The sequence below is a fragment of the Galleria mellonella genome, unplaced genomic scaffold (genome assembly GCF_026898425.1).
Source record: "Galleria mellonella isolate WM207_F2 unplaced genomic scaffold, CSIRO_AGI_GalMel_v1 utg59, whole genome shotgun sequence".
Lineage (NCBI taxonomy): Eukaryota > Metazoa > Arthropoda > Insecta > Lepidoptera > Pyralidae > Galleria > Galleria mellonella.
In genome coordinates this window covers 529,407-601,495 of record NW_026442125.1, presented here as the reverse complement: position 1 = coordinate 601,495, position 72,089 = coordinate 529,407, and positions in this window count along the sequence as shown.

The window sequence follows — 72,089 nt, the reverse complement described above, 5'->3', positions numbered from 1 at the left end:
AATGGCAAACAAGCTGACGGCCCACCTCATGGAAAGTGGTAACCGTTGCCTATAGACATGAGCAGTACCATGGACATAACAGAGTATACTATTTCGCCCATGATACCCCCATGCGTTGCCATTCCTGAGGACTCAGGTGTTATTCCTCTGTACCCTGTAAATTCACGTCACACACAGTCATGCAAACACAACTGCTTCACAGTAGAAACACGAATGGGACAGAGGTACTCAAGCAATCGACTTCTGTACAAAATCTCCCTCTGGTATACAGACGAATTGAGAACTTTTTCCTTTTGTAAATCCCTAAAAAGGTTGCACTGAAGCTGTAAATCGGTATGTTTATGACTGTAGTTGTAGATTCGACGCCGGTCCATACAAAAAATGTGGGTCAATTTTAGCATTCGAACAACGTACGATTCCCATAAAAACAAGCCGATCAAATATCGTTGTATTTGTCGAGTTATTTGAAAGGAGATCGAATGTTTCCATTCGCATATTACCTGTCAATTGAGTTGTCAACTAAGAAACAAAAAAATGTTCCCGACTGTATTTCTCTGTGTAGATTTTTTTATGCAACTTAAAATGGCAAACTAGCTGACGGCCCACCTGATGAAGTGTCATCTATAAACATGAACAGTATCATGGACATTATAGAGTATGTATACTCGCCCATGATTGTCGCCCATGATTGTCGCCCATGATACCCTTCAAGCTTTTCTTTCGCGTTGCTATTCCTTAGGGTTAAGGTTTTTTTAATGGATGACAATGGAATGGTGGAATCGATGAGGCACCAGTGAGGGATGATAGATGAGATTGAATGCAAGTCAGTTAGCTTATTGTGTTGAGTATACCTGGAATTCAGTACGATAGTTTCCAGGAGGGACCACGTGGAAGTCGACCTGGTTGGTTTATTGTTAGCAATAGGGTCCTTAGACTTCAATAATAACAATCCCTTTTCCTAGGACTTTTACCTATGTACCTTGTAATTTCATTGTCATATATATATTTCCAAAAAGCAACAGCTTTTTATTTTTACAACACTGGGGGCAAACTAGCATGCGGCTCACCTGATGGTAAGTGACTACCGCCACCCATGATCACCCACAACACCAGCGGCATTGCAGGTGTGCTGCCGGCCTTTTAGAAAGGAATATGCTCTTTTCTTGAAGGTTATGTTATCGTATCGGTTCGGAAATACTGCTGCTGGAAGTTAGTTATGCTGCTGAGTTTCTTATCCGTTCTTTTTGGCTTAAATTGCGTTCCGAACGGGCGGTAATGAAAAAATTACTAATTCAAAAATGTTTACATGTAAGTTTACTTAAATAAAAATATTTTTTCTTTCTTTCATATTCCACCCTTCAAACCGAAACACGCATGCAAACAACAGCTTCACGGCAGAAACACGAATCGGACAGAGGTACACAAGCACACGACTTGCACAAAATCTTCCTCTGGTATATGTGTTTGTGTGTGTGTGTAATAAATTTATATATCCGCATCCCTACTGACATTACTTATTGATATGGGAAGTGAGTTTGTCTATTTATTTGTTACGCCTTGGCGCCTTAGCAGTACTCACTCTCCAATAGTGACGTCATGAAATACTGTATATACATAGTGTTTTTTTTTATCAGATGACAATGGAATGGTAACCCCGCCTGCGCTAACGGTGTACGCTGCTGGGGCATCAGTGGGGGATGAAAGAAACAGGTCAGTTAGCCCATTACTAACAGTCCCTTCTCCCCTACACATAGTGTTTAGTATGTGTTCAAAATGAACCTTCAATAAAAACTATAATTGTCAATATGTAATTGACAATTATATTTTTTATAGAAAGAAAAATGGCCGTGTGATCCCGGTAAAGAATAGGCCACCCCTTCCTTTCTCGTGGATGTCGTAAGAGGAGACTTAAAAGGAATTTAATTATCGAAGAATGAATTCCAAAAAAGTTAAAATATCACTAAAGCCCAACTACGGTTACCAGAGGGAGACTTTGTACAAAAGTCGATTGCTTGGGTACCTCTGTCCCATTGTATTTGCATGGCCGTGTTTCGGTTTGAAGAGTGGATTATGGCAGTGAAATTACAGGGTACAGAGGAATAACACCTGAGTCCTCAGGAATGGCAACGCATGGGGTGTATCATGGGCGAAACAGTATACTCTGTTATGCCCATGGTACTGCTCATGTCTATAGGCGACTATTACCACTTTCCATCAGGTGGGCCGTCAGCTTGTTTGCCATTCTAAGTTGTATAAAAAAAAATACAAACTCACCCTCCAAACGTATCAACTACTGGCAAAATCTCTCTTATGAAAGTGACTATATACAGCAGTGGAAAGTTGAGGGCTGATACAGATCGAATATTCAGACAGAGAGATAAACAGACGATAGATAGACAGAAAAACATACAAAAAATATTCTTTTGATGTCTATTGGTCTTGTTAAGACCCACATATAAATTTTTCTTAAATACCTTATTAATTAATAATATGTATAGGACACACACACACAATAGTAAATGGATAACTGCTTAAACGATGATGAAAATTATTTATTTATTTATTTATAGGATTACCAACATAAGATACAGCTAAACATTTCAATACAATACACTGGCAGATTAGATCTAACTGTTCATATTTTTATAGGCAACCACAGCATGCCTTGTGTTTGAAAAACATTAAAATAGAATTAAATTATTAAAAGTCATTAAATGGATAAATATATTAATAATATGAATAATAACATAATGTACATAATGGAACTTGTAATTATATTAAATTATAAATAAATATAATGTAATGGTAAGGTACATCAACATTTTAATTTAGCCATGAACACAGAGTGACTAGAGTTGTGAATATCAATTTAAATTAATCATCAATCAAGATTAAGTCATAGCAGCACACCTGCAATGCTGTTGGTGTTATGGGTGATCATGGGCGACGGTGGTCACTTACTATCAAATGAGCCGCTCTCGTTTGCCCCCTGTGTTGTAAAAAAATTAAATAAAAAAGAAATAATTTGAATTTATTATTTAAAAAATTTAATGACCAAGATTATGAATGTAAATTAGGCTCGTTTTCTTTAAGCTTAAAATACTTCACGTTACCAATGAGTGTGCCTACTCCATTAATTAATGTTTCATTAATTTGGGTATGTTTTGAAGATCCACCGAGAGGTTGTAAGTGCTTTAGATTTGTTTTCCCCATCATTAATATTATGTACTTTAGAATAATTTGATTGTACTCTATAAAATTTTATGAGATAAAAGAGGACAATTTCAGGTAAATTTTTGCTCCGCAAAAAAAAGCAAACTCAGTCTTGTTAAAATTATTTTTCATTAGTTACTTTAGTTACATACAGTTTTCATAAGTTACTATCCTTAATTCATCATTATATCATATCAGCCCTTAACTGTCCATTGCTGGACATAAGCCTCCCCTTTAAGGGATTTTGCCCGTAGTTACCACATTTGACAGGTGGATTGGCAAACGCAGTCAGGCTTTAGAGATGTTTTAAGGGGGACGCTGCTGCCTATTCCTCGCCGTCCCTTAATCGTCTTTTATGATACTTACGGGAAAGGAAGGCGTGACCTATTCTATGCCGGGATCACACGCATCCTTACTTATATCTTATTAATTAAAAATGGGTAATATCCGATATCTATATATTGGGTTTTTCTAAACATTGATAACCTCTCATTTCGATATCGCCCATACAAGTCGGATATCTATATTCATTAAGAATGGGTTTTCTGTTTGATTTATATATTGGAAAACTGATAGTTAATATATCTGTTATTCGGAGATATTGTAACTACAATATATAGATATCGCTATATTTTTATCCATCTTTTTTTTTATACAACTTAGAATGGCAAACAAACTGACGGCCCACCTGATGGAAAGTGGTAACCGTCATCTATAGACATGAGCAGTACCATGGACATAACAGAGTATGGAATGGGACAGAGGTACCCAAGCAATCGACTTTTGTACAAAGTGAATGTTCATAACGATGTTACTTTTTCACGCAAAAATTACTGAACGGATTTGAATGAAATTTAGTACACGGATAAGTCTAATGCTAAATTAGCACATAAGATACTTTATATAACGATAACTACAAAAGAACCAAAGTGACCGAAATAGCTTGAAGGATAAGCAAGCAATGGGCTCGTCACGTAGCTTGAAGAAATGACCACTAATATGGAAAAACAGTCTTGATGGCGACGACCGCCACTAGATGGAGTGACGACCTCAAATGCATTGTAGAGAGTCAGTGGATGCAGGTGGCTTAGGACCGGTTAACCACTTATTTTGACTTAAAAGCAGATCTACTAAACCGATCTTAATAAAATTTCTATGGTAATACTAAATAAGTATATCCTTTCAGATAAAAACCATAATTTTCCAAATCGGTTTAGAACTGACGCAGTTATCAGGTAACAAACTTAAAATTATACAACCGAATTGAGAACCGTCCTCTTTTTGAAGTCGGTTAAAAATAACAATATAAGTATCTCTTGTATAAGAATAAGAGGTGTCGCGTACAGTACGAAGCGAAAGATGGCAACCCCGGATGTGCCCCAGGATTGGTCCATTTATTTGACTTTAAAAAACAAAACTTTTGCTGTAAATGTCAACGGACGACTTTAAAAAATTCGAGTAGGTCAACGCAACGGATCTTTTGTAAAAATTTATTTTTTATAACTATTCGCAAATAAAATCGAAAATTCAAGCTTGTTTATATCAATTTGACCTTCTAACGATCTGTTGAAGACTGCACCATGTACCAAGGTAATAAATAAACTTACTTTCACAATTATATCATGATTTAGGATAAGAGGGTAGAACTAAAACATTCTATTATACAATTTCGAAATACTAAGATATCTCCGTGGCGTCCCAAAAGAGTTGCCCGTAAAAATTGCAATATTATTTTTATTAAAGCAAATAGGACGACATATGTATGAAAAAGCGATTTATCTTAGAGCAAGACGTTTTACTAGACTACATAAGCTGGTCCAGGGAGCCCGGAGTCATTTGTCTTCATCAAATCCTTGGAGATTCCGTAGCGCGGCGTGGATACCTTCGCAGACTTTTTGTTTAGTTTAATCTTATTAAATTGGCTCTAGTTCTTTTAGAAAAATACTCTTAAAAAATTAAATGTATGAACAAAAATTAATTATGGACGACGAGATGTTTTCGGATCAGTGATGTATTAAATTGAAAATATATCAATTTAACGTCACGTAATTTTTGTAAATATTCAATTTCTGTTTTGCACTACTACTGCCCACTCACTACTTCCTATGCCACTGTGTTAGGTTGACTGGAAGAAATCTCTTTTAGAGATAAGTTCACCTTCGCTAACATTGTTATTAACTTATTGTTGTTACTGTATATTTTAGTGCAATAAAGAATATATATATATATCATTGGCGACATCAGTATACTTATATTATATATATATATATATATATATATATATATATATATATATATATATATATATATATATAAATCTGAGGTAACACATATAAAAGAAAAAAACAACTGAAGTGTTGACCTCCTTCTTTTAGTTGTCAGAAAATCGATTTAGAATTCGCTCAACATATACACAAATAATACAATCTAAGAGCCTCTTTTAAAAATGCTCTTAAAAATAATAAAAAAAAATAGCCCACCCAATTTACAACCACTAACGTTATTGTTAAATACCGACCAACGAATTAAACCGACCAGGAATCTCTTAATAAATAATACAAACTCGAAAACGACCGAAGTATTCCCAAGAAAATTAGGTCAATAGAACAAGGCAGGGTCAGGCTGTCTTGTTCGGAGTAAAATTTTACACACAACCCGAAAATGGGCTAATACATTATCCGAATGTGAGCATATTTAACGGGTTACTCCCGCGGGATTTAGCGTACAACAGTTTCTGACAAATGCTAAAGGGTTTCAGGGAGCCGGCTTGTCTTTTGTTATTCACATAACACTCGTGTGGAAACGAAACTATCCTATTTGAATTATGACAAAGATACTAATTGAGATACTGTAATCTTTTTAACTTTAAAATCGATTTCAACAAATTAAAAATGTAATCAAATAATAGAATTATTTTATTTAATTCCGCTACCATTAATATGTGTGTGATGCCAGCACTCGAAGATTGACCATTACTATTACTATCAGAAGTTCAGCAAATTTTTTTTTTTTTATACATCTTCGAATGGCAAACAAGCTGACGGCTCACCTGATGGAAAGTGGTAATCGTCGCCTATAGAAATGAGCAGTACAATGGACAGAACAGAGTATACTGTTTCGTCCATGATACCTCTTATGCGTTGTCATTCCTGAGGACTAAGGTGTTATTCCTCTGTACCTAGTAAATTCACGCCATATCCCACCCTTCAAACCGAAACACAGCCATGCAAACATAACTGCTTCACGGTTGAAACACGAATGAGATAGAGCTACCCAAGCAAACGACTTTTTTACAAAGTCTCCCTCTGGTAAGCTTTGACTTCTCTTATTGAAACCTCTTATATTATTTTTTTCTTTATCATCTCCAATATACACACATCGTTTAGTTATAATTTTATTATATTAATAAGATATTATTTAAGGCGGTAAATGTTCTAAATTTATGTCACGATCATGCGAACGAAGTTGCGCGCTTAACTAGTGAATGGAATAAAGAATGAATAGGAACCAATTACGTAAAGTCCATAAGACCAATTATTACCATGAAGAGACTTAGTTTGAACAGAGCTTTTTAAAACTGAGCCCGCATATGACCCGTGAAAAGATTACATTTTGAAACAAATCCAAATTTCCCGGCGCCTTATTTTATTTTTAACCACCCAGTCATTGATGTACAAAAAACACAAGATACACAATAAGACACTAAAAGAGCGCATATTGCACTCATTTCAGCCACAAACAAATTTTTCGCAAAAGTATAATGTTTAGACATGTAGTTTTGTTTTTAATGATATGTATTCGACTCTTACCTAGTTTTGATGTTCACAGAAAACATTTGACTCATATCTTGTCCTACAATAACGACTTTTTTATTAAAGTTGCAGAGAGTTTTAAAAGCATTCATAACTAATTCAATACTGACATATCAAAATAATATTAAAAGAATTTTTGATATACTATATATAAACTCGTACATAAGTATTTTGAAAAAAAAAATCCTCTCTATAGACAATTTTGCTTTTCTAAATTTTCTGATAAACTGCTTTGTATGTGTGATTATAGTTTAGATTCAAAAAAATGGGTCAACATTCTAGTCCTCAGGAATAAACACACAAGTTTTTAGGTTTATGTATTCAGATTGATTGGTATTCTAACTTACGAACAGAGTATCCTAATACAAGTACTTTCTAATAAACATTGCTGTTTATCATTAACAAACAGTTAAACAGTCATGATCATCATCATATCAGCCATTATCTCTCCACTGCTAAAAATAGGCCTTCCCCTATTGAGGAGTGTTGCCAATAGTTGTCATGCCAGATGCTGCTGCTTATCCCTCGACTTTAGAAATCCCTTAGTCGCCTCTTGCTACACCCACGGGAAAGATAGTTGTGATCCATTCATTGCTGAGACCACACGGCGATTTAAACATTGTTGGCTAATGTAATGTAATGTAAATTTGACTCTCTTTTCCGCGTTTAGCCTCTCATTTGGGCCGTTGTGCGTATGACTCGTGGCTAGTACAGCCAACCCAGCTCCGCCCAGAAGCACAGAAGCTTCCTGGGATCTTCACAGGCCTCACGGAGCGAGCTTACCGTTCGGAGGATTTCTAAACGTTGATGCGCCACAGCTTCACAATTCAGAATTACGTGAGCAGCCGTTTCTTCGGCGTCGAAACTGCTTCGACATAGAGGGCTGTCGTGGCTCCTGTTTAATAGACAATGGCTCGTTATTGTTCCTATCATTATTTTGAGATATTTCCTATCTAGACACACGAGACACATTGTTGGCTATTTATTGAATTAATATATTTTATATGGAAATGTGAATCTTGGGATTTTTTATATCAATGACCAAATCCGATCCTTTATTTTATTTTGAACCGCCCAGCGTGTATAATTCCAATCTTTTGACAGGTCCTTTATTATTTTCATTGTTTAAATACTTATTGCTTGTTGCACTTATATAGTTTTATTTTATATGTACTATGTATAGTTTGGGGTATACCGATATATAAATTGGCAGGGTACCAGTGAGGAGCGAGGTGGATGAAGTCAGACCAGGTAATATGCTTCATCATCAGCACCATCATATCAGCCGTTACCTGTCCACTGCTGAACATAAGTCTCTCGCATAGTTTGTCATAAGGAATGGGGCTGTTCCTTATGATAGTATACCACTGAGGGAATTTTACCAGTAATTGACATGCTTGGCAGGCGAGTTGGTTACCGCAATTTGGGTTTTCGTGATGTTTTAAGAGATACGCTGTTTGATTAAGTTTCATTAGTCGCTTCTTACGATACCCATGGGAAAGGAAGAGATATTCTATGCCCGGATCACGCGGCGATACATAGCTTATATTACTTGCTGATAATGTAGTTTTCTATAAGTAAACAAAAATTAAAATCGGCTGAATAGTATGTATCATTAGGGATTTTTTTCACTGGATTTTCTTTACCTAATTCGCTAAGGACGGGGGAAGAATTAGTAATGGGAATCTAACAATTCCAACTAGCAACATACTCTATCAATTCCAACTCTACGCGATTTCCCCTTAGAACTATCTTAGTTAATTCTTGTGAAATTTTTCATGGTAGGTTGACCTGTTTTACTTACTCATCTATAAGATAGAGGTTACCAGAGGGAGACTTTGTACAAAAGTCGATTGCTTGAGTACCTCTGTCCCATTCGTGTTTCAACCGTAAAGCAGTTGTGTTTGCATGGCTGTGTTTCAGTTTGAACGGTAGGATAACATATGGTAGTGAATTTACAATGCACAAAGGCATAACACATGCGTCCTCAGGAATGGTAACACATAGGAGGTATCATGGGCGAAACAGTATGCTCTGTTATGTCCATGGCACTGCTCATGTCTATAGGCGGCGGTTACCACTTTCCATCAGGTGGTCCTTCAGCTTGTTCGCTATTCTAAGTTGTATAGAAAAAAAACTGGTGCCCCGCCAGTGTATCGCGATAGCGCAGACAAGTTTACCATTCCATTATCACCCATTTAAAGAAATCTGCAATTTGAAGTAAAAATAGATATAATTATAAAACCATTTTGTAATATGGTCCAAATGAGCCGGACTGAAATAAGAATATTACAATAATAAGTCCTTATAACTGTTAAGTTAATATAAAGAAATTTCACTCTAAATTTAGGTACTCGAATTATCTCGGGATCTCTTTACAAGTGGATTGGAAGGTAATGGAGCAATTACAGTGACATTAGAGTAAAGTTTGGACAGTTTTACTGGGGGTAGCCGAATTGATGTGCACCACTTTTTCGGAGTTTTCTGAATTATGAATTTGTTCTTGCTACTCTGTAGCGCCGTCCAATTTGTTCTAATTTTATTTTTATTATTATTATTTTTTTCCATTTAAAGGTAGTACAAGTTGTTCATAAATTATTCCAGCACATACGAATATGTATGTATTGACTTTGTCATGAAGTCTACTTCTTACTTGAAGTACGGTGCTTTGCGTCATATTGTAAATACACAACGTTCCCGTTATACTATATCCAAATGATTCATTGCGACATATATACGATCTAGAGAGACCGCGTGAAGGTTGAACGAAGGATATTCCCACATTAGCTTTTACCCGCGTCTTCATCCGCGTGACTGGAATATATTTAATGAACAGGATAAATAAGTAATAATAATAATAAATATACTCGTGTATAAATAGTAGTAATAGGATATTCCTTCTTCATACTTTAATCCTTAATTTGATGCTAACTTGATTTTTCCAGCTTAGCATTAGCTGACTCCCGCAGTGATTACGACCCCGTCCATTACTTATAGTACATATATACCAAATTTTATAATGATTGGTTAATGTATTAAAGCACTAAGAGTTACCAAACAAACTAACCTATTTTACATTCATTATATTAGTAAGATTATATTACGATCAGGTTAATCAGATTTTTATAGCACAACATTTCAATTCCCTACTATTATTATAAATGTGAAAGTGAGTTTGTTTGTTAACTTATAACGTCTTAACGGCTTAGGCAATTATTATAAAATTTTGTATATATTGTATGGGGTGGAGAAAACTAAATGCTACTTTTTATCTTGGTCAATAAACAAATCGCAATCACGCGGACGAAGTCGCGAGTAAAAACTAATAATAAATAAAAGTAACAGACTCATCAAACGTTGTTTAATTTCCCACTAATAATAACTATTCTATTACTTAAAGTAGAGCAAACAATAAACATTTACAAAACTTCATTAAATCAGGAGCCACAGGTTTTTTTTTATACAACTTAGAATGGCAAACAAGCTGACGGCCCACCTGATGGAAAGTGGTAACCGTCGCCTGTAGACATGAGCAGTACCATGGGCATAACAGAATATACTGTTTCGCCCATGATACCCTTCATGCGTTGCCATTCCTGAGGATTCAGGTGTTATTCTTCTGTACCCAGTGAATTCACGCCATATCCCACCCTTCAAACCGAAACACAGCCATGCAAACACAACTGCTTCACGGTTGAAACACGAATGGAACAGAGGTGCCCAAGCAATCGACTTTTGTAGAAAGTCTCCCTCTGGTATACGTTTACAAAACTTCATTAAGTCAGGGGTACAGGTACACATTTACAAAACTTCATTAATTCAGGGGCACAGGTATACATTTACAAAACTTCATTAAATTTAGTTAAGCGGTTTCGGAGGTTAGCGTGATACGCGGACAGCGTCATACGCGGACATCGTGATACGCGATTTTTATATATATAAAAGTCAGAATAAGGAAAACCTCGTTTATAAACTTTAATATTCTATTATAAACTAATCGTATATATAAAACAGAATTAATATAAAATGCATAGAATACAGGCTGTCCTAATTCCAGTACTCTATAATGGGTGTGATTGAAAAGGAATGAGAATTTACTTCGTAAAATCGAATTTTCCCCAAGATGACGCCTATCAGATGCAGTACGACAATATGCCTAATGGGATTTTACATAAGATTCGCCATGTCTCTTTTTAATACACAATGTCCCATTATCTACACTGGGGTATAGCTATTGTAGACATAATGATAGTGTGGGCCACTTGTTTAATATAAAAAATAAAAACTTTTTTCCTCCCACCAATATTTTATTTCATATTGCAGTGTTCTATTATTAACTTATTTACAATATACTTATTTACAGTACAGTTTACAATGTACTTTTAATTTATTTGAAGGTCCACTTGACTTGAGACGCGCGTTACCCTTAATTCAGGATTTTATTGAGTCCGGATGGTAAATCCAACTATTTAATTTTACTGACCAGATTGATGGGCAGAAACCAAGTCCGTAGCTGGGCAGCAATTGGGCTAGCTAAATTACGACTGCCTGATTTAGGGTATGTATCAGTTTATATAGGCATAATACTGCTGATTTAAATGGAAATAAATGATATTGTTATTCAGGAATAATATTTCTACATTCTAGGATTGTAACAGTACTTATAAAATGCGTAGATAAGAAGTGCTATAGAATCACAGAGATCACTTAGTCGTCAAGCTATGGTATCCAATATTATGAAGAACTAGGTAACAAACATATTGAAGTACATAACCCAGTTACGGTAAAATGGCTGCAAACTAGTCATTCGCAGTTTCGGTGACGAACGGTTACCACTACGATCCGAGGAAAGATCTAATAATTTGCCTTAAAATGCCTCGTTTAGAGGCGAAACACGTGTTACAAACGTGCGTGAACAAAATGCAGTCGGAGATTAATGGTTAATATGAATGGTTATAGAACTTCTGGTAGTAATAGTGTTGGTCAATCTTCATGTATTGGCAGTTATACACATACTAATTGTAGCGGAATTAAACAAAATAATTCTAATCACATAACCAGTGATATGGACTTCCGCAAGATAACAACTAGTTTAGTAAAATATTCATAACCCAGGTTCGATTCTCAGTCCGAGAATCGAACCTGGAAACCAGAACCTCATTCCGCAAAATGTGCCTACCGTTGCACCACGGAGGTCGTTAGTAAGATATGAAAAGATGAGGAGATATAAGGAAGTAAGAAAAGTATGAAAATTAAAATAACGTGGATATAATTTTGATCTGTCCAGACTCTGTATAATGAGAAATAATTATCCATCTACAGTCTTAAGGCAGCCATTTAAAAAAAAAGAAACATTTATTTTATCGTCTGCCTTATTCGTGTTTCTACCGTGAAGCAGTTGTGTTTGCATGGCTGTGTTTCGGTTTGAAGGGTGGGATATGGCAGTGAATTTTCAGGGTAGAGGCATAACACTTGAGCCCTCATGGATGGCAACACACGGGGGGTATCATAGGCGAAACAGTATACAACATAACAAATACACATATCAACACACATACAAACATAAAAAATAACATAACAGTCTGTTATGTCCATAATACTGCACATGTCTATAGGCGACGGTTACCACTTTCTATCAGGTGGGCCATCAGCTTGTTTAACATTCTAAGTTGCATAAAAAAAACTTTTATTAGATTGCAGGCCATTTTGAAAATATTACATTATTGAGTAACGCGTGTTTTAGGTGACAATATAATAATAATTTAACTAGCCAAATTTCTGCCCAAACACTGGGGCCTGGATTCTGCCCGCCGGTTTGGCTAGTAAAATTAACTAGTTGGATTTATCCGGGCTCAATAAAATCCTAAACTAAGGGTCTCGTGGACTCGTGGTGAAGTCAAGTAGACCTTCAAATTAATTAAAAGTGTTGTGTTAACTAAATAAATTAAATATAAATTAATTAAATAATAGAACACTGTGTAAAAATATAAACTACATAACTGTGGTGTATGGTAACAAGTTGTTTTTTTATAATAAACTAGCAGCCCATCCCGGCTTCGCACGGGTGGACATTTTTACAACATTTTAAAAAGTGCTTATTGTGACTACTAAGTTAGATAAAACGATAATAATTGGACATATAGTATCGCGAAGTTATTTGTAGTTATTAATATTTTCTTTAATATTGTAGAACATACTTTTGTTCTATCACCAATAGTTTCCTCAGCGCATGTAACGAAAGATATTTTATAGCATTTTTTACACCTTGAGTTACGTTACTAAAGTTTTAGTAAGGATCCCTAACCTTTTATAGCAATAAATATAGCCTATGTTACTCAAGGTGAATGTAGCTTTCGAGTGGTGAAAAAAATTTTAGAAATCGGTAGTTTTTGAGTTTATTCATTACAAACATACATACACACAAAAATACAAATCTTTCTTCTTTATAATATTATTCTTTATAAACCTTTTTTTTATAATTTATGATATTAGTGTAGATAAGTGCATCACACTAACAGTACAAAGTAGCGGGCAGAAACTAGTCGAAAAATAATTAGAAGTCACTACATTTGGAACTAAAAGGACGGCTATCAATAGTAAGGCCGGGGTTGTTTTTGCGCGCGACATCTCGGAGTCGTGATATTGCTTTTTCTTTGAAAAACTGTCAAATTGATTTATATACCTTCGGGTCGGTTTTACCTGAGGAAAATACCGTCCACGTCCGAATTCGAGCTGAATGCGATCAATCTTGCCCCGAATACGTTTTCATCGTCTAATTGAAATTTTATTGTGTAAGAAACGAAATATAAGAGATCTGAGATTGAGAAGAAATTAAAAATTTTCTTAAATGATATTATAGATAGAAATTTTTAATATGGAAGTCATAAAATGTAACCTAATGGATTTCATTCCACAAAAAAAAAAAACACTTCAATCGCCATAAAACCAGTTATTTAAATTTAAAAATGGAACCACTGAACCGATATTGATAACTGATCTGAAAGTCCTTTCAAATAAAAAAAATTTTCCAAATCGGTTTATAACTGAAAAAATTCTGAGGAAACAAAAATAATAAAAACGTTTAAAAGGCTGAACGAATGTGAATTTAATCCGGTAGATAGATAGGTTATATTTATACTTTAATAAAAAATACCTTATATACTGATTAATGCTAGAAAAGTCTCCGAAAACAGCTAGTAAATAATATATGTTAAGTTAAAGATTAGATTAGATTTCTTTATTTGCGAGAACATTGTTTTTTACAGATATTGATCTATTAGATGAAGTATAAATGTTCGCCTTATATTCTAAAGCATGCAAAATTATTATTGGGTACAAGACACATCATATTTAATACATACATATAAGTGCTAATTAATAATAGAGTACAAATTATGTCATTCTGTATATATATCTATATATATATATATATATATATATATATATATATATATATATATATATATATATATATATAATAAATATATATATATATATATATATATAATAAATAAGTAAGTTATTAATTACATAGCTCGAAGAACTGACAACCGATGGAGAAGAAAAATTTTTGGATGACGAACTCGTACGGGCAAACGTAGTGTAGACGAAATGATGAAATGACGACCTCAAATGTATTGCGGTAGATACACGTGGTTCAGGATCGTTCCTTATAGCAGTCCATGGGCAAGACCAATGTCCAACAGTGGACGAGTAATGACTGTAATGATGAAATTATTATTTTGGCTACTTATAATATTTTTAATCTGTATCATTCTTTGAAGGAACCAATAAAGAGTTTTCATTCGCAAAAGACAAAATTTTACTACGAAATAACGACAAATACATTTATAGCAAACAGCTATATCATACATTTAGTACAGAGACGTGAAACGTATAGGCAGATATGGGGAGCGACATTCTTATCGGCAATAAACTATACTCACGATAAGCTCGGTAGATTGCATGAGTTGCCATTGTTGGCAACGTACACTGTGGTGTTAAGTCGGGTACACACACACGGTTACGGAATGCAATAATAATAAATACAATTGGATCATGTTACACAGCAACATCTACACTGAAACTAGGATTATGTACTATAGTTGACTAATCGTGTAAGTAGTCCTCTAAAAAGGGGGAGGGCTGCCACGTTTAAGTACGTTTTCTAATACACAAACAGGACTTAACGCGATGAAAAAACTATTCCTGATTCTTTATTTAAAAATAAGTATTTATTATTAAAAAATATATATACCCTCGTAACCCGGGGTAGTAGCCCCAGAGTTGAAGCTGGGATAAAGAGGTTTACTCTGAGCCCATCCTCCCCCAACCCATTTTTTAGAGGGGTTTGATAACCATTGATTGATTGGTTGACTAATTTTTATTATTTTTTTCGATCTGAACTTGCTGTTGGATGCAGATGACCTTTACAGGTTCACTAGGCGCGAGTACAGGGACGAGTGCAAATGACACTCCAATTCTGCGAGAAAAGAGCGATGGAGTGTCGAATGTTATCGATGGACTACATTGTCTTTTGTAAGTACATACATTTTATATAAAAAAAACTAAGTTGAATATATTGTTACTGAATTATTATGTGTGTGCATGCGTGCGTGGGTTAATGCGTATGTACGTGCGCGTGTGTGTGTGTGTGTATACGCACGTGTATTCGTATATGTATGCACACTAGCGCACATAACAGAAAGTGTTGTTTTAGTTTGGACATGATTATTTGTATTTAATTTATAATATTAATATTCATTGAATTTATTTTAGTTGACAATTGAAAACTACAATAAAATAAACTCATAGAATTACAAAAATGGAAGTTTTCATATGTTTTACAAAACACATTATTAAAATGTAAAACACAGCTGTATACTCCTTTACATGTGTCTATACGAAATTAAAGACTAAAAAATTTGTAACACAAAACTGCATGCAATTAAATTGCAAGTGGCAAGGTCATTCTTTGGGTCGCGGCCTGCTGTACTAAATTGACTGTTTCAATAATGTTGTTATGCTCTGTATTGTTTTTATTTTATTATTGTAAATTATTTCAATAAATAAAATCGTTATTCTAAATGTATATATTTTTATTTTATTATATATATATATATATATATATATATATATATATATATATATATATATATATATATATATATATATATATATATATATATATATATATATAAACCGATCCATTTTGTAATTACGCAAATGTGATAATTAGATTATATATATTGATTGTCATTCAATTCTATGTTTTCCTAATAAATAAATAAATAACGCAAGTGTGTACCCACCATAACACCTTATCGGACTATCGCCAAACGAATATAGGTAAATAAAAACTTTCCAAGGACTGTAAGGAAATATATTCCAAATACGATGTGAGTATTGTATAAGTTTAATATTCTTCAAAACGCAATTTCACTTTCAGCTATTTCCGTGCTCGGGGGAAATGTTTGTTTACGACAAATATACAGATATATCTATTGTTAAATGTAGGTACTTGTAACAGCAATTCTTTTATATATTTATCAATATTTATTTATTTATACTTTATTAGATAGATTTTTTTAAAACAGGGGGCAAACGAGCATACGGCTCACCTGATGGTAAGTGACTACCGCCGCCCACGATCATCTATAATACCAACAGCATTGCAAGTGTGCTGCTGATCATTTAAAAAGAAATATGCTCTTTTCTTGAAGGTTATGTTGTCGTATCCATCCCCTGAGTTCCACACCCTGAGTGTTCGCAGGAGGAAGCTCTTCTGAAACCATACTGTGCGTGACCCTTCTAGTTCTGAGATGTGAGGATGGACTCCCAGCTGATAGCGAGCTGTACGATGGTGAAAGGTAAATATAGTTCGGCTGTATATATTTTTTTATGTCTCTTACCTCAAAACTCCTTCAGTTGTAAACAGATTTAGAAAGTTCTATTTTTATCTGAAAGGATTTTTTACTTACAGTTTGGCCCTAAAGAAATTTCAACAAAATCGACTTAAAAATTTAGTTTTTTAAATCAAAATAACTGATTTTCCAATAACAGAAGTCGTTTTTTTTTTATAAAACACAATTTTCTTACATTACAAGTCCATCATCATGATATCATTTGCCCATGAACGTAGATTTGGTTATATCTATATAAAAAATATATTTCCAGGTCATATTTATTTTATTTTATTTATTTATATTTTATTGCATCATTTATAAAAAATAATAAATACATTTAATTGTAATCAGAAATGATACAAAAGGCCTTATCGCTAAACAATCCCTTCCAGACAACTTTTGGGTAGAGGACATTGAAAAAGAAATAGGAAAAAAATAGGACAAAGAGCAGGTGGCGCACTATTATATGTATATAAACTAATATATATAAACAAATATATACATAAACATACACAAACTTAAAAGCACACATACAACAGGAGAGAAAGAAATTAGAAAATAAAGAGAGAACACGGGAAAATAGTACTAAAGGGAGAGATAATAGGATTTAACAGCGGTATCATACTTATATAGATAATTACATAATTACATAATATATATAAAAATTTACGAGTATTAACAAAAACATAACGAACAAATAGCAAATTAATGAATTATTTATGAATATCTGATGAAATAAGATCTTTTTAAGCCCAGCAATAGAGCACGTTCAATTTTCCTTATAAGAGACGTCTAGACGAGTATGCAGACCACAATAGGATATTAAACCTTCGTCAAGTATTGTCTGTGGAGATGCATGTATCTTGATACCGTACTATAAGCCGCCGTTAACGAAACCACAATTTATATGGGGGTTACTTGAGGAGAAAAGTATCCAATATTTTCTTGATAGTTTTTATTTAATAGATAACAATGAAATTGTAACTCTATCCCATGAATCCCATATCCATCTATCCTCTGTCCTATTCATATTTCAACAGTATAACAGTTGTATTTGCATGGCTGTGTTTCGGTTTGAAGGGTGGGATATAGCGTGACTTTACAGGGTACAGAGCAATAACACCTGAGTCCTCAGTAACGCATGGATGGTATCATGGGCGAAACAGTATACTCTGTTATGTCCATGGTACTCTGCTCATGTCTATAGGCGATAGTTAACACTGACCGTGATGATGATGGTATACGCTGGCGGGGCAATAACATAATTAATGAAAGCAATTTAGTCCAAAAAGATTAACCACGACGGTTTTTAAACCGCTAGGTCGACATGCGAGGATATATTTATTATAACACATTAACGATCCCATTCCCCCATAATGAAATGGTGTGACTTGGCTGTGTAGTCCCGGCATAGAATGTATATTGAAACACAAATCATGCTGTTGAATCTTATACTGGTACAGAATTCCAAGCATTTTTTCATCCTCACCTATCGTCGATATCTAATAGCGCGGGCGGAGTAACCATTTCTTTATCATGATCATCATATCAGGAACTGTCCTCTGCGACATAAGTCTCCCCCTTGAGGGGTGCATAGGCCATGCGAGAGAATTGTGATCGCCACGAAAAAGGGACGCTGCTATATATATATATATATATATATATATATATATATATATATATATATATATATATATATATATATATATATTGAAATACAAATATGTACTGAATTTATGTGCCGTGCATTTTTTGTCGATGCGAACATTGAATGGACGATATGTATTCATAGGAGATATTTGAGAAAAAATATATATATATATATATATATATATATATATATATATATATATATATATATATATATATATATATATATAATATAACAAAATTCTAACTGGACGATATCTATTCATATGTGATATTTGAGAAAAAAATATATGAGAAGTCTTAATAAGACCAGCAAATATTTTAAAAAATTTCGTCTACTGTCTATCTATGTGTATGTTCTGTTATCACGCAAAAACTATTGCACCAAATTGGACACGGTTTTCTCAGTTGTGTTTCTGAAAGTCTATCTTCAAAAGTGACGTACTTTTTATTTTGATACGCCATCTGTATTTGGTCCATTTTAAAGATTTTTCTACCTCTGAAATGCCTACTTCTAAAATCTAATCTTCTAAATCCAGACATACGAAGTAGAAGTAAATCGATTACTGTATTCTAATTTTGATGTTTTCAAGCGACTTCAAACAGAAGGAAGTTTTCAATTTGGCAGTATTATTTTTAAGTTTGATACCTCTAACTTTGCCAGTTGTAAACCTATTTGGTATTAACAGAATTTATTGTTTATCAGAGAAATAATTTGTACAAAACTCATCTGTCTTAGTACCTCTGTCCCGTTCGTGTTTCTGGCGTGAAGAAGTTGTGTTCGCATGGCTGTGTTGCGGTTTGAAGGGTGGGATATGGCAGAGAATTAACAGGGTACAAAGGCATAGCACCTGAGACCTCAGACGTAACACGTGAAAGGTGTCACGTGTAAGTGCGTTTAAACAAATTATAATGTGTTTTAGTGTATTAGTCACAGGGTTGTCACACACACTATGTTATTTAAATGCAGTGTGTATTCTGTGAGTGTAGTGTGTAGGGTGGCTCTAGATAATAATAGTGATAATATGAGGGTACCCGACGAGACTGCGCGAGCTGCGAGACGAAGACGCCGCTCACTTCAGTTCTGTCGTGACTACGACGCGGTCCAATCCACGTCGAAACGTCGACAATAAAGAAGCAGGTATGTAGGTACTATTTACCTGCAAAGCTTTTTTAGATTACGTTAAGCCCCGATTGTGTATATAAAATATGTATAAATAACGCGAAAGTTTAAAATTAACTAAAATTAATGATATTAATTCAGATTGTGTTTCACAAAAGAAAAAAATTCAATTGTAGTGAAGCCAGTTTTTTTACAACACGGGTCAAACGAGCATGCGGCCCTAATAGTAAGTGACTACCGCCGCTCATGATCACCCACAACACCAACGGCATTGCAAGTGCTGGCGGCTTTTTAAAAAGGAATATGCTCTTTTCTTGAAGGTTACGTTGTCGTATCGGTTCGGAAATACTGCTGCTGGGTGTTATTTTGATTGTAAAACTAAACTTCTAAGGTTTTGTTAAAATTTCTACGGGACTAATCTATAAGTATATTATTTTAGTTAAAAAAGTAATTTTCCAAGTCGGTTTACAACTGACGGAGCTATAAGGTAACAAACATAAAGAGAAAATACAACCGAGTTCAGGACCTTTTTTTTGAAGTCGACTGAAAAACAATAATATCCTACTTTCTGATGATCGAATTGAAGACCACGTACAGACTTTAAATCCAACAATTTGACTGTCCGATTTACAACTTAGAATGGCAAACAAGCTGACGGCCCACCTGATGTAAAGTGATAACCGTCGCCTATAGACACGAGCAGTACCATGGACATAACAGAGTATACTGTACATAAATTACATAAATTCAAATAACATTTTAACACATAGAATATCAATATATTATCAATTACAACGCCAGAATACCATTGCCTATTCCAAAGGCATTCACACGTTACGACCCAAGCTATTGGCTTAGAATATGGCGTTTATTTGCTAAAATATGACCATAAGAACATTGCCACTCTCCTCTAGCGGTGATTATGCAAAATGTCCTATTTGTTTTTGAAAAACCCGACCCAATTATGTGATTACAAGGAAATAAATCAATACTGGAAGCCCTTTATAAGCGCACTCAGAAGTTGAACATGGAACTCAGGAATTATTCCTTTAAAACAGTGTTTTCAATCTTTTTCATGACGCCCTTATTATGTAAAAATATCTTGCGACCCCCTATTCATCATGGTTTCGAATGTGTATGAATTTTATTACAATACAAATATGAAATCCGTACAGTTATATTTATATTCACAGTTGGGTATCGATAAATAAAATAAATAATACATAATAAAGTGTCTAAAACAGACATGTAATCGATGTCTACTATAGATACTTCATTATGTATTATTGATTGATTGATGTATTTACGGAATTGTTGATTTTTCACTGCTTCACGACCTTCGGTGACCCCCTTGTGGAGACTCGGGGACCCCCAAGGGGCCGCGACCCACACTTTGAAAAACACTGGTCTACGGGAATGAAAATTATATGTATAACTTTTTATTTAGTCTAAATATACAGGAAATTGAGATTTTGCCTGAGCAAACCCGGTTACTATACCTATATCAATGTCATATACAAGTTCTTTAACAAAGAACGGTAGACGATCTAAAATAATTTACCATTGAGGAATTTGAAAGCTATTTTCCAAAACATATTTCACGTAAAGCTATGAACCTAACTGAAGGATGCCTTAATGTATCAACATTTTATTATTATCAAAATATATATATTACCAGAGGGAGACTTTGTACAAAAGTCGATTGCTTGGGTACCTCTGTCTCATTCGTGTTTCAACCGTGAAGCAGTTGTGTTTGCATGGCTGTGTTTCGATTTGAAGGGTGGGATATGGCGTGAATTTACTGGGTACAGAGGAATAACATCTGAGTCTTCAGGAATGGCAACGCATGGTAGTAATATGGGCGAAACAGTATACTCTGTTATGTCCATGGTACTGCTCATGTCTATAGGCGACGGTTACCACTTTCCATCAGGTGGGCCGTCAGCTTGTTAGCCATTCTAAGTTGTATAAAAAAAAATACAAACTAACAAACAATCAAATCGTTCCTCTTTCTAATATAAGTATATATAATAATCCTTTTTATCATGCCGTCTCATCATTCACCATTTCAGCCATTAACTGTACACTGTTGAACATAAGCCTTCCCCATAAGGGGAATTTTGCCAATAGTTGCCACGCTTGGCAGGCGAGTTGGCAACCGTAGTTAGGCTTTCAGAGATGTTCTAAGCTACTGCTGCCCATCACACTACTATCAAGTTCTTTTAGTCGCCTCTTACGACACCTACAGGAAAGGAATTGGTGGTTTATACTATGCTGGGACCATACGCGCCCATCATCCGGATCACGCCGTGTAGATGAACTTGAATATTGACTAATTTTGAGTCTTCTCAACTAGCTTAACGTCTAAACGCGTTAATTTAGTATGAGAGACCCGATTTCTTTACATATTCTTTATTGCACTTGTAAATTACATTGATTAACAATGTAATTTACACTTGTAAATATTGTGAGCAAGGGTGGACTTATCTCTGACAGAGATCTCTTCCAGTCAAAACCAGCTTGAACCCTTCGACTTAGTGCAATGACGAGCTATGAGAATTGTCGATGATCCCAGGTTTGCAAGCGGTATCGAACCCTCAAGTCTTAGGAGAGATTGTGCCTCACTCTGTGTGTTCTACCGCTTATACAACGGATTGTGCTCAGAGGAATTATTCAATATGATGCCTACGGCCACTTTCTATCATCGTACGGCTCGCCATCGACAGGGAGTTCACCCTCATACCCTACAGCCTAAATGGTCTACAGACTACAGCATGGGGTTCTTCAAAAGGGGGGTAAAGAGGTTTCTTCAGGGTCGGCAACGCACGCGTAATACCTCTGGTATTGCAGGCGTTCATAGGCTACGGTAACCGCTTACCATCAGGTGGGCCGTATGCTTGTTTGCCACCTCAGTGGTATTAAAAAAAAACCCATGCAGTTAGAAAGCATGTTGATAGCGGACAGCTGAAGCGCTACAACTATTAATATTTAGAGTACATAAACAAATATACATTTTTGCTGTTTTCTAAACTATGTTTCGTTGACAGAATTGTTCAGAATCACAAGTAGATTAAAATTTATTAAATGGATTCTAATTATTTCAGTTTCCCACTGTAAAATTAATAATTGAAAAACCTCATCCAACTGTACTTACTACATTTTCATAGTTAGAGAAAAGTTTCACTGGTAAAGTGGAGGCAGACGCCGAGTTCGAAACAAGTAATTAAATTAAAAAAAAATTCACGGTAACTAAATTGTCTCTTTACAAGTTTTTGAAGCGTTCAAAATAAAGTTGTTATTTTAAATTAGACGCCAGCCTTAAATAACAGGACAGTAAATAAATAGGTTTTAATTGATTTTTCTAGCTAATGAAAGAGACTCGTAAAAATAGACTTCATAAAAGCGTTGTATCTCTCACAAATTTATTTTAGTTATTCAACAGTTTTGTCTCTTTCTTTTGTACTAAATTCTCTATTTGAAAGAAAGTGAGAAAACAGTGTAATATGTAGTTAAAGTAGGTTTGTAGAAGCTTAGTTCTTATGAATAAGGGAGAGAGTGTTTAATATTAAAAAAAAAATGCACCAAAAATATGTAAAAACATTTCAAATTTCAAGTAGATGGCATCATTAGATGCTGAGATACTATGACGGAGATATGGTAGAGACTGAGATATAGCACTATGATGAAGAGATTCAAGCTGGATACCAGTTTGGCATGTATATACTTAGCAGCGTCTCTCTTAAAACAGCTCTAAAGCCTAACTACGATTGCCAACCCGCCGCCAAACATGGCAACTACTGGCAAAACCTAGTAAGGGGGAAGCTTATGTTCAGCAGTGGACAGTTAAAGGCTGATATGATGATGATGATATACATACTATTTTTTATTCCGATCAATCAAATGAGACTGAAATGAGGGAGACTTTGACCAGAGGGAGACTTTGTACAAAAGTCGATTGCTTGGGTACCTCTGTCCCATTCGTGTTTCAACCGTGAAACAGTTGTGTTTGCATGGCTGTGTTTCGGTTTTAAGGGTGGGATATGACGTGAATTTACAGGGTACAGAGGAATAACACCTGAGTCCTCAGGAATGGCAACGCACGGGGGGTATCATGGGCGAAACAATATACTCTGTTATGTCCATGGTACTGCTCATGTCTATAGGCGACGGTTACCACTTTCAATCAGGTGGACCGTCAGCTTGTTTGCCATTCTAAGTTGTATAAAAAAAAATATCTCGAAAACAAGTATTAGTTGTAAATAGAACAAAAAATCAAATATCAATAATTTTAGTAACACGACATTCCTGCTTTTGATTTATTTCCACGTTTGACGGTATGAGACACAAAATTACACGCTTTGAAAAATTACCAAAAGCTATTGAAACCGCGTGACGCTGTCATCAATCATTCCTCTGGCATCGCGGAGCGCGGACACTGTTAAAGTGTCTGTCGAGATTTTTAATACAAAACATGACGATGTTTTTATGTTGAAATTGATAAAAATCTGTAGAAAAAAAAATACGATAATTACGTATAATAAATTCTGTTATATCATAAAGTGTGGATATCAGTGAAGAGTCCGTCTAGATTTTAAAAAAAGGGGCTATAACATTTACATCAAAACTGATAACATGTAGTTTATACAAAAATAATTCTACATATTTTTTATTTTTAAATACATAATCGGCAATTAACGTATTTATTTAAAAATAAAAATATGTATGTGTAAACAATGTAAAGGTTTATAAAATTCACAAAAATACTACGTTTGAAAACGCGTCATAATTCCTAATTAATATGTGTCATCTACGAGTAAGTATCAAAATAAATCAAAACAAATGACTTTGATTGTTTACATATAACAAAATACCAATGTAAAATAATGATACAATATTGTTTAGAATTTCAACTCAATCACCGGGAAGAGTATGGAAAATAAATTTTAAAATGAAACGAGTTAAATAAATTCTTGTACTTAATGTACGGAATTTAAAAACCTGCAATATACTCACATATTGTTAATAGAATGAAAGTGAAATAGTAACCTTACCTGCACTATTAGTATACGCAAGCAGGGTACTAGATGAAGATGAAATCAGATCAATTGGCCTATCGTGACGAGTTAACCGCAACAGTGTTCAGGAAGAACCACGCGGAATTGACGTCATAAGGTTTGTTGCAAAAAATAGGGCTGTTAGGGTCCAATCTGTAAACAATTCCTTGCCCTTCCTGTGCACTCAAATTAGGTATAGAAAAATTGGCATCTGCGCATAACAAAATAACATGATGTGATTTAAAATTCCCTCATTCATTTTTCAATGTCAGCAAATTGAATAAATCATAGGATTCCCGTAATCTTGCCTCGCAATAATTCTCACTGGCCAAACAACGTAAGCTCCGCTTTTTTTGTTGAAATATTGTAGTCCCAGTGTTACTTTATTTGTTTTGTGTTACTTACCTATTTTCTTCTTTGCTCAAACACAATGCAATTTTTTTTCTTATTAGGAAACAAACTGCTACCCTGACCATCAACATCATCATAATCATCATATTAACCATTAACTGTCCACTACTGAACATAGGCTCCCATAAGGGACGGTTTTTCCATTCGTTGCCATGCTTAGCAGAGATATTGGCGATCACAGATGACGTTTTATAAAAGACACTGCTGCCTATCCCTCGACCATTAAGTTCCCTTAATCGCCTCTTATATTACCTACGGAAAAGAAAGGGCTAACCCATTCTGTGCCGAGACTGCACGATAAAAACTTTTATGACCATATAAGATCAATATTAAATTTATCAATATTAAACTCTGCTCACAATTGGCAAAAATATTATGTAAATTAAACATAACACGAAAATTGTAAACTGAGAGCATTCTATATTTTGAAACTAATTGAAAAGAAATAGATCTTGAAGGGCTTGACCGAAATAATATGACAACTATAGAAAATTACAATGCCTCCAAAAGATAAGATCAAAGATCATGATATTCCTTATTCAAAACTATTTCGAACTAAATGCCAATTGAGTTAACTTATGTGAACTTTATTGGGTATAAACATCTTGGAGGGAGAATATGGCCTGAATAAGACAAAATGCTATAACGCAAACTAGTAGTTCGCGTAAATCTAGCGGACACACTTGGCTGACACAAATCGGAGCTTGGCCATGTTCCAAATTCAATAATAGTTCATGTGAGGCTTTAAGACAGCAGATTATAACTTGCAGCTGGTCATCCCACAGAACCTCGGAATTTAAAGAATTCTTCAAGTATATTGGTTATCCCGAAATTTTGTGAGACCTCAAATCTGATAGAGAGTTGCTAAAGCTTAGGAGACTTAAAAACTTTTTGCACATTAATTATAATAAACTTGCATTAAAACACAAAATAATCATGTTGTTGTCCTGATCGAATGTCTCTTAAGTATAGTTTATCAAATTATAACCTTTATTACTAACGTAATTTTAAGTCTACTACTTAAAGACTAGATCTTGTTGTCTGGTATTAAATAGATTTGAATTTGATTTATAAGCGAGTAATTTTTTTTTAAATATTTTTATGCAACTTAGAATGGCAAGCAAGCTGACAGCCCACCTGATGGAAAGTGGTAACCGTAACCTATAGACATGACCAGTACCATGGATATAACAGAGTATACTGTTTCGTGTGTGTGTGTGTGTTTCATCCCAGCTCTTATCACCACTTAACCCGTAAACTCATGTTGTAATAAAAAAAAATCCAGTAAAGTAAATTTAGTTCTCCCTTAATATGCAGCCCCATACGCGCAAGAGTTCTATTAAAGTCGGCAAGTCACGGAAAGCAAATGATATTATGATAATGTAAGATAAGCTATTTAAATTCCCATGACGTTCTTCGTGGCAGTCAATTATAGAACCCTATGTATAACAGTTGACAATGATGATGATGGTGAAGTAGTCACAGATACTGATGTCAAAATAGATAAATTTAAAAGAGAAATTCATAATTTGACTATAGCATTATCATTTTTGTTTCTACTAACATAGTTTAAGTCAATTGTTACTAACAAAAATGGATCTTAGCTATCTGTAATAAAGAAGTATTATTATTATCATTATGCGAATTTTGAAGCAAGTAAGTGATTTGCTTCAAAAACTGTCTCAAAGAATGACTAGAACTAGTTAATATGAATAAATACAAATATTTTAATTTAAATAATCAAAACATATATATATATATATATATATATATATTGCACTTGTAAAAAAATATAGCGATTAGTTTAACAACTTGTTGGCAAGGGTGGACTTATCACTGAAAGAGATCTCTTCCAGCCAACCCGTAAAAGTGCAGTGAGAGAGAAAAAGATTAGCGGATAATCTAGTGTACGAAAGGTACAAAAAAAAATTAGCTTAAATACAAAATAAATAGAATATTAATAAAATATACATACACAAATTGTAAACATGTAATACATATATAATACATATACACTAGTGAAAAAAATTAGAGAATAAAAAAAAAAGTAAAAAAAATTCTGGCAATTTTTCAAACGGCTGTATCTTTGACGAAAATGGTCGTATTGAAGTAAAAGAAACCACAAATTTAAAGCTTGAAGTTTCTAATTTTGGAATCTTGCTTGAACAACATTTTTTTTCAAGTAACACGCATCGCATAATTTTGCTCTTCCTTCATTTTCATGAGATTAGAGTACCATAACCAAAAAAGATGCATAAGAGCAAAATGTACATTCTACAACACAACAACAATGACACGGCGGTAATAAATTGCACGTGGCGAGCCCGTCCACTAGTACAGTTGTAACATCGCTTTAATGCTTGTAAAGGTATTATTTAGTATCTAGTTGCTTTTAAATGAAATTTAGTGGCAGCTTTTGTGTTTTAACGGGCAGTTACGTTTGTTATAGCTTCCTTACAATCGAAAAGGTAAGATGCCGAGTTGCAGACAAGTTTTATCTTGTTTCGAGATGTTAAAATAGAAATTGTACAGTTCTTAATTATTTTGCGACTTTGAAATTGTGTTGCGTTGCGAACTTGTTGTGAAATTTTGAAATTAGTGAAACTTTTTTTATTTTTTTGTACAAAATTATGATTTTTATTGGAAAGATGAAATGGAATCTGGAGAAAATCATGATAGGCGTACAAGGAAAAACCATTGACACAATTTGTCGTTCTCTTAAATTTAAAGTTAACTAAACTACTACTAAACTAAAGAATTATTATTTTATTATTTCGGCCGTTAACTGTTCACTGCTGAACATAAGCCTTGGCCATAAGGGGAGTTTTGCCAGTAGTTGCCACGCTTGGGAGGCGCATTGGCAATCGCAGTTAGGATTTTAGAGATGTTTTAAAAGGGACTCTGCTGCTCGTCTCTCGTCCTCCCTTAGTCGACTTTTACGACACCCACAGGAAAGAAAGGGGTGGTCTATTCTATGCCGGGACCACACGGCCAAGTCACACCATTTCATTATGGGGGAAAGGGATTATTAGTAATGAGGTCTAATAGCCCCATTGTTAGCAATATACGCTTTCAGGTTGACCTCCACGCGGTTCCACCTCGAAATCATCTTACGACACCCACTGGAAAGAAACAGTTGGCCTATTTTATACCGAGACCACACGGCGACGATAATGAACTTTAACTAATATTTAAAAAAACGAGTTTAATATAGGAAAATGTGTGAAAAGTTAGATGAAGATATTGCATTAGTGACTACATAGAAGGACTTATTTGGATTTCGGACTTTTATTGGATGCAGGTAGTGGATGCAGGTGGCTGAGTACTATTCCTTAGGCTAGTCTATGGAGGAGGTTTGTTTAACAGTGGTTGTCCACTGCTGAACTTACGTCCACGATAATAACGATGATGGAGATGATGACCATGATGATGATGATAGGTGAATTGAGTTACAATTAGTTGAACTACTTAACACGTGTAGGTAACAAGCCAATAGATCTTGTCGATTTATATTATATGGAAAACCGTTGCCGTATCTGACAGGAGATTCGATACCTTATTTCATTCTTCGTAAAGTTTAATCTCATGCAATACATAATTTTGAATGTTTACTAGATATTAGATTTTTACGTGATTCACTTGGGTAAGTACTTACCAACTTAATATCTACTCTAGTATTTATTGCGTGTAAAGGAAAAGCAAAAGCTTCCAATTACTACGAAATACAGTCCAAACTCTATTGATTTCTGCGCCATATTTTGTCTAAAGGTCTAAGTTTGAACATTCGCTTCCACGTTACCGTAAATTCTCATAGCTGATCCTATACAGGCCTATATTACAGTGTTCCCATCTCTAATATCGTGTAATCCGTTCAAACCATTTAAGTGTTAGGTTCGGATATGAGGATATTGCGAGTTCTCTGATATTGTACACTAACTTTTCCGGCTTCGTCGGAATAGTGTTGTGTTTGGAATATTTTAGACAGTTTCTCAATTCACCTGTACTTTTAACCGACTTCATAAATATAGAGTGTTACAGTACCGTTGTATTTTTTAAGTTTATTATCTCATAACTTCATTAGATGTAAACTAATTTTGAAAATTAGTTTTTATCTGAAAGAATATACTTATAGATTGGCCCCATAGGAATTTTATCAAAATTGACTAAATAATTTAGTTTTTATATAAAGATAATTAGATTTGCCACATTTGAAGTCGATTTTTACTACATCCATGGGAAAAGAAGCGGTAGCCCGTTCTATACCGGAATGACACTGCGAAACATAGCTTATAATACTTGCTGATTATGTAGTTTTCTATAATTGCAAGAATTTTTAAAATCGGTTGAGTAGTATATATTAATAGATATTTTGTCGGTAGAGGTCGCCCTAGATGGACGTATGTCGACTAAATAGGCGACGTGCTGAAGAAGGGCCAAACTGAAAGTACCCGTAACCGGCGAGCGTGTATGAAAAGATTGATGAATGTAGAAGAAGCGAAAGAGGTTTGTTTGAATCTAAGCATTTGGCATTCCATTGTTCTGCCTACCTTTATGGGAGACATGCGTGACAGATATGATGATGATGATGAGATTTCATCACTCTATTTCCTCTGCCTAACCCTAATTTTCCCTCTATTTTAATTTTATGATTTGCTAGTAGATGGCAACTGCATTTGGGCTTTGGTGATATTTTAAGACCGACGCTGCCGTCCATGCCTCGACTATTAGTTCCCTTAGTTATATAACACACAGGGGAAAGGAAGCGGCCCATTTTACGTCGGAACCACACGGCACCAATACATCAGTAACTGATATATATATACCGCATTCTCTCTCGTCTCATAAAATCCCCTTTCAATATTTTATAGTCAGCACCCATTGGTTGTAAAACATACAGTTTTATTGTCCTCTTTTAACAATTTTACAGTTATACGCCGAACGTTCGGGATACGATGTCAGAAAAGCAACATTAAATACTAAGTAATAACATACTGGTGGAATCCCGTGGCTTTGCATGCGTTAGTCCATTGTTTACTAATAACAGGCAATAAGAATTAAATTCAAATGGTTAACAAGTTATTGACGTTGTAAGAAATGGCATTTCAATAATTTTTCGGATTGACACCTGCTGCCGATTTTTACCACTGTACAACCCGCCATAAACTAAAATTTCATCCGAACCATCTGGACCAGTGGCGGTCTTCCATCGTGCGTTTTCAGTGCACTTTCTTCCACGCACAACCACTCTTTGAAATGAGCTTCCAGCAGCAGTATTCCTGAACCGATACGACATCGTAACCTTCAAGAAAAGAGCATATTCCTTTTTAAAAGGCCGGCAGCACACCTGCAATACCGTTGATGTTGTGGGTGATCATGGGCGGCGGTAGTCACTTACCATCAGGTGAGCTGCATGCTAGTTTGCTCCCTGTGTTATAAAAAAATATCTGATGGAAAGCCAATAGAAAGAAATAATTAAAGACTGTCTTCAAAAATAAACACTTCATTTGTGACAAAATCCGTTTTTTTTCATCTAAAACTGAACGACTAATCTGACTTTGATAAAACTTATGTATAAATATATCCTTTCAGATTAAAAAAAAAAGTATTTTCCAAATTTTCAAAAAGAAGGTTCTTCAGTGGAATTTTGTTAATGTTTGTTACCTCATAACTCCGTCAGTTGTAAATCGATTTTTTTAATAATTTTTTTATCTGTAAGAAGTTTAGTTTTGTATCAAATTAACTTGTAATCGAAATGAGTTTTTTATTTAATCGTAATATATATATATATATATATATATATATATATATATATATATATATATATATATATATATATATATATATATATATATATATATATATATTACAACACAGGGGTAAACGAGCATGCGGCTCACCTTTTTTATACCATTGAGATGGTAAACACGGTTACAATAGGCGATCACCGCCGCACAAACGCAAGCGTTGTCGACCCCGAAGAAACCTTTTTACCCCTTATTTGAAGAATTAACTAATTATTTACCATGTTTATTACTGTAGTCTTTTGCAGGAAATAATAAAGGGTATGTATATATCTATTTTAACCCTTTTTTGGATAATGGTGGAAATTATTGTCATAATATTGAATGCCCAGAAATTATATAACTATATCATATATAATAAATATAAATTATATCACTTTAAGTTCACGTTAAGTTAAAGTGATCGTGTCTGGATACATTTTTAATGTCCGTTGCAGAAAAAAAAACACAGCTGTCAAATTTATTTTTTTAACCATTTTGTTTTATTATGTGATAAAATTAAAGGAAAAATGATTTATTTCAACAATGCAAAAAAAGGTTATTTTCTTATGTGCTTTTTTTCTATTCAATACCATCTCAAGGTCGAGCCGTCATACAAACACCTGCTAGTAATGAAATATGCCCTCTAAGCGTTATCTTTACGATCACCTCACGCTGCAATATTTGCTATCATAAATTCCGCCACATACGTTTACACGACCTACGCTTAGTACATTTTGTTACTACGCGACGGAAGTTGGATCATTCTGTATTCATCAATAGTGTAACTTCGCATTTCGTCTGTTTGTTTTTTTATGCATATTAATCGTGACAAAGGCCGGCAGCACACCTTCAATGCCGCTGGTGTTGTGGGTGATCATGGGCGGCGGTAGTTACTTACCGTCATGTGAGCCGCATGCTCCTTTGCCAACACGGAGGTGTGGAAAAAAAAAAACATATTTTCAAATTAAAAAAAAAACTATTGTATACAAATCTTTTTTCTGTTTTTCCAATGGGAAAGAAAGGATCTCAAGTGGATATCATCCCCTACTGGATGGAGTCATTATCATGATGATGGTCGTTAACTGTCCATTGCAAATATTTTTGACTGGTTTGATTGCTGAGATTGCATAGGCCTCCCTGGTTTTAAAATCGGATACGTATATATATATTAGAAATTTGAATAGAAATTGCATATTATAGGTTTTGTATTTTTTTTAATGCATTGCAGGGAGTCAATACATGCAGGTGGCTCAGGACCTTTCCTTGTGGCAGTCTATGGAAGAGGCCTATTTTTTTTATACAACTTAGAATGGCATAGAGTATACTGTTTCGCCCATGATATCCCCTATGCGTTGCCATTCCTGAGGACTCAGGTGTTATTCCTCTATACCCAGTAAATTCACGCCATATCCCACCCTTCGAACCGAAACACAGTCATGCAATCACAGCAGCTTCACGGTTGAAACACGAATGGGCCAGAGGTACCCAAGCAAACGACTTTTGTACAAAGTCTCGCTCTTTAGCAATAGATAGATGATACCTGAAATAATGATGACGATTTCTTTTTAAATCAATATTTATTCCTTATAATATTTCGCCATGATTTATGTAAATATGCATATCCCATTGTTTACTGCAATTAAACCCGTTAATCCATAAATTAATTAATACTCATAAATATACAATAATAAATCATTATTCAAACGGGGACCTCAATTATGATTACTAGATGTTGACGACTCCCGGCAACTTTGTCAAAATAGAATTGTTTCGCTTTCTATCTCGCTCCGATACACACGGTAATGTTGGATAGTTAACATGTAGATTTTACATCATAAAAAAATCTTCAATCGTTACATTTTTTTATGATCATACATACATGCATGGGATAAGTATTTCTAATGCTAAACATAGTTGTATCTAAAAAATGTATGCAATTAATTAATAAATAATTAATAATTTTTAAATATTTTTTTTATGCTACTTAGAATGGCAAAGAAGCTGACGGCTCATCTGATGGAAAGTAGTAACCGTCACCTATAGACATGAGCAGTATCATGGACATAACAGAGTGTACAACTACTACTAGTACTCTTTCGCCCATGATACTCGCCACATGCGTTGCCATTCCTAACGACTCAGGTGTTATTCCTCTGTACCCTGTAAATTCACTGTCATATCCCACCCTTTAAACTGAAACACAGCCATGCAAATACAACTGTTTCACAGTAGAAACACGAATGGGACAGAGGTGCCCAGGCAAACGATTTTATTCAAAAACTTCCTCTGGTAATTTGATTGACTGAAAAAATGCAGAGGAATTGACAACAATTTGCTCCGCAAGTATAAGAGCTATCTTCGTCATCATCATTTTAGCCATTGATAGAGAGCCAGAGCTACCTTTATTATTATTATTATTATTTTAGCCATTAACTGTCCAATTCTGGACATAAACCTTCCACATAAGGGGAGTTTTGCCAGTAGTCGACGCGCTTGGTAGGCGGGTTGGCAACCGCAGTTAGGCTTTTAGAGATATTTTAAGAGGGACGCTGCTGCCCATTCCTCTTTCTCACTTATTCACCTTTCACGACACCTACGGGAAAGAAAGGAGTGGCCCATTTTGTGCCGGGCTACTTTAGAGCTACCTTATCGAATATAAATTTAATTTTTGATTTATTGATTGATTGATTGAACTTATCTTGAGAAATTTGGAATATTTTGCTTCGAAAAATAAGTATCATCGATTCTCAAAACATTACAATACGTCTTCAAAATTATCTATGTCATATCATCAATTGATTACATCGACAATTCTAAAACGTGTATGTTACCTGACATACACCCAAAAACATTAACGAATCGAGAGCCCCCTCCTTTATAAAGTCATTTAATTAAAGTAACAATGTTTGTCAAACTAACAGCTTGTGTGTCTCAATTAATTTCATAGTAAACTTACCGCATAAATTAAACTTTCGGTATAACAATTTCCAAGTTCGCTATTTGGAAACTGTCACACTTCGACGCTACAACATTATAATTATTGTGTATTGATATATTGTCACCCTTACTGCATTGTGTTAAGAGTAACATTTGAAAGACAGTATTGTTAATTTTCATAGTGTGATATATTGCGAACTCAGCAAGGATCACTAATTGATCAGCTAATGAAATTTTCGCTTCTGAAAATGTAATAAATTTCAATGCCAACATGAAAGGCGGCTGAATTGTAATTTGTAGCTATACATACAACTAAATGTTTAAATAGTGTATTAAAATAGTAATTTAAACGAAATTGGACTTTATTATATGTTAATAAAAGCTTTGTTTAATGAATTCAAAAATGGAAATAGATACTCTTTAGTGTTCCCTCCAAAAGAATACAGTAGTAAACTTATTACATTAGAAGTTTCACAATGAAATCGTATTTCTTTTTTTGTAATGCGATACATACATTTTACTCTTTTTTATTATTATTAAAAAAATAAATGAATAAAAACAACTTTACTAGATAGATACTTTATACAAAAGTCGTTTGCTTGGGCACCTTTGTTCCGTTCATATTTCTACCGTGAAGCAGTTGTGTTTGCATGCCTATATTTCGGTTTAAAGGGTGGGATATGGCAGTGAATTTCCAGAGTACAGAGAAATAACACCTGAGTCTTTAGGAATGGCAACGCATGGTAGGTATCATGGACGAAATAGTACTACTCATGTGTATAGGCGACGGTTACCACTTTTCATCAGGTGGGCCGTCAGCTTGTTTGCTATTGTAAATTGTATAAAAAAAAAAACTAATTATAATAATTACAATGTTGATTGTGCATACATTTAATATGCTATTCTAGCAGTATCTGATATACACTAAACATAATTTGCTGGTTATTGCCTCCGCCCACCATTTTATGAGCTCCATATATCAGCTGAATAGAAGATGCGCGGTGAGGGAGCGATTGGTCTGCCTCTAAAACTTACTATTGGGAGTTACGCGATTGTAGCCATTGGAGATAAGCTCCGATAGTTCTAGTTACGCTACATTTGTGTACAGGAACATAATAAACACTGTATTATATTACGGTATTATTATGAGAAACGTAACAGTGTATGTGGAATATGAACACTTAAAACATGTTATAATATTTTAAATTCAATTCATGTTTTAATATTTAATCGTCATCAGAAGATGGTATCATCATCGTCATCAATATTAACAGTATAATAATATAATGTTTTTAATATTAAATCTTCACTAGGAACTTTTTTATGATACTTATAATGGCAAATGAGCTGCGGTCCATCTGATGAAAAGTGATAACTGGAGGATAGGCAGAGTGTTTTCTGTGCTACCACCTACCCTTCATCTGTTACCATTTCTAAGGAATAAGGTTTTGTATTAACCACCTACTATCACATTAGTCAAATACCTTAGTGTAAAATTTTATTTTTTCGCCCTCGTCTTTTCCGTTTCATTTTTTATCGACGCCTCGCTCCTATGGGAAAATAAAAAATTCGTCGACGTCGCGAGCACAACAAGTAGTGAATAATTAATTGAAATAGCTATTTATATTTGCATGTGTATTTTACTGTTAAAAGTTTCACACGCCACGGTATCCTGTGGCTTATACGTGACCATTCGGAGTGTGCCCATTACTAAAAGTACGGTGAGTGACGCGCCGTCAAACCGCCGTATTTTTTCATATTCCCCCGAGCGAACCATAATTCATGGAAAAAATGGATCACAGCCGTATCCCGGAGTGTATACTGTACATGTATACACAGTGTTTCTATTAGAAATTCTGAATTAATTCAGCTAGAAGAGCCGATAAATACGCATTCATAAAATTTTAACTTATGTATTCTAGTAAGAATCCTTTTTTATTTATTAACTTATAGAATCTTAACGAGTTAGCCTTTGTTATCACTATGAAATACGGTATACATGTACTATGAGATGGAGCAGAATATTGGGCTACTTTTTGTTTCGGTCAGTAAACATATCCCGGTCACGCAGACAAAGTCGCGGACAAAAGCTAGCAATAAATTACTTTATCATAATTACATGTTGCACACTTGCACAAGCGCAAATACATGCCCACACGCACAAACATGCAGAGAGACAGAAAGAGACACCACTTATCATGGTGACTTGGACTTGAATAATTTCTGGCATGAATTAGAACAAATGTATTCTAGGCATTAATTTATGAGTAGAGTATCATTTATCAACATTCTAAATTATCAAATCAAAAATTACAAGAGTAATCTTTTTAAGAAAATTTTCTATGGGACTTTTTGAATGTTTTAGTAACAAAATCAAAATCCCTACTAAAAGGAGTAATTAAACAACAATAAATCCTCCTAAGAGTTTAAATCCAATTTCTTAAACGGCTTTGAATTTGAATTTCAAATTCAAAATTATTGAAGCGTGATTGTGCAATACAAATCTTTACTAACTTGCACACTTGTAATATTGATGCATAGTGTCTTATTCCCGTAAAATATCTTTTATGATATCTTATGATAAGAAGTGATACTTTGTATTCTTGTTCTGTCATTATGTGGAACTATTGTCATATTAAGGAATAAGTTACACCAAGAATGCCTAATGTAACATTTATGAAAGCTTGCCTTCATTTGCAGTGATATGTTGGTCTTTATTACCTTTATCAACGTTTATGACACCACAGGGATGAGACAACGTCGTAACATGACGTATTTTTATTCTGTCACTAGATGGAACAATGACGATCTAAAAGGGATCATTTCTAGTTTATTTCAAATGCAATCATCTTTAAATTAAATAGGTTTGTTTACAAGCATTTTTACATTGTATTTTTTTTAATTTACTGCAGGACTTGAAAAGTTCGTTATATATGTTTATATATAATATCCTTGTTACAATTTTCCTTTTCTTACACTAGAATAATTTTATTCATTCTATACTTTCTTATGTATTAGAACAAGTGAAAATATGACCTTTACTCATTCTGTCACCATCTGGAACAATAGTCATGTTATGAAATGTCATATCCTGAAGTGGCTTTTTAGCATCCATGTTATAATTTGTAATGTTGTCGCATCCAGTGACGCTATGTCCTCCCACTCTCGTGCAGGTAGTGTGTGATTTATTCCAGTGGAGTTGCCACAATATGTCACGGGTGGTACAAACGACACGCATTCAGTATATCCGATCGTTTCGGAGTCGGCTCGATTGATCGTTCTCCTGGGGACGGGTATGATGGCTGATGTGTTATTTTAATGTTTTTTGTATAGAATTTTTAATTGAATTAAGAGTATGACGTTTTTATTCATTGCAAAAAATTTAATATATTAAATAAAGATTTTTCATTTTTTTTCATTGGATCGAATTGCTAAAGTTGAATTGAAATATACTCGTACTTTACGAATGGTAGATATGTGGATAGTTACATTCTTTAGAGCAATAACAGCTGGTAGACATCTGAAATTATTCAGTTTGAAATTACAGTTACGATTGTTTTTATTCTTGGACTATTTTTTATTTTATTTAAATTTCTTTAGTATTTTTCATTTGTATTTATTTGCTGGTACAAATTGTTTAGTTATAATACAAGGGATTCATCAGTCATGATAGCCGAAAATAGTCTTAAAATAATTCAACTGGTTATATATATATATATATATATATATATATATATATATATCATATGTTATATATATATATATATATATATATATATATATATATATATATATATATATATATATATATATATATATATATATATATATATATATATATATATATATATCGCCATTACTGTCCACTCGTTAACTCGTTCTTTGAAAGAAATAAACAATACACAAAGTACAGATCAAAATAAATACATAAACACTGCCGCAGCTTGTATAGCTCGTGGGAGCAGAGATAGCGGTGACTGAAGACAATGGTGTTGTCGGAGATGAGTAGCTGGATCTTGTGTCAAGTTATTATTGAGTGAGATCATTAATTTCCCATTATATATGTATATAATTGTTATATGTATGTAAATGTATATAAAGTTTATAATTACTATATATATATATATATATATATATATATATATATATATATATATATATATATATATATATATATATATATATATATATTTTGTTTTTAATTTATTTATGTAAAAGTAAATTTATATTATATATTTTTTTTAATTTAATTTCTTAATAGAAACAACTATGCTGTTCCCTCCTCTTATTGTACACACATTGCCCGCTGGCAATTAATGCTCCTTTTCACTCAGGGTTTGCTGGAAGAGAACTCTTACAGAGTTAAGTTTAGCTGTTGTACATCTTTATTTATTACTAGCGGCCCGTCCCGGCTTCGCACGGGTGGACATTTTTACATTTTTAAAAAGCGGCCATTAAAGCTGCACACGCGACGGTAGCTTAAAAATGGAGTAACTTCTCTCGTTTTCCCAACATTTCCCTTCACTGCTCTGCTCCTATTGATTGTAGCGTGATGAAAAGTATACTATAACCTGCCCAGGAGTATGAAGAATAATTGTACCAAGTTTCGTTAAAATCCGACGAGTAGTTTTTGTTTCTATAACGAACATACAGACAGACAGTCAAAAAATTTACTGATTACATTTTTGGCATCAGTATCGATCAGTAATCACCCCCTGATAGTTATTTTGGAAATATATTTCATGTACAGAATTGACCTCTCTACAGATTTATTATAAGTATAGAAGACAGATAAATTATATAAATGTATTTTTTTGTGTACAATAAAGTATAAATTAATAAATATATTAATTCCAAAGTGTTACATGTAACTATATACGATTTATACCTTATAGTTCAAAAATCAACAAATATAAATACGAATCCTTTTACAAAAACAAACAAATGCAACTTGAAACCGTGGAGTCTTTGTTATAAAACAAACTTATCGATTCCCATTCTGGAGCCAATCGCCCAAGAGATCTTTTAGTACATTTGATTTATTCAATAGCTTCACTGAGTTATTGTGTTAACTTTATTCGATGTTGCACTTCGTAGCTGCGATATCAATAGGAAATATTGATAGAATAAATGCAATACTGTCGACGGCGCGATAGGCAAAGGAACTGATTCATACGGCTCGGCTTATTAAATATGGAATTATATTTATTGTTATTTTAAATGCGAGAGTTTGTGTGAATTTATCTGTATATAGGCAGATGTTTGTTACATTTACAAATATAAATTACTGGACGAATTTGAATGAAATTTGATACACGGATAGGTTACATCCTAATTTAATACAAAGGATACTTTATTACACTTATTCACGCGGATGTTATAGAATGATGTTTTAGTTATACATATATTATAAGGTTAGGTGGTAAGAAGCGAAAGAGGTTTGTTTGAATCGAAGTATTTGGCGTTCCATTGTTTCTGCCTACTCTAATGGGAGACAGGCGTGACAGATATGTATATATGTATGTATATTATAAGGTTCTCGAGGGGTGATCGCGTACAGGCAAATGAAGTGAAGGACGACCCCCTACTAGGTGGAGTGACGAACTCAAATGCATTGCAGGGAGTCAGTGGATGTGGGTGGCTCGAGAGCTTTCCTTATAGCATTCTATGAAGGAGGCCTATTTTCAGCAATTAACGACTGATATGATTATGAGGAGTGCTATGAACGTGGAAGTGAGTTTATTTGTTTATTACCTCGTTTGGTGCATGAGGTCACCAGAGGGAGACTATGTACAAAAGTCGATTGCTTGGGTACCTCTGTCCTATTCGTGTTTTAACTGTGAAGCAGTTGTGTTTGCATGGCTGTGTTTCGGTTTGAAGGGTGGGATATGGCGTAAATTTACTGGGTACAGAAGAATAACACCTGAGTCCTCAGGAATGGCAACGCATGGGGGGGTATCATAGGCGAATTCATCAGCTCTAGATAATGTTGGAGTCAGTATGTAGATAATGATGGAGAACGATATAAAGTACTAATCTCGGTCGATTTACGTATCCCGATTACGCGGACGAAGTCGTGAGTCAAAACTAGTTTTAACATAAATAGTGCGATGAAAAATAAGTGTGGACTGAAAGAGGAAATAGTGACAAAAACTGATACAGAATGTCCTGTGTTTGATTACTAAAATTATCTCTTTAGTAATCTAATAAAAAAATCGGTAAAAAATTTTGTAAGTTTTTCGTGTCGACGTACGTCAATCTCAATAACCGTGTTTTAAGTGCGTCAAAAAAGTAAATAAATAAAAAAAAATGCAAACGAATGGAAATATTATAAATGCTTACCCTATATGGACGAACCGTCGACCACAAATAGGCGACGCGCTAAAAAACAGTCGAGTTAAAAGTACTCATAACTGGTGAGCTTGTATAAATAGACTCTTGAATGTGGAGAAAGCAAAAGGCAAATGACGGTCTCAATATTAACATTCAACTTTCGGGCTGCATGTTTTATGTTTAATAAGAGACGAGAATTAACGCTAATATTTAGGTAAACTGTAATAATTTACCTAAATTATATGTAATTAACTTAAATTATTAATTAATCCTCAGTCGTCACTAGACTCGTGTGTGACCCGTCTTAGAATAGGCCACCCCTTCTTTTCCCACAGGTGTCGTAAGAGGCGACTAAGGGAGTGCAAGGGATGGGCAGCAGCGTTCCTCCTAAAACATCTCCAAAACCTAACTGCAGTTGCTAATCCACCTACCGAGTATGCCAACTGCTGGCAACCCCCCCTCCCAAAGGGGAGGCTTATGTCCAACAGTGGAAAGTTAACGGCTAAAGTATTAATAAATAGTGACACTGTTGCTTATAATACAGAGAAAAATCTAAATTCGTCGAAGACTCGGAAGAAGCAGAATCTCCTGGTTTAATTTAAGGCAGTGGTTTGAAATAAGTATCAGATCCCTTTTCAGAATGACGGTGGACAAGGTGAAGATCGCCATGATGATCGCCAACCTTCGGTAGAAGATGGCACATTAAGAAGTAAACAATGATACTGTGCTGTGCCATTGTTGTTTGGTATCCAGCATAGAATGGGCCACCCCTTCCTGTCCCGTGGGTGTCGTAAGAGGCGACTAAAGAAACTTAATAGCCAAGACAGAAACCTCTCCTTTTAAACATCTCCAGAACCTATCTGCGGTTACTAATACACCTGTCAAGCGTGACAACTATTTTTACCAGAGGGAGACTTTATACAAAAGTCGATTGCTTGGGTACCTCTGTCACATTCGCGTTTCAACCGTAAAGCAGTTGTATTTGCATGGCTGTGTTTCGGTTTAAAGGGTGGGATATGGCGTGAATTTACTGGGTACAGAGGAATAACACCTGAGTCCTCAGGAATTGCAACGCATGGGGGGTATCATGGGCGAAACAGTATACTCTGTTATGTCCATGGTATTGCTCATGTCTATAGGTGACGGTTACCACTTTCCATCAGGTGGGTCGTCAGCCTGTTTGCCATTCTAAGTTGTACAAAAAAATAATAAAAAAAAACCCTCCTTTATGGGGGGAGGGGCTTATCCTTAGCAATGAACAGTTAACGGCAAATTCTTACAGATAAGAAAAGTACAAATCGATTTATAACTGACTCAGTTATGACGTAACAAATATAAAAAAAATAACAACAGAATTGAGAATATTCTTCTTCGGTTGGAAATAAATATGAAATATAAAACTTCCTGCTTTTTATACGTGTATATAGTTTCTTATAAATACAACATGAAATCATCAAATCTGTCGATCCGTTTGTCATTTGACGGCTACACTAACTAGCTCGTTTACATACGACAGAATCCAGATTAAAGCTCGTTCTAGGTAACATTCGTTAAATGAGTTAGTAGTTTTCAACCGGCTTTATAACTAACGATGTGGTTGTGCTCTAACCACATACTAATAAGTAATCCTTAGTAGCCCCGCGTCGAGAATTAATGCGGGATATTCCAGCGAGAGGAGGCTATGAACTAATAACGGTCGAAGGCTATAATCTTTATAAAGTATATTTTTAGTTAACATTTTTTATGCAACTTAAAATGGCAAACAAGTTAATGGACCATCTGATGGAAAATAATAGCCGTCGCCTATAAACATGAGTAGTACCATGGACATAACAGAGTATACTGTTTCACCCATGATACCCCCCATATGTTGCCATTCCTGAGGATTCAGGTGTTCATCCTTTATACCGTATAATTTCACTGCCATATCCCGCTCTTACTTGACTCGGTAGAAACAAGAATAGGACAGAGGTACCTAAGCAGACGACTTTTGTACAAAGTCTCATTATGGTAAATTTTAAATTACATTATTTATATTAACTTTCTTTAGAAACTGATAATTTTGAAGTGATAAAAGTAATTCTTACTAATTTTATCATCATTATTATCATCATATCAGCCGTTATCTGAACACAGGCCTCTCCCATAGACTGCCATAAGGAATGCTACTAAGCTACCTACTTCTACTGACTTCTTGCAGTAGACGACACTTGAAGTCGTCACTCTATCTTGTGGGGATATATATATATATATATATATATATATATATATATATATATATTAGTTACAGTATCTATATACTGATTCATTAACAAATGTGTTAAAAGTTTGATATCAAAAAATCATGTTCGAAAGCAGATATCCGACAGATATGCATGGTATCAAAATGGATGATGACTTTTTTACGCCATCAATGTCCAGACGAACCCAATATCAGGGAGAAAGGGATTGTTAGCAATGGAATTTGACAGCCCCATTGCTAGCAATATGCCCTATCAGGTCAACGTCCACGTGGTTCCCCCTGGAAACCATCGTGAACAATTCTTGTTGAATTTGTCATGATGGGCTAACTGGCCTGCTTCATTCCCGCCGGTGTATACCGATAGCGCGGGTGGAGTTACCATTCAATTATCACCTATAAAAAAAATATGTAGATATCGGATCGGTATGCATATTACCCAAAACTAGTCTCAATGGATTTCTTTTTAAAAAAATCTTTTACTTTAATTAATATATTTCGGTTGATTCCAAACGTTCATGGTCTAGACGTTTTATCGAATATATTTATTTTACGACAGTTTAACGGCGTATAACCGTGGATTAACTAGAGAGTACCATAAAACGAAATTCTTCAAATGACTATTGCTCAATACTTATATATGTATATTGTATATATTTTCGTTTATACACTTTCTCTCCAATATGGTTTTATGATACTTTTATATTTCCACCGTTTGGAGCTTTGAGTTGATCCGTATCCAATATTCTTCGATTTCTCTAAAAGAAATGTTAATAAAACAAAAATATTGCGTTACTTAAAATAAATAATATTAAATTAATTTAATTGAAGGAGATCCTAGAAGAGATCGCTGTTTAGCGATAAGGCCTCTTTATCATTATCATTCCAACCATTATCCGTCCACTGCTGGACATCAACCTCCCCCATAGACTGCCATAAAGAACGGTCTTGAGCCACCTGCATCCGCTGACTCCCTGTAACGCATTTCAGGTCGTCACGCGTTCTATACTGCGTTTACCCGTACGTGGTTGCCACTCAAGAACGTTTCTTCCCCGTCGGTTGTCGGTTCTTCGAGCTATGTGACCAGCCCATTGCCACTTAAGCTTGCTTATCCTTCGGGCTATGTCGGTTATTTTAATAATTTTGCGGATATCCTCGCTTCGGCTTCTATCAGGCAAAGAGACTCCGAGCATAGCCCTCTCCATAGCCCGCTGAGTAACTTAATGCTTTTGGATACGGGCAATCGTGTAAGTCCATGTTTCGGTTTCATAAGTAATTACTTAAAGACCTTCGTCTTTAAATTCTGAGATATTTTGGATAAAAAGATGTGGCGTAGTTTCCCGAACGCAAAATGAATTTATAATATCAGTAAGAGGTGGGGGACTGTTAGTAATACAGTCAAATTGCCCCATTACTAGCAATATACCCTGTCAGGTCGACCTTCACGAGGTTCCTCCTGGAAACCATCGTGGGTAATTCTAGTTGATTTCGTCAGGATGGGCTAATTGACCTGCTTGCATCTTCATCAGTCATCTATCACTGGTGCTCCGCCAGTGTATACCGATAGCGCGACGGATAGACGGGGTTACCATACCCTTTTCTTCTTTTTCTTTTTTTTATAATTAATGAGGGGGGGAGGGATTGTTAGTATTGGGGTCAAATAGCCCCATTACTAGCAATATACCCTGTCAGGTCAACCTCCACGTGGTTCCCTCTGGAAACCATCGCTAAAGTGGCAAACTGTAGCTTGCGTATCCTTCGGGCTGTATCGGTTATTTTGGTTCTTATCTTGTATCTGTTCTCTTTATCTCGCTTTTATGTAATTATTTAATTAATTATTTATTCTGTTTATATACATATTGTTAATCTTTATTATATGTATCATTCTTTGAAAGGAACGATAAATAGTTTTCATTCATTCATTCATTAAGGATCAATAGTAGGTATCTTTTATGTTGAGTCATTTATTTGAGCGATTTTCTACATGTCTTTAGCGTAATATAAGAAACTCGAAGACAATTTTGTGACGTGGCGATGGACACATTGCTTTGAGTAAATGAGGTCGCGGCTTCGATTTCCGGTCGGACCAATTTAGGTAGCGAACTTTTTGAAATTGGCTTGTACTTCCTATTTGGAAGCACAAGCCAATTTCAAAAAGTAAATAAAGACAGTTTATCCCGTGTAATGGGAAACTAAGCAACGAATATTTAGAAGAACTGAGACAGGCATGTACAGCTACTTCTTGGCAGAAATACGAGTATAACAGTGGTACCCGAGTAAATGACTTTTATGTAAAATGTAACCTACTTCTGGTGAAAATTTCCAATTTCATACTGTTAATTCACAAGTACTGACTCAACAGATATGCCAACTGTTACAATGTACATTTCTTAAGGTTAAAAACGATCCACTGAGTCAAAATCCTATTCAGATATCTTTAATTTATTTGCCGATTCAGCAAATTAAGAGATGCCTCCACGCAGCGAGTTCGTTGATGATTTTCAGTAAATTCATAAGGTATGCACTTTCTGAGCGCCTTATTTACCCAATTTTACGAAAGGAAGATATGTAATCGTTAATAAAATGATGTGTCACGTTTTCCTGTTTAACTGCAGAGTTTCTAAATTTATTTCGAGTAAAAGGAAGGCAACATGATTTTGAATCATTTAGGTTATTATATTGTTGAACAATAACTGTGATGTGTTATAATCATATCAGTTTTTAATTGTACACTGCTGGACATAGGCCTCCCCTTAGGGATTTGCCTATAGTTGCCAGCTGGCAGGCTTGACAGGCGGATTGGCAACTCATTGGCCAAGCGTGGCGACTATTCGCAAAACTCCCCTTATGGAGAAGACTTATGTTCAGCAGTGGACAGTGAACGGCTGAAACAGAGGGAGACTTTGTACAAAAGTCGATTGCTTGGGTACCTCTGTCCTATTCGTGTTTCAACTGCAAAGCAGTTGTATTTGCATGGCTGTGTTTCGATTTGGAGGGTGGGATATAGCGTGAATTTACAGGGTACAGAGGAATAACACCTGAGTGCTCAGGAATGGCAACGCATAGGGGGTATCATGGGCGAAACAGTATACACTGTTATGTCCATGGTATTGCTCATGTCTATAAGCGATGGTTACCACTTTCCATCAGGTGGGCCATCAGATTGTTTGTCATTCTAAGTTGTATAAAAAAAAAATACAAAGCGCTCATAGCCATAGGTCGATAGCAAATTCTTTTGACCTTCCATTTCTCTCTGCCGCAACAAAACCATACCCCAACCCGCATACGTTACCGCGAACGTGAATAAAAAAACTGGCCAATGACAAATAAGGGGCCGGCTGACGCAGCGTTTGCGAAGTTATAAAAATTAACATTTGTTTATGGAATGAAATTTCGGGATAATTGTGTCACATTCAGTTTAGATTAGGGTTAAAAAGGGTCAAGTCACCACTGCAAGAACGAGTTCACTCAATGATTTATGGATGCATCGTGAAAGCGAAAGACCTTTAGGTTTTCAATAAGAAAAGTTTTTAAAAAAATTTGATGAGTAACTAACAGTCATTGACAAAGTAACATTTTATTTAGTTGTCTAATGACGAACAAAAATAAAATCAGGTATTCGAATAGTAATCGGAATATTCTTATTTTAACATGAATAAGTCCTCAAAAGGAGTAGACAGAGAGAACACAATGAGCCAAATGTTTCGTGATATGTGTATACGTATACATAGATTTATTATTTCATGCACTTTCTTAATATCTCATCAATGCCGATTCCAATTGCTATTGACTTATTATTTAAATTCAGAATCTTCAGAATCTTGTATTTTGACTTCGGATACAATATTTTTTTTTATTAAGTCTCTTACGAGTTCTTCTCGGCAGATAACCACATTTCGAACTCATCTGTCATGTCTATGGTACTGCTCATGTCTATAGGCGACGGTTACCCCTTTCCATCAGGTGGCCGTCAGCTTGTTTGCCATTATAAATTGCATAAAAAAACCAGGGTCATTGAAGGCAAAAATAAAATATATGTATATAAACAAGTCTTATTGAATACATATTCTTATTAGTTTCCATTTTATATACTCATAAAATATAATTGCATCGTCTTCTTTTTGCTTTATCGTTTAAAAATAACTAATAAAACATCCAAGAGCAGCAAATTTAATAAGAAACAGCTATCACTTACTATCAGCTTTGCTATTACTCTTTCATAAAAATTATATTACGTTCTAAAGCACTCTTAGTGCAGTAGCTATGTATTTGTTTGAGTGGTATCACGTTCCCTTGTAAGGCTTGAACACTCAACGGCCGGAGACTGTACAATGAGGAGTTTTGCAATAAATCATAGTTGGGGCTACATCGGGCCGGATTAGTGGATGCCTGTTATACCGTTGCACAAGAAAAATGGTTGTTTCCAAGTTAAAATTTTGTAGAAAGTCAATGGTGTTTCATTTGTTTTTTTTTTTTAATATGTTCCAAAAGAAAAAGGTTCTCAATTCGTCTGAAACATTTGTGTCTATTTCTAATTCTGATACAGTTTTCACAATTATATTATACTGATCTAGGTGTTTTGCGGATGTGTATATCACTGGTTATTTCATTAGAATTATTTTGTTTAATTCCGCTACCGTTAGTATGAGTGCGTTTACCAATATTTGATGATTGACTACTATTATTATTAGTTGAAGTTCCAGGCCTTTCCTCAGTCATAATGATCACAGATAGATGACTAATAGGGTCTTCTCTATTAGTTATTAATCTTTTACAACAATTTCGTAGAACTTCTACTAATAACAATAGTAGTTCATTCTTGAATATTGGCAGTCTCACGCATACTAACGGTAGCGGAATTAAACAAAATAATTCTAATCAAGTAACCAGTGACGTGGACAACTGCAAAACACCTATTACATCGAAATATAATTGTAAAAATTGTACATATATTCTTATTAATTTCCAAATAATAAAATTAAATTAATTAATAGGAATTAAACAAAATAATTCTGCACAAATAACTAATAAAAAAGCAATTATTTATAACGATTATATCAACCTTTTTTCTTTACAGAGCAAAAAATCCGTACATGAAAATACAACATTTACAATGTAAGGTATCTCTGAAACAAGTTGGTATAGAATCTAATAAATATCTTGTCATATTGCCTTGTGGTTGTGGCATAGAATGGTTTATCTCTTCCTTTCCCGTAGGTAACGTAAAAAGTGACTAAGGGAATTAAATAATCGAGGTAAGGACATCAGCGTCTATTTTAAAATATCACCAAATTCTAACTGTGGTTGTCAACCCGCTTGCTAAGCATGGCAACTACTGACAAACCTCCGTTCAGCAGTGGACAGCAATGGCTAATATGATAATGATGCTGTCGATGTGTGTTCACGATTAAAGAAATATAAAGTTATTTACGGAGAAACACACACATGCTTTTTCATACTAAATGCGTGAATTAACGCATTTTAATCTATAAGAATTCATTTTTTTTCACCACTGCCTTAATATAATTCAATATTATTTGGGGTCAGCGCAGTATGTCTTTTTCTTCCGCTGCCCGTTATCAGCCGTTATACCTGACCTCGCCTCAGTTTATGCATATCATCTTTCACGCAGTTCATTTATCTTCTTTAAGGTTGCCCCTTCCTTTTACTGTCATTCATCGCATTCATTTTATTCATGTTCATATTCAATCTTTAAAACATGACTTACATTTATACTCGTAATATATTCGAACCAAATACCTCAAAAAGACGTAAAGACACTGTATACAAAAAACATCGCTTTAGAACAATACTTTCACAAAGATTTTTATGTTTTCTCGGCAGCCATCTTTATAATAATATAAACCGTATTTTGAACATATTATATTATATATACTGCAATTAAAACATGGTTATCGAGTCTGACGTACGATGACACGGAAAACTTACTGAAGGTTACGTATTAAATTTATTTATTTACATTACAACTTAAAAAAATATTATTTAAAAAAATGTACATTGTGTAAGTGTGTGTAGGATGTATCGGTTGTATAACCTTAACTATATATATTAATGTTGTTATTATATTCATAATCAGAGAAAATTGTAAAATAGTGCCAACACCGTGGGGTGAGGACCTGGTGATCTGTAACACAGGTTTATCCTACTTCAGACACCAGTTCTTCTCAATAAATTAACTTATGTAACCTCCAAAAATAAATATATTATAATATAATAGATGTACAACTGGTATTGTGAAGAGAATAAACTTTATTATTATTATTAATGCTAAATTGCTGCAGTGACCAGGTCGATATTAATTTTGATAGTCCAAATGCTTTTGTACAAAATGAGTCATATTGGTAGATCTGCTTATAGATATGGTAGCTTTAGTTGTTAAGTATTTAATAATAGTTGTACGCTTTATATAATTTGTTTTTTTTCCGTACTAATTGTTAGTGTCAATATATGCTCTTTGCCTATAAATAATTGTTACACTTATTGTTAAAACAATTGTTGGTGAACTTAAATCAATAAATAAAATAAAACCAAGATAATGAAATATCAGTACAAATTTTTAAATGAAGGAAAACATCGTAGTTTTCAAATGTGGAATTATACCCATGTATGATGTAAAATGTTAAAATATTGTAAAAAGAATCAAGATACTCCGAAAAGAAATTAGATTCTAATTTAGTAACCCTGTTCGCCGCACCATAACTGTAAAATTACTTGCTTTGACTTCTACGAGACAGGCTTTGCCTAGTATGGGGTCATAGCTATATTGTACCATAGGCTAATTTTGTTTAAGGAAATAAAGATATTATATCTTTATATATACTTATAGCTTATAGTTTTACGACCGGCCATCTGCTTAACGTCAACCCTCTTTGGGAATGCATTTGTTGGACCACCAACGAGAGTAACCATTCCGCTGCCTACTTATTATAAATATAAATAATTAGGATAATCGAATGAGAAAATAATGGGCGGCCTTATCGTGAACGTTGAAAACGGATGGAGAGGGAATTGGCAAATGAGAATAACAAAATATGGGATTTGTGTGGGAAAGGATAAGGGGGGAGGACACTGCAGTTTCGAAAAAGACTGGGATACTGCAGCGGCTCGGGAGGCCGGGGTCGCATACCCGTATGTCCTTATTCTAGAATCGGACAGATTTCTAGAGACAGATCTCTGAGATCTATATTAGAGCCAGTAATGTCAATATAATAAAGATTTATTTTGTCATAATTTTGCAATGACTGTTGCATGTTAGTAATGACAAAATGTGTGAAAGCAACTTCTAAAATACGTATCACTCGTATTACCATATCACCTTATTGTACCATTCATTTCATTTTATTCATTCATTCATTCATTCATTTATTCATAACATTATTATTACATGCAATGATTCTGGCCGTTGGGTTCCAGCATAGAATTAACCACTGCTTTTTTCCTATAGGTGGCACAAAAGCCGACTATGGGAAGGCGAGGGATGGGCAGCAGCGTCCCTCTTAAAACATCTCTAAAGCTTGACTGCGGTTGCCGATCCGCCAGCCAAGCGTGGAAACTATGGGCAAAACTTCCCTTATGAGGAAGACCTATGTTCAGCAGTGGACAGTTAAAGGCTGATACGATAATGCTGATGCAATGATTCGACGTACAATCAAAATTTGATTTTGACCAAAAAGTTATTATCACGTATTGATAAAGGTGTTCCTCTAAAGTTCTACAGTTGGACTATTCCTGTCACTGCAATGCCGCGTTAAAACAATTACTAGAAGCTTAATACTCATCGTAAGTTTTAAGCCAGTTAGTCAGAATTTGGTAACAATTGTGGATAACAGTGAGTAATGGGAATTTCTCGTTCAAGACGAGTCTGAATCTGTCGGAAATGCAGTATTCCCTTAGGTAAATTGATTTGATTTGTTAATATTTGATTACGTATATTGTATAAATATGATTTAAAATTTTACGTTTTCTTTTTTATACAATTGTCCTGAAGAGTTTTTCGCTGTCTACTGACCTGTTTTATCAGCACCTGATAATCCTTATTGATGCCTCGCCAGAGTATATCAATAGTGCAAATGGATTTACTATTTCATTTATACCGTTTAAAAAAATGGTTTGGCCGAGTTGTTTCGGACCCTTTACGAATGATAAAACGTTGTTAAAAGCAGAAACTTTATTATTAAAATTTCGTAAATACAAGTAACTATTATAATTTAATGTTATAAGAATGCTCTCAACACAGCCGCTCATGACTAAAGGTCCCGAATGGTACCGAAACTAGTCGAGTTTTCTTGATTAATATACACATAAGTTATTTTAGTAGTTACAAGTATTACATTAAAAAACGGAATTGTTAAACGGTTTTATTTAAAACACAACTGAAAAGTAAATGTTAAAGAAAATATTTATCAGTCAGTGTGGTGTTACAGCGGGCCATATTTACACTACGGTCCTACGAAATCCTTTTATCAGAAAGTGATCCCAGTCCGTGGATATATCCGTGGATTTCGTGTCATTATCCAACTTTTTGTTGTTCTTGCCATATCTAGCTTAAAACATTCGGGTAACTCTAAAGCTGAATTAATGTACTAGTAAGTTCGAATAATTCGTGGCTTTTATACAGGCTTGAAAGTAAATAGTGAATATAATCTATATATTAATACGTGAAGCAAAAACTTTGTACCTCTTTTTAAGACAATTGCGCGGACGGAGGAGTATGAAATGTGACACACTTATCGTTTATATAGAGAAGGAGCAAACAAGCTGGCGGCCCACCTGATGGAAAGTTGTAACCGTCACCTATAGACATTAGCAGTACCATGGACATAACAGAGTATACTGTTGCGCCCATGATACCCCCCATGCGTTACCATTCCTGAGGACTCAGGTGTTATTCCTGTACCCTGTAAATTCACTTTCATGTCCCACCCTTGAAACCGAAACACAGCCATGCAAACACAACTGCTTTACGATTGAAACACGAATGGGACAGAGGTACCCAAGCGAACGACTTTTGTACAAAGTATCTCTCTAGTAGATAGATATTAAGATAAATTAGTTTCTATTATTCATATTACCTTTAATAGGCAAATTTCTGATACCTTAGGTCATATTATTGTAATTTTCGTAAGGATCTCTAATTTTTTTAACTTAATATATAAACCATGTTACTCTCTGATACCTTTATATAGGCAAAATTATTAAAAAAGAACTCAACAGCTTTTAACTTAGGTCTATTGTTCTAAAACTGCAATGTATATTTATTTATTTATTTATTTATTTAAGGAACACCAACAACATATTGCATTATAACATATAGGTATAACAACATTAAATACAATACAATATTAATGCACATGCCTATTATATATTGTTGTTAATAATTTGTAAATGACTGTTTGTTGCCATAAATAAATAAACTTTATTCATAACATTTTTTTTTCACTTTATAATATTCAACATCATCACCATAAATAGATAGATAGATAATTTATTTACATTACTTACAGCACACAAATTACAATACAAGCATACACATAATACACAGTAAAAGAGATAAAAAAAAGCAACAAAAAAAAGCAAAATTTATAAAACAACAACTCCCTTTTTTTTCATGCGTGTGCCGTAGTAACACAAAATGTTCACAACTCAGTTTATTGCTTTACCCTCAAAAAAACAAAACACTGATATTCTGTTGTGGCCAAGAGTCAGTCGCGAAATTCCTTATTAAAAATAATAATAAAAAGAAATATAAATAAAATACATTGTGTGTGTCCATTACATTCGCCTCCATTTGATATTATATTCTAAATAAATAAATAAATAACAGATATCATCCATCATGGGTAGTCAGAGGTCACTTTCCGTCATATTCAGGCAATAAATACTTCCGCTACATACCTATTTTTTTTTAATGGATGATAATGGAATGATAGCTCCACCCGCGCTATCGGTATACACCGGCGGGGCACCAGTGAAGGATGATAGGTGAGGATGAAGTAGGTCAGTTAGCTAATCGTGACGAATTCAACAAGAATTGTTCACGATGGTTTCCAGGGGGAACCACGTAGAGGGCGACCTAATAAGGCATATTGCTGGCAATTCTAACTCCAAACTCCATTGCTAACAATCCCTTTCCCCCCGCTACATACCTATTAGGTATGCCAATTTTCTGTTTATTAATAAAAAAAAATTAAGTTCTATTAAAAGAACTCTTCCATATCAGCCGTTAATTGCCCACTGCTGGACATAGGTCTTCCCCATAGGGAAGAGTACCAGTAGCTGCTACTCTTGGCGAGTGGTTTGGTGATATTTTAAAAGCGACACTGCTGTTCTTCTTTCAAACATTATGTTTCCTTAGTCGTATTTTACGACACCTATAGGAAAGAATGCGGTGGCCCATTCTATGCCCGGACAAGACGGCAAATATTTTTATAGAAATATAGACAGTTTTATGTAGAAAAGTGAGTATGAATACCATATTTAAGGCTTCCATATTTACGTCTTTTGTTAAGTCGACAACTTTATTTATAAGCAGTCTAATTTGTTTGACGATGCCCGTGCTAGCGTTTGGGTCTTTAATGTATTCGTGAATGAACTTTAGGCTTAGTAACAGATTTGTTGGGGAAAATTAAGTCGTACTTTGTTTTTTGGTGCCAAATACTCGCACATACCTTATTTAGCTAAGGTAAAGGTCGATTGAAAATTAAATTTTTAGCTTTGAAAGGCAAAGTATTGGGAAACAATTACAATATAATACTATTGCCAATAGAACAATTTTATATTGCTCAATAAGCATTTATTCTTTTGCTTTAAAAATTAAACTTACGAAATGACTACAGTAACAATGTTGATAGAAATAGTACCACGAATTTTAATTTATAACGAATAGGTTTTTAAAATTCACTTTTTACGTATTCTAAATTCAAATACATAAATGTAATATATGTACAATATATCTTATTGAACGGTGTATTTAAGTAGCTGTTTTTGCAAGCAAAATGTATTTGTAGCAAGCAATATAATATCTTGATTTTTAAATTGAGAACAGAGTCGTTCAAACTTTAAATTTTACCCGCGAAATAGATCAAGAATAGTCTTATTCTAATTTTGAATTTTTACGTGGAGAAAAATGTTCTTATAGCTGACAACGTAATGTCTTGACTTTTTAAATTTAGAACACTGTTATTCCAATTTCGAATTGTGCCCACGAAATAGATCAATCACCCGTTTTTAATCTGCAACAGCTGCATCAGTGAATCGGATCGTATGCAAATGATTCTGTGCCGTCCCCGTTACAGTACAAATTAATTACTGCCGGCACAACCGTAACGGTGGCTTCATGCAAATCGCATATATCTCTATTGACAGTCGTGTGACACGTAGCGGTTTATCTTAATGAAAATAATTGTTTTCGTTTATATCGGATGAGATATACTTATTTGTTCATACAAATTTTTGGGTAACACCAGAGGGAGACTTTGTACCAAAGTCGTTTGCTTGGGCATTTTTATCCTATTCGTGTTTGCATTGCTGTGTCTCGGTTTAAAAGGTGGGATATGGCAGTATGGGGAGTATCATGGGCGAAACAGTATACTCTGACATGTCCATGGTACTGCTCATGATTATAGGCGACGGTTACCGCTCTCCATCAGGTGGGCCGTCAGCTTGTACACCATTCTAAGTTGCATAATAAAAAAAAGAGATAATCTACTCTATTTAATCTTTATTTTGGACCCCCTTGTAAACAATATAAAAACATTTTTTTTTTTCAATTATTTCTACTTAAATATGTGTGGGTTAGTAAGATGTAAAACTATTCTAAATTTCAAATTTATGGCATTAGTAATTGCTGAGATACAGCGCTGTGACCGAAAGTCGGACAAAGTCTCACCATAAGGGTTCCTTTGTACCTTTATGGCACGGAACTCTAAAAACTGACTTCAAACTCCGGCAGAATAAGTTATTTTTATATAAAAATTAAAGTACTGAACCGATTTTAATAAGATTTCTAAAGAATCAATCTGTAAGTATGTTCCTTTCAGATAAAAAAAGAATTTTCCAAATCGATTCACAACTGACGGGGTTGTGAGGTAACAAACATAAAATAAAATACAACCGAATTGAAAATCTCCTTGTTTTTTAATTCAGCTGAACTATAACTATGATTCTTCGTTTTATATACAATATATATACATATATGTATGTGTATATGGTTTTACATACGGATATATTTTTCTTTTGACAAAGTTTAAAATTTTCCATGCTCTATAGACAGTTACCACTTTCCATCAGGTGGACCGTCAGCTTGTTTGCCGTTCTAACTTGTATAAAAAAAATGTTCAAATAGATTCCATACTCAAAGATTACAAGTGAAGTGTAAAGGGCATGTTACTATGTACATTGACCGATCATTCTGAGAAGTGAAGTAGTTTAGGAAGATCTTCGATTTATTTAACTTGAGACTCGGAAACTTCTCCAAATCTTCCGAGATGTGGGATTAAACAAATAATAAAGGTTATCTAAAAGAGATTGCTTACGCGATAAGCGATATATATATATATATATATATATCCTTTTCCATAAAGGAGTTTTGGCAGTAGTTGCCACGCAAAATGAAACTAACAACTCTATAAACCAAGAATAGCGTATATATATAGAATAGCAAACAGTTAGTGTCTTGTACCATTCAAAAAAGCAATTCGCATCACTTACATCGAATTAATGGCGAAAAGTTTGTATATGGACGATAAAAAAAAGTCGGACATCCGCCGACCTATATGAAGCCATTACCTTCTCTTGCACATACTATTAAAATCTATTTTATTATCATCTTCGTGGTTTTATTGGACACTCGTAAATTTCACCACAACACGACTCGCGGCGAAGTTCGACGGAATAGGTCGTAAACTACCGCGATGTCGTATGTAGTTGCGCCACGGTTTGACAGAAGTTACGGACAAAGTACATTTGTCTCGACCACCGAATCCAGTGGACGGGTCAACGGGTCAAGTTTACGTAAGTCTGTTTTTTATTTAGGAATTTCCTGTTGTCGGGGCAATTATTTAATGCATTCTCTTCCAGCAAACTCTATTCCAGCCCATATCTTTGACCTTCCTATAAGACATGATACAATGTGCAAATGCTGAATAATATGTCGTATACGCCTCATGATTATAGGCGACGGTTACCACTTTCCATCTGGTGGGCCGTCAACTTGTTTGCCATTCTAAATTGTATAAAAAAAATGTGGAACTTCAGTTATAAATGCATGTGCAATCAAATGCAATATTTTTTATGGCATAAAGAATAAACAAGCACGCGGCCTACCTAATGGCAAGTGATTACTGCTGCCCATAGGCACCAGAAAAATTACAGATGTATTGCGGGCCTGCTTCTGTTCAGATTCGGAAATACTGCTGCTGAGAATTGGTTCCATACGTAATAATTATCTTCGTTTATATTTTTATGACATAAATTGTATAATTTCATAGCTCAAGATTTACGGTATAAGTCTAATCTAGTTTAAGTCTCTCAGTTACAGCATAATCCAAACATAGACAGTAAGTTTTTTATAGAATTTGAACAGCGAATAAGATGATAGCCTACCTGATGAAGAGCGGTAATCATCTTTTATAACGTGAATACCACATAGATATCAAAGAATTTTCTGTAACACACGGCAAGTACGTGATACCCCACATCCGTTACCATTCCTCAGAACTATACAGTCTTATGCCTCCGTATTGATAATGGCTGAAAATATTTTAATATATAGACTTTGACATAATTTTAAAATTATGTCAAATTTTAAAATTATTTTAAAATGTTCGATATTACTTTTTGTCTTCTTGTCCTTCATTATTCTAATAAAAATACACAATTCTCTCTGAATCAATTTTATCTTTAATTTCTACTTATAACATACTATTTACAATACTCTGCACTCTATATTTTCACTGTTATATCCTTCAAATCGAAACACAACCATACAAACACAGCTACATCACAGCTGAAACACGAGCGAGATAAAGTTATCCAAGCACAGTTAAGTAAATATCTGTTTTGTATTATCTTTATTATCAAATTTTATTTTGTTTACTCAGAATCCAAGTTTGTGACTCGATAATTGGTCACCCTACACGTAGGGCTGCACACACTCATTACATCGGAAACTATTTTTATGTGCCAATTTATGACCACGATATCAGGAGATTAAGTAAAAACTGTCGTAAAACTGTCGCCGCTTACTTTCCCGCCAGTTTTGTATGTGATATAATTAATCCCGTTTAATATATGAGTTTTGTTTGGTTATTAAAAAAATATTATTATCTTCGTGTATCTTCAAGGATCTAAGTATATTTCAATATAGTAAGTTCCTTGAACACACTGTATAGACTGTGCGGGGAGAAATAGGAATCCATGGAACACTTGATGTGCAACTGCGATCTGTTGGCAAGCATACGTATGAGTGTACTGGGAATGGCTTATCCAGAGTCAGGGGACTACAGATATCTTAAACCGCGGGATATCGTTAAGGTAATACATAGGATCTATGAAATGATGGTATAAGGTAGGGGGAAGCACAAATGATCCGTATGGGTCGACGTGCAATGGCTTAGCTGACCCTATATGCGAAAATTTAAGGAACTTATCTTGTTCCTTGAAATTGATGAACCCTGCATGGAACTATCTTTCAATATAAGCACCTATTTCATCAATTGTATCCATCTTCATGAGAAGTCGCTTATAGGATGAGCACAAATTACCACCATCATTATTTTCCTGCCTCTATCCTAATTGTTTGGATCGCCATAATATGTTTTTATCTATACTACCCAAGATTTTGGCTTTTAGTTTTACGGCCGGCCGCCTGCCTTATATCAACCCGCTTTGAAAATGTATTTGTTGGTGGTATCCGTCACCTACGGTATGGAGAAAAGGATTGAGGAAAAAGGGATACTGCAGTTGTTGAGGGGATACTGATCAGAAACTGCAGTCACTCGGGAGGCCAGGGTCATATACCCATGTGCCCTTACTCTAAAAATACTAGAAAAGAATACCCCTGGCAGGATGAACAGAGAAAACCAATTGCCAAAAACTTTCTTGATAATGATGATATCAGGCGTACTGTTTACTGTTGAAGATAAGTCAAAAACTTTCTTGCCTAATTCGTAAATCGTCTCGTATATGTATATACTTCCTGTTTCCGGAAACTCGTCCCTTAGAAAGAATACGGTTTGTCTTATCATGTGGATGAGCTGCAGCGTCCCTATTAAAATATCTCTAAAGCCTAACTGCGGTTGCCAATCCGCTTGCCAAGCATGGCAACTACTGGCAAAACCCCCTAAAGGGGAAGCCTATGTTCAAAAGTAGACAGTTAAAAGCCTTGGAAAAAACTTGGATCAATTTATAAAATTTTTGCATACATTTACTTGTAAGGACATCTGTCCTTAAATTCATCTAAATTATTCGACCCTACTCCCAAAACGGTGTCCCTTATATACCAAAGTGGATATGTCTGAAATATGCAAATATTTTCCTATGAGCCAACAAGACGTTACTGGAATATATATTTCAAGGGATTAGACATAGACCCTAATCACATGAGACGGATTCTAGGAATCCTGATTACGCATGGAACTCTAATCTCATAGCGATTTCAGGCTGCAATTACAAAATCGTTCTATTTCTCGGATTTAAGGTTGGATTGAAGTCTCGAAATGGGGAATTAAATAAAACTTGTAAGAAAACTTGTACAAGAATTTTTAAGAGATTACCAAAAGGAAGAGAAATCTTGTTTAAACTATTTCATGTGCCTATACTAATGATTGTTTTATTAAAATCATCATCATCGTATCAGCTGTTAAATATCTCCTGCTAAACATTAACCTTCCTTATAAGGGGAGTTTCTTTTTAATGGGTGATAATGAAATGGTAAACCCCGCCTGCGCTATCGGTATACACTGGCGAGGCACCAGCGAGAAATGATATGTGAGGATGAAGCAGGTCAGTTAGCCCATCATGAGGAAATCAACAAGAATTATTCACGATAGTTTCTAGGGGGAACCGTGGACGTCGACTTGACAGGGTATATTGTTAGCAATTGGACTGGTAGACAGTGTTTAGTTAGGGGTTTAATGAGTGAGGGAAGAACGTTGCTGTCCATTTCTCGACCGTTAAGTTCTTTTAGTAGCTTCTCACGATACCCAAGACAAAAGAAGAGGTGGCCTATTCTATGCATGAATCATACAGCGGATTTATTATAATCAAATGAGGTTATTCCCGTATTATTCCCATATTAATTACTAGCGGCGCGTCCCGAAGTCACAGGGGTGGAATTTTCACATTTACAAAAAAAAATTATTTTAAAAAGTGAATTTTACATTTTAAAAAGTGGCCTTATTAAGGCTGCACACGCAACGGAAACTTAAAAATGGAGTAACTTCTCCCGTTTTCCCAACATTTCCTTTCACTGCTCTGCTCCTATTGATCGTAACATGATGAAAAGTATACTATAACCTGCCCAGGATTATGAAGAATAATTTGTACCATGTTTCGTTAAAATCCGTGGAGTAGTTTTTGTTTCTATAACGAACATACAGACAGACAGACAAAAATTTTACTGATTGCATTTTGGCATCAGTATCGATCACTAATTACCTCCTGATAGTTATTTTGGAAATATATTTCATGTACAGAATTGACCTCTCTACAGTTTTATTATAAGTATATAGATATAACTATCAATCTTGTAATTTTATTGCTGCCTGCCTGCTTTTACGTTACAATACAATAGGAATTTTAGGAGGTAGGAGTCGAGAGGATTGATGGGGTATTTTTTTGTTAATTTAGTAACAAACCCCTTATGGCAACCAATCACCATGGAATTTGGTATACACATACTATTTGTTACAGAGAAGATCACAGGCTTATCATTAGTGAAAGCTAATCAATAAATAAATGTGTTTCCGACAGTTCTCGACCACTGGTTTTATTGATTCCCGGTTTAATTACAGTACAATTTATATCACTTAGTTTATTGGCAGTAAGTCGGACAGTAATTGAAGTTTTACTTCTAGTTAAAAATTTACGAAGATAAAGTGTTTGGTGTTTAATATCGGACTTCTGTTCACCAGAGGGAGACTTTGTACACAAGTCGATTGCTTGGGTACCTCTGTCCCATTCGTGTTTCAACCGTGAAGCAGTTGTGTTGGCATGGCTGTGTTTCGGTTTAAAGGGTGGGATATGGCGTGATTTTACTGGGTACAGAGGAATAACACCTGAGTCCTCAGGAATGGCAACGCATGGGTATCATGGGCGAAACAGTGTACTCTGTTATGTCCATGATACTGCTCATGTCTATAGGCGACGGTTACCACTTTCCATCAGATGGGCCGTCAGCTTGTTTGTAACGTAGTTGTAAAGTAACTTAGAATGGCAAACAAGCTTACAGCCTACCTGGTGCAAAATAGAAACCGTCGTCTAAAAATACAAACAGTACCATGGACACAGCAAAGTATACTGTGTTGTCCTTAATACTTCTTATGCTTTGCCCATTTCCCAGGAATAACGTGTTATGCCTCTGTAGCTTGTAATTTCATTGTCATATTCCATTCAAATCGAAAGACAGCCATGCAAATATAAATCAGATCAATCAGATCAATATACACCAGAGGGAGACTTTGTACAAAAGTCGATTGCTTGGGTACCTCTGTCCCATTCGTGTTTCAACCGTGAAGCAGTTGTGTTGGCATGACTGTGTTTCGGTTTGAAGGGTGGGATATGGCGTGAATTTACTGGGTACAGAGGAATAACACCTGAGTCCTCAGGAGTGGCAACGCATGGGGAGTATCATGGGCGAAACAGTATACTCTGTTATGTCCATGGTACTGCTCATGTCTATAGGCGACGGTTACCACTTTCCATCAGGTGGGCCGTCAGCTTGTTTGCCATTCTAAGTTGCATAAAAAAAAAAAATCATAAAAACAAAAACACGAATGAGACAGAGCTTCCAAAGCAATTGACTTTTGTACAAAGTATCCTGTCTGTCTAGTTTTATGAATAATGAGGTTAAATTAAACCACAAAGTGGCCATTTCTGATTAAATCAATACTGATACCTCCGTACGTTATTGATGTTATTGCACCACCATTTTATGCCTCGTTATTTTATTTCCTGCAAATGGCGTCGGGCGCAATAACAAACATTTTATTTACGAAGTTATAAAAAATGCATTTCTTCCATTACGCTGGCGGCTTTTTAATAACCGGCATTAAAATATTTGTTACCTATTTAATTACTGTAGATTTTTTTATAATATCCCAAACCTTTCAGGTTTCACAGATATTTTCTCTTACGAACGCTTAGGTTATGGAATGAGCTCCTTGTCGAGGTTTTTCCAAGAAATCACAGCATGAGACTCTTCAAAAAAGGTCATCCCTTTTTTAAGAATCCCTTGCTGTGAACTTTTGGATCTGAGGTTTTTTTAGGGTCAATAACAAGCGCATAATATCCCTGGTATTGCAGGCGTTCATAGGCTACGGTGACCGGTTACCACCTAAGTGGTATAAAAAATACAGAGACAAAGAAGAATGCGACTCGTCTGATGATAAGTAACTACTGCTGTTCATAAGCACCCGCAACATCGAAAGAATAACAGAGATGCTGCCATCCTTTTAAAAAGGAATATGATCTTTTCTTGAAGGTTACGATGTCGTATCGGTTCGAAAATACTGCTGCTGGAAGTTGATTCCAAAGATACTAGAGAGTATAAAAAGATCATAAATAGATGAAATGACGATATCAAGTACTCATATGTTACAGAGAGTCAGTAAATTAGATAGATAGATAGCCATTTCTTGTCTATTCTTCTCTTCTTTTTATTTAAGAGTTTTGTTTACAACACAGGGGGCAAATGAGTATTCGGCTCACCTGATGGTAAGTGACTACCGCCGCCCATGATCACCCACAACACCAGCGACATTGCAGGTGTGCTGCCGTCCTTTTAAAAAGGAATATGATCTTTTCTTGAAGGTTATGTTGTCGTATCGGTTCGGAAATACTGCTGCTGGAAGTTGATTCCAAAGAATGGTTGTGTGTGGAAGAAAGTGCCTTGAAAAACACACGGTGGAAGATCGCCACTTTTATCGATGAACCTAATTCATGCATCTACTCCCAGCCAACTCTATCCCCGGCCAATCTTGCCTATTACAGAGTCCTTATTCAGCAGAGGATATTTAACGGATGTAAGAATTTTGATGATTGTAATGTCAAAAATAAACTTATAAAGTCTTACAAGCCATTATCATCATCATTTCAGCCATTATCTGTCTTATGCTGAACATAGGCCTCCCCCATAGACTGCTATTAAATATGTGACACCCACTACACTTTGGAGACACATCAAAGGAGTTTCCTTTCTGTGTCAATATTTAATATATAGTAACGTCTTCTCTGTACGCTATTGTGAACCTTATTGACTTTAAAGTTTGTTTATATTAAATAGCTCAGTTGTCGTAGCGGCCACCCGTAGGAACCCCTATTTCTTTTCCATGTACTTATATGGTATTAAACCTATTGTAGGCGAACCATCACAAGTACGGGAGCATTCCTTATGGCAGTTCACCATTGTAGGAATTTTGCCAGAGTTGCCAAGCTCGGCAGGCGAATTGGCAACCGCAGTTTGGCTTTTGGTGACGTTTTAAGAGGTACGCTGCTGACCATGTCGTAAGAGGCGACTAAAAGAACTTACTAGTCAAGATAGGATGTAGTGTCCTTCTTAAAACATCTCCAAAAGCCTAACTGCGATTTCTAACCTGCCTGCAAAGCGTGGTAACTTTCCTTCCTTTCCTTTATTATTAGTTACAGTAAAAGTAGGTACGAATTCATTTGTACATTTGGATCAGTTTAAACATCTGTGTCTGAACTAGGTTATAAAACCTGTATCTCAGACAACAGCGCTCAACCCTCATTACATAGCATAATATTAATTTAGCTAAATTTTTAGTGCTACATATAGAATGTTGATTTTATATAAAGTTAGTTTATCTAATTATAACAATTGGCAATAATGAAAATTGTGAAATAATGCTTTATGTAAGCTGATATGGTTATATATATATATGGTATATAGGTGTATGTTTGTTTTTGCATTGCTATTTGGCGCATAAACAGTTTAACACTCGCTATAAAAAACTTGGTATAGGTACACATACTACATAATATGGAGAAGAATATATACAACTTTCCATTCAGGTCAGTAAAAAAACCCCGTTAATTACTTCTTATTTAGTAAAAACTTAAAAAAAAAACAAGCAATAAAAAATAAATGTTACAAAGTATACACCAACAGAATCTTTAGCTCAAATACAATTATTAAATTGCAAAACATATTTATTGTATTATATCCACGAACAATGTTGAGTTAATCAAACTTCAAACAGCTTTCGATATTTCTAGAGGGGAATGTGTCAACTTTATTCACCCCATTACAGATAGCGTTTACCATTGATTCTCGAATGTTTGCGGAGATAATTTTTAGGTGACACTCATTTCTAAGACGAGAGTGATAATGAATTTTTATAATCAACTAGCCGCCAAATACTCCTACGTACACGTTGATTTCAGTAGAAGGAAAACCAAAATATGCTACTTCTAGATGGTGTATCAAAATAAAACATATACTTGTTTTTAAATTAGATTATTCAATAGATAGAGTATTCATTTTGGTTTTTTTTTTTATACAACTTAGAATGGCAAACAAGCTGACGGCCCACCTGATAGAAAGTGGTAACCGTCGCCTATAGACATGAGCAGTACCATGGACATAACAGAGTATACTGTTTCGCCCATGATACCCCCATGCGTTGCCATTCCTGAGGACTCAGGTGTTATTCCTCTGTACCCAGTAAATTCACGCTATATCCCACCCTTCAAACCGAAACACAGCCATGCAAACACAACTGCTTCACGGTAGAAACACGAATGGGACAGAGGTACCTAAGCAATCGACTTTTGTACAAAGTCTCCCTCTGGTTATATTGATTTTGTATGATGCGGGAACAAACATAAAGACACAAAAATTATTGGTCTATTTTATTGAAGTAGGTGTTATCTTGCGTAATAATACCTAATATCTCTAGTTATTTGATTAGAATTATTTTGTTTAATTCCGCTAACATTAGTATATGTGTGACTGCCAACACTCGAATTTGACCATATCCCCCATAAGAGGGGGTTTGCCAGTAGTTGCCACGCGGGCAGGCAGCCATGCGTGAATAATAATAAAAAAAATTTACAAATTTGTAGGTAGATTATTTATTATGCATATTAGATTAAATCGATTTTTAGTATGTGGGAGTGTAAATAGGTAGATATATATGTATATGTGTGTGTGTGTGTGTGTGTGTGGTTTGTACCACTGAGGTGTCAAACAAACATACGGCCCACCTGATGGTAAAATGTTATTGTATCTTATGAACGCCTACAATACTAGAAGCACAACGTGTGCATTGCCAGCCCTGAAGAAACCTCTTTACCCTCTTTTCTGAAGAACTCCATTCTTTAGTCTAAGTATAAGATTGTGTGGACATTGCTTTATATTATTATAAATAATATACTCCTAAGTTGGCCCCATATTTATATTATCACAATTAAAACTAGAAGACAAACTACCAGCCCGTTTGCCATCCCAAATCATTTACATAAAAAGAGAGAGTGAAGCAAATTCTACTGTACATGACTATTCAAAAATATACCCTTTCATATTCGTGTAATATAAATTGCTTTTGTTACATTACAGAATACAAAGTATTACTGATGGCCTCGCGTCTTAAACCATTATTTAGAATCTTGCAAAAATCTAGAAGGTTCCAAGAGAATTGAAACAAATTCGTACACAAACATTACATTACAATGATGAAAGACACCTTCAAGTCGTAATGTGAGCGCGATTAGTGGCGGATTGTATACTCTGCATTGTACTATATCTGGTTTACTCAGTGAGTAATATGTCTGAACATGGGCTTGGATAATTGAAGTCTATTAAGTAAATTACAAGTTGAGATGAGACGTACATCATTTTACTGCTCGAATAATAAATAAGAAATATTCATAATTTGTAGAAATTATATATTTTTTTCCTTTTTATGGCAATTAAATATATTTATGTCAAAGGAATTGTTTAAAAAATACAAAGACTCCGAGTTAAGTCATACTTGAGTATAGTTGAATTTAAGTTTTCTTTTATATATATATATATATATATATATATATATATATATATATATATATATATATATATATATATATATATTAAAAAAACACAAAACATTTTATATAATATATATATATATTTATATCATGACGCTTGATCACGGGACTCACTCGCAAGATGCGCGCGCGGGTCTCGCAGGCGCTTTGTGATTGCTGGCTGCGCGCGCATCCCGCGCACGGGCCAGCGACGAGAGAGAGTGTTTTGTTAACTTGGACAATTTAAAAATTTATTTGTTTTATTGTAAAATAATTGTTGTATTTTAATTATTGATTAAATATATTTATAAGATAAACTCTACAATCAATCCTATATAGTTTTGTCGATCTATTATTTTATTAATGTTTTTACGTGCACTAAATTAATTGCTTATCATATCATTATATTTTTTGTCTAAAATCTCACCGCTGAATTATGCAGGTATTAAAATTTTTAATAAAACTTATTTTCAATGAATAAAAAATATAATATAATATTGTCTTTTTCTCAATATCCTCTACCCAAAGATTATCTGTAAGAGATTGCTTAGCGATAAGGTCGCCTTTTGTCGCTTCTCATTATTATATTTACTGTATTTTTTTTTAAATAGCGCAATAAGTGAAACAAGAAAGTTTGATGACATACATATTTTATATACAGGTAAACCACGTCTACAATTCACATAGAGTACTTTAATCCCCATTCTACGAACAAAGCTGTGATGATGCTAGTAATATAATTACTTGCAAATTCGAATTTTGCAATTAGTGAAATATTCAATTTTTTTTATACAACTCAGAATGGCAAACAAGCTGACGGCCCACCTGATGGAAAGTGGTAACCGTCGCCTATAGACATGAGCAGTACCATGGGCATAACCGAGTATACTGTTTCGTCCACGATACCCCCAATGCGTTGCCATTCATGACGACTCAGATATTATTCCTCTGTACCCAGTAAATTCACGCTACATCCCACCCTTCAAACCGGAACAGCCATGCAAACACAACTGCTTCACGGTTGAAACACGAATGGGACAGAGGTACCCAAGCAAACGACTTTTGTACAAAGTCTCCCTCTGGTAAATGTTTCACACAATTTCGTACAAACCGTTAGTAGGTGCCACAATACGAGTGAGAATCACCGTCAAACGACAGAAAACGGGCGAAAGTTTTCGAATCAACCGCACACAACAGTTTCGCTCGGCGCTTTCCAATCTTTCGGTGTATCGGGGAGAACTAAAACCATTACGTATCTATTATATTTTGTGGAATATGTCATTACATGTTCGCTTTGATGGAAGTTATAATATTCTTTACGGTTGACTGGAAAAAAGCCGATAGGGTAATTGGAAGCGTGTACTTAAAGGAGCTGTAGCAGGGTAAAGTATGGGATGAAAAGTATCAATTTTTAAAATAGCTCATAGGGAGATTTTGTACAAAAGTCGTTTGCTTGGGCACCTCTGTCTCATTCGGGTTTCAAACGTAAAGCAGTTGACCTATTTAGGAGTCCAGTTTTAAAACAACATCTACTGTATCCAATTAAAATTATAATATAAATATTAGTACTGTAACTTAAGAAATTACGGTTATGTTTTACGGAATAAATCTTATTTCATTTCATTTTATCGCCACATGGAAGGTGTGTAAGTATCAAAAACAAAATTATGTGTGTATAAATTGGTGTTTTATGTTTTATAACCATAAGTTTACTTGAACAATCACCAACGTCATATAACCAAGCGTTGTTCCATTATGCCGTCTCGCATAATTCTACGTCAATTTAACAAATTACAATTTCAAATTACATTATTTAGCTATTAGTTGTACGACATGACATTTTAGAAAAGTTAGAAGAGGAATGGAATGACCAATAAATGACTAAATGAATGAATGAGCATAGAAAGCGACCAAATTTAAAATGCAAAGCAAACGTAAAGCAGTTGACCTATTTAGGAGACCAGTTCTAAAACACATCTACTGTATCCAATTAAAATTAAGAAATTACAGTTATGTTTTACGGAATAAATCTTATTTCATTTCATTTTATCGCCACATGGAAGGTATGTAAGTATCAAAAACAAAATTATGTGTGTATAAATTGGTGTTTTATGTTGGTGTCTAAGTATGTCTTTGCTCTTACTATGTAATGTACATATGTGTAAATAAATTTATCTTTATCACTTTAAGAGATTTCTCTTATTCATCATATATCTGTATATGATCTGTATTCTCGTGTCTCGGTGTTTGTTACCAAACTCCTTCGTAACGGCTTTACCGATTTTTATGAAATTTTGTGTGCATATCGGGTAGGTCTGAGAATCAGCCAACATCTAATTTTCATACCTCTCACTGATAAGGGTGACCCACCCCTAAATATTTTTTTTATTTTCTGAAAATTTGTTTTATTTTTATTTTATTACGAATTAGCATTGAAAAATACATACAAATTCAAATTTTCACGCTTTTACGATCAACTCCTATTGTTTATTCGCAATTTTTGTATTTTTTTTTATACTACTTAGAATGGCAAACAAGCTGACGGCCCACCTGATGGAAAGTGGAACCGTCGCCTATAGACATGAGCAGTATCATGGACATAACAGAATATACTGTTTCGCCCATGATACCCCCCATGCGTTGCCATTCCTGAGGACTCAGGTGTTATTCCTCTGTACCCAGTAAATTCACGCCATATCCCACCCCTCAAACAGAAACACAGCCATGCAAACACAACTGCTTCACGGTAGAAACACGAATGGGACAGAGGTACCCAAGCAATCGACTTTTGTGCAAAGTCTCCCTCTGTATGCCGCAATAGGGCTGCAAGATGACAATCAAATATAATAGATAATTGTAGTACGATATATTTTCATGTATAGTTCTAGAAATAATGTATATGGTAAAACAAAGTTTACCGAGTCAGCTAGTATTATAATAATATTTGTCAATCAGTAGTATTTTCGAAGAAGGAAGATTCACTAGCTGTACCTTTGCTGTGCTTTGCTGCGCTTTATACCCAGTGATTACAATTGTATACCCCTATATTCGTATTACTAATGTTATCTGTGATAGTTTTAGTTTGGTTTAAACACATTAAAAATTATAATTTTTGAAGAAACAATTTTACATCTTTGTTCTTTTTCTTCTTATGGTGCTACCTCATATCAGAGGTTGGCAATCATCACGGCGATTTTTACTTTATCCACCCCTATCCTGAAAAGGGATCTGGTGCCCAATCCGAACCACAACCTTAGATTTTTTAACCAGAAAGTTCGGCGTCTTCCTAATCTTCGACAATCTTAAGCCTTTCTCTGTATTAGAAGGTGCAGAATACTATATTTTGTATCCCGCGCTTGGTGTCTTAGGTACAGCAAGTTACAGCGTTTTATAACGTTCATTATTTCTGCTTTTTTGCATATCTTCGTTCTAATAAATCCAATTCTAATTGTATTTCTATTTTAGAATAAGAAATAATAGTACTTTATTAACTTTGGACAGAATAAATAACACTAAAGAACATCTAGAAACGGTCCATAATAAATGAAGTCTAACACAAAGTAAAGTATAGTCGTAAAATTAAAGAAAAACAACTTGGACTTTACAACAGCGTTAAATATTGAAACAAAACGAAAAGAGCCGAAAACCGGCGCAAATGGACGAAAGTGGAACTTAAAACGGAATGGACGCCAAACGGGCGCCCTTAGTTTTTTAAGGCCTCAGTACAGCGACCTATTTATTGTTAAACCAGTAACGCTCTGTTGCTCTTACAAAAAAGAAATAATAAGATTGCACTCTGGACACTAGCCAAATGTCGCTTGACCCAATATCTTTATGTACTTAGCACACATCCCGTGCTTACAACAGCAGCCGTAATCTTTTCCCACTGTTGGAGTTTTTTTTTTTTTTAATTTATTTTTAAGTTAATTGGCTAGATAAACATTGTTATTGGGACTGAAGCCATTCTATTAACAATTTATCAAGTAATCGACCCCATCAGGTCAATCTCTATCAGGCCACTTAAAAACTAGCATGATTAATTCTTAATTAATTTATCATGATATTTCAATTGATCCGATTCATGATTGACGGTCCAGACAGGTGATGAAAAGTGAAATATCACCTTGATAGGTGAAGACATTCATGAGATATGAAGACGCATAGATTCCTACCTGTAAGGAATGATAGATATAAAAATAATAAAGTAAATCAAAGCACTAGTTTTGTAAGCATATAATAATATTTATAGGCAGGGTTACCATTCTATTATCACCTAATGAGTGATAGTAAAAAAAAAAACAATATTATTTTTAGTAAATTTAGGAAAAAGAATTGTTATTAAGGAAACTAAGAATCTCATTGCTGGCAATACACCCTGTCAAATCAGTCTCCATGCGGTTTTAATTTTGAAACCATTGTAGTTAATTCCTGGCAAACTCCTACTATCTATATCAGAACATACTAATAAGGTTGTCATTCCTTCATCACCTAATTGAGTGATAATGGAAAGAAAACATACTATTTTTAGTTAGTTGAGGAGAAAGAATTATTATTAAGGAGATTAACACACACAGCAATATATACTTTCAGTTTGGTCTCCATGCGGTATATTTTTTTTAAACCATTCCCGGTAAACTTAACCTTTTAACCCTCACCCCGCCAGTGTAACCCAGGAGGAAATATCGTTCCATTTTCAACTAAAATACAAACTAATTTCATCGAACTTTGCAATAACTTGGTCTATCTGTTTAAAAGATTGTAGAAAATTGTCTATATTCGGTATACACTTTCATGGAAATCTAATGGAAAATTAGACATAATATTGTGTTTATCACTTGTTAATAATTTATTTATTTATATATAACTCTTTAATGCCATAAATAAAAATATACAATGACAAGTGAATAATACAAGTGAAATACAGTAACATATTTTAAATACAGATTGAAATATACACATAAAGGTACAAAAGGCGGTCTTATCGCTAGGGCAATCTCTTACACACAACCTCTGGTTAAAGTCTCCTTTAAGAGATAGAAGTGAATAGGTGGCGCAAGAGTAAATTAATAATTTTTTAAAATACAAAAATAAATTCTTGATTTACTTAAGAAAATTTTACAAATGAATGATGTAGCAGTAAAACAAAAGTGGTACACTAACAGTCGAGAATAAATCCATATCGATTTACAATAATTTCAATGAGAAACTATGAATCAAATTTATTCTGATTGCAAGGTACCAACTCTAGCGTCTACCAATCATCTCACTGGAACCGGCCAAGTGAGAATTTAATTTCAACAATTTATAGTAACGATGTTTTAAGTTGTTCCAGCGATGCATCAATAAAAACTAAAAGGTCTTGCTCGTAAACGGAATTGCATTGCAATATTTCCAATGCTTCTCTGTATTTATTCGTATTTTACTAAATTTATTTATCAAATAAGTTCTAAAGCTACTGTTGAACAAAAATAAAGTCGAATCTTGATCTTGAATGTGTTTATTAATTTTGTACAAGAACGTCACAATCGAAAGTGTCAGATAAAAACATTATTTTTCTTTTTTTGTATAAAGAGCCAACAAAGAGTTCATATAACAGTTATTAATTAAACATTCCGCCACCCAAGGACTACTATAGTCCTTCACAATATAATAAACAAGTAACACAAAGTGAGATAATATAAATCAAATTACTACATAACTGTTAGAAAAAATTAACAAATTTTAGTTATTCAGTGGCAGAGGGCACAACTTAGCTACAAGTCTTAAAGAAATTGTTAGCTTAACATTAGAATATATTTAGACCATTTGTACTGGACACTAGAGAGTATGATATAATTGCTACTGTTTGTTGTTTAAAACAAGATATACATTTATTCACAGTACTTGTAACAAGACTTTAAACGAATAATCCAGTACCTCTGTCTGACGTAATTTAAAGTAAGTTGCAAGTCACCATGCAAAGATTTAATATGTGCATCAGAAACAATTAGTTTACATAAATGACTTATTATTACTTAAAATAATAGGAGACTTTAGATAGTTCGAAACCTCTGCATTAACTAGTCTGCCCCTACTAATAGTATCTTTTGTTCATCAAGATACGGATTAAGTGTATATAACTTACTTCTTTTGTGAATTTGCTTGTTGTGAGTTAAAGTTTCAATCTCATCTTTAAAATAGCTTGTGACCAACGAGTACATAGAAGCAAAACAATTTTTATTTCAGAAGCAGTTAAATAACAATTACAATCCCTTCTAATTGAATTAATTTTGTTTTTACAGCATTGAATAAATGGTTTAAATATTTGTTTATGTAGTCAGTAATATCATTATTTTCAGTGATACAAATGTGAACTTTAACCTTTGTTTTAACTTCTAAGTCTGTTTCAGGAATATCTATATCATTATTTACAATATCATCGGGTTGACTTAGAAAATCAGGGCCGTTCTACCATAGTTTTGACTGTCTCAAATCATTCGGATTTAAACCTCGTAAGCTTAAATTTGCAGGATTATTAAAAGTATCAATATAACGACATTGACTACTATTTGCGATAGTTAAAATTTCTGCTGTTCGATTAGCAACAAATGTTGTCCAAGTACCAGGTGTTTTACGTAACCACGTTAAAACTATAGTAGAATCAGTCCAAGTGAACACACAATTATTTTGTATTCTCAAAACAGTTTTAAGGCTGCTCAACATCTTGGCTAGTATAAATAGTACCACAAGTCGTAGCAATGTAACTTGTTTTACTGAAGCTACACGTGTTTTCGCGAAAACTAAATGAACATTAATATCTTTGGCATTCCAAACTCTGATGTAGACAACAGCAACATAAGCAGCACAAGATGCATCGTTGAAGCCATGTAATTCTAATCTAGTAGTAGTATTTGAAATGCTGAGCCATCTTGGAAAGGGTATGATTTGCATGTGAGAAAATTTATCTAGGTAAGTGAACCATTCAGTTTTTAATTCTAGTGATAGCTCCTCGTCCCAATCCAATGCAGCTAGCCATAATTTCTGCATGAATATTTTAAGAACAATAATAGAAGGTGCTAAACAATCAAGAGGATCAAAGAACTTAGTTATCACAGAAAGAACAGTTCGTTTAGTGACATTGTGAGATATAAATTCTAAACTTAATGTAAGTTCAAAGTTGTCAGTTTGTGAATTCCATGTAATACCTAAAGCTTTAATAGTGTCTTCTACTTTAATAGTGACTGTACTTAAAGAATCTCTTTTGTCGTTCGATTTGATTCAATACTAGTTTACTATTAGACGACCATTTGTGCAAAGGAAAGCCACCTCGAGCTAATAACTCAGTTAACCGATTTTGAAGAAATATTGCATTTTCCTCTGTTGA